Here is a 72,089-nt window from a genome sequence, read left to right as displayed (position 1 = left end):
CAGCCTGGCAAGTAGCAGACCGGTGGGAAGAGGTCTGGAAGATCAAGCAGCAACAAGTCCCAGAAGACAGTGCAAGTCCCAGAAGCCGGAGAGAAGCTGGACCAGCCGATCAGGCGCAGGGAGGTCAGGATGGTAGAGGGGTCGTCAAGCCGGGTCAGTAACAGGCGGGCGGCAGAGTACCAGGGATGAGGCAGAGGGATGGTCGGAGCAAGCCAAAAGGTCAGGGCAGGCGGAAGACAGGATCAACAGGAACAAGCCGGGTATCAGGATTAGGATTCAAGCAGGGGTAACAGGTACTGGCAGGTTCAGGAAACACTTCAGACCGGACAGCAAGGGGCCAGACTCCCAGGACGCCTTAAGTACCTTGTTTTGGCGCCGAATTGCCGTTTGCACGTGCCCGTGCGCCGTTGCCGCCGGTGCGCGTGCCCGTGCGCGCCGTAGCCGCCGGTGCGCGTGCCCGTGCGCGCCGTTGCCGCGATTGCGTGTGCCCCGCGCGCGCCGATGTGCCGCTAGCGCCATCTGGTGGCTGAGGTATTTCATGACAGTGTGCCATGTTGATGGCTGGGTGCACCCCTGCTCCCTACATGCCTGTCATTGCAACTGAAGCGCACTGTGGTAGTAAATTGTAGCACAAAATTTCCTGTATACTATATGCACAATTGAGCTATGTAATTGAATGTCTTTGTCTTGTCTATTGTAATTTGTCTTCCTGTATGTTGTAAAAACTTTAATAAAAACAATTTGAAAAAAAAAAAAAAAACTACAGCCTCTCGAGAGGGGAAAAATCCACCTTGAATAGATGTACCCTTTAAAACATATTTCCACTCTGCTCCTGTTCCATTGTCAACCCTGAATTGTATATATATACACATTTTTTTTTCTTAGTTTTTACATTTTAAATTTGAGAATATGATTAGAACCACATAGGTTTTCTCTGCTATCCAGAGCTTCACTAGAGGGAATCTTTCTCACTTACTGCCAAGGGAACAGCAGTTTTTTATAGTTCAAAAAACAAACTGTTTTGCTGTTTTCACTTCCAGTCTGTCGAAACACTTTTGGCTGGACATGCTTTAAGATTTTCTATTTCCCTTGACTTTCTGTAACACTAGTTTTAATTGTAAACAACAAAAAAGCTATCCCTAAGCAAGACATGAACTACAATAAAAAGTCCAAAACTTTTTTACCATTTCCTGCATGATCAAAAACATTGGGTGGAGTGCTACTTCAAGCTGAATTCTCTGGCTTCTCGAATAGCATGCACCATTATCTTTTCTTTTTTTTTTTTCATATGTGATAATAGCTCTCCTATACATTGCATACACTGTAAATGTTTATAGAGCTATTTTATCTCCTTTGGAACGTACAGTAAGTGCAAAGGTAGATGTATAACAGCTAGAAAAAATAGTCCAAAGTCTCCAAGAAATTATACAGTATGTTGACACCTGATTTAAACAGTATAACACTTGTATGTGTTTAATTTGTGCTTACACCTATCCTACATCATGCTTTTAAAGCAGAACTATCTGCTTTATTTAAGGTTATAGGAATTGAAAGGTATGTCCCCCATTGGAGAGGTGATAACATGAAACGGCAGATATCACGCAGAGAAACGCAGTGAATATTTGACATGGCATGTTATAGCCCTTTGGGCTTGAATATTGAATGGGACATAAATTGTTATATTAACAATAGTTGATGACCCCCTTGACCAATTCGTTGTCACCTATACCCCTTGTACTCCCTCATAGTCCGGTGGAATCCAGTACACCCCCCTGTTTTTGAGTTCATTTTTAATTAATGTAATTTTTTGAGGATACCCTTAATCCCCCTTTTTTTCCCTTTGGGGGTATCAATTTAACTTAATCCATTTTTCGATAATACTTTTTGGCTGTAGTCGGTGTTGACTAATATATATATATATATATATATATATACACACACACAGTGCCTTGCGAAAGTATTCGGCCCCCTAGAACTTTGCGACCTTTTGCCACATTTCAGGCTTCAAACATAAAGATATAAAACTGTAATTTCTTTTGAAGAATCAACAACAACTGGGACACAATCATGAATCGGAACGAAATTTATTGGATATTTCAAACTTTTAAAAAAAATAAAAAACTGAAAAATTGGGCGTGCTAAATTATTCAGCCCCCTTAAGTTAATACTTTGTAGTGCCACCTTTTGCTGCGATTACAGCTGTAAGTCGCTTGGGGTATGTCTCTATCAGTTTTGCACATCGAGAGACTGAAATTGTTGCCCATTCCTCCTTGCAAAACCACTCAAGCTCAGTGAGGTTGGATAGAGAGCGTTTGTGAACAGCAGTTTTCAGTTCTTTCCACAGATTCTCGATTGGATTCAGGTCTGGACTTTGACTTGGCCATTCTAACACCTGGATATGTTTATTTGTGAACCATTCCATTGTAGATTTTGCTTTATGTTTTGGATCATTGTCTTGTTGGAAGACAAATCTCCGTCCCAGTCTCAGGTCTTTTGCAGACTCCATCAAGTTTTCTTCCAGAATGGTCCTGTATTTGGCTCCATCCATCTTCCCATCAATTTTAACCATCTTCCCTGTCCCTTCTGAAGAAAAGCAGGCCCAAACCATGATGCTGCCACCACCATGTTTGACAGTGGGGATGGTGTGTTCAGGGTGATGAGCTGTGTTGCTTTTACGCCAAACATAACGTTTTGCATTGTTGCCAAAAAGTTTGATTTTGGTTTCATCTGACCAGAGCACCTTCTTCCACATGTTTGGTGTGTCTCCCAGGTGACTTGTGGCAAACTTTAAACGACACTTTTTATGGATACCTTTAAGAAATGGCTTTCTTCTTGCCACTCTTCCATAAAGGCCAGATTTGTGCAGTATACGACTGATTGTTGTCCTATGGACAGAGTCTCCCACCTCAGCTGTAGATCTCTGCAGTTCATCCTGAGTGATCATGGGCCTCTTGGCTGCATCTCTGATCAGTCTTCTCCTTGTATGAGCTGAAAGTTTAGAGGGACGGCCAGGTCTTCGTAGATTTGCAGTGGTCTGATACTCCTTCCATTTCAATATTATCGCTTGTGTTACCGGTCCCAAAATATAGATTAAGGGAACCGATGATTGTAGACGTACTGATGTGATGTGATCATCTCGGCGGGTACTACAAAAATACACGAACAGGAAGACATATGACCATGCTTCTTTATGACTAAAATGAGTTTCACTTTTACATAACAATACATACAGTTTTTTATAGTTACATGTTTATAATTGCCAACATAACAACAGTACAGATTGGACTGAAATACTTTAAAACATAGCTGCAACAATGAATACCATTATATTTTAATAAACATACATTTTCCTTCTATTTCGTGTTATAGACACTTATCTTTATCTCTATAGCACACTTTAGCTTTGTCACAATGAGAATTACACTGCATTGCTCTATAAATATAAATCCTGAAGCAATTCTCTCTTTTGACCACTAGATGGCGCATCTTGCATAAATGTACAAGCAGTGTATAACCTGTCCATGTGGCTATTAATATAATTTTAACATGTGCTTCTAATATATATAACTTTGCATAAATCAGGTTGAAATATACCCATATATAACAGTCTAGTGCTTGCAATAAACAGTTGCTCCGACCAGTACAATAGTCCTAGGGTTTTTCGCTATTTTCACTGCTCTCAACACATGCTGCTTTGAAAGTCTAATTACAGCAAAACTATTGCACAAAATCTACTAAAACTTTCTCCTGCATCTGCTCTAGACGTTTAGGAATCTTTCTAGTACAGTTTAGTAAGAATGAGAATGGTTTAAAGTACATACCTACAAAAATACACGAACAAGAGAATATATGACCATGCTTCTTTATGACTAAAATGAGTTTCACTTAGTCACATGATGCATGTGGTCTTATATAGACTCTGTTCGGGTACCCTCTCTGCCATCTACTGGTTGTTTTATAGAATAGCAGGATATCAAAAAAATAACAATAAAATAAATGAATGTAGGCTATGAGGTGCCTGTTTTGTCTTTCAAGTGATACCCCAGCCCGTCACACTCTCCCCTCCTTTAGTTAATGGCTCCTGACATTACACTGAATTGTACTCTGAACTCTATTGAGTGATTTAAGAAACCCAAATAGGTACTTGCTGCCACCACGGAGCTATGTTAACTACCTGGTATGTCATGGGAGTAGCTAGCATTGTAGGAGTTTGTACGGTGTGAACCTGACTTGGTCTGTAGGTTGGCTGACCTAGTGTATCATATGTAAAGATCTCTTTAGACTTAGTTTGCCTGGTAGATCTTCTTACAGGAGTTGAGTCTTCTCCATCAACATCATTCTCTATTAGCATATCTTGGCTCACCGGTAAGTCTTGACTTAATGGGTGTAATTCTGCAGTGTCTAGTTCCACCATGTCTGAAGCCCAAACTTGGTCGCCAACTACTGTTCCATCATTTTGTTCTTGTTCAAGATTGGGTGTGGTAGTTGTAGGATAGAACTCTGGAGCAGAAATTCTTAATGGCGGTTTCTGTACGTTTTGAGAGTTTTGTTGAGGCACAACGTGATCATGACTTTCTGTAGTCTCCGGTACATAAGAATAATACCATCCTTCATCATCGGAACCTTCCATCTCCTGGTTCAGATCCATGCTAGTCTCTTTCCTGTTACTTGATTGTCTTTTGTTCATCGGTACTCTTGGAATGTGTCTTTCAATGGGTAGGTCATTTACTGGTAGTAAAAGATTTCTGTGCAGTACTCGAATAGTCTTTTTACCACTTTCAGGCTGAATTTTGTACACAGGCCCATCTTTGATTCTTTCTACCACTTTGTGTACTGATTCTTCCCAGTATGAACGAAGTTTACCAGGACCTCCTCTTTCAGAGAGATTTCGCACTAAGACCCGATCACCCGGTTGGAGAGGTGCTCCTTTTATCTTCTTGTCATAGTACTTCTTCCCTTTGGCAGATGATTTTTGGCTATTCTCGGATGCGATCTTGTAAGCTTCTTGCATTCTGGATGCCCATTTCTGAGTAAATGTTGGTTGACTTTCTGATTCCTTTTCCAAATTTAGATTGAGCATTAGGTCAATCGGCAAACGAGGAGATCTCCCATACAATAGAAAGAATGGCGAGTATCCAGTGGCTTCATGCCTGGTGCAATTGTATGCATGAACCATGTGTGGAAGATGTTCTTTCCAATCTGACTTTTTCTCTTCCTCTAAGGTACGAAGCATCTGTAACAAAGTACGGTTCAGTCTCTCCACTGGGTTACCCTGTGGATGGTATGGGGTAGTTCTTGAGTGAGAAATCCCTGCCAATCGTTGCAATGTCTGAAACAAGTTGTTTTCAAATTCTCTTCCTGGATCATGGTGGAGTTTCTCTGGATATCCAAAACGTGGTATGAAATCTTGAAAGATCTTTTCTGCTGCCGTTTTTCCAGATTTGTTCTTAGTTGGATACGCTTGTGCAAAGCGTGTGAAATGGTCTACCATTACGAGTATATACTCATATCCTCCTTTGCTTCTCTCCAAGTGGAGGTAATCAATGGATACTAGCTCCAAGGGTGAACTGGTAGTAATCCCACCCATAGGTGCTCTTTCTGGGATATTTGGACGCTTTTGTTTGATGCAGTTACACGTCTTCAGCACATATTCATCAATGTCTCTTTGCATAAATGGCCAGTAAAACCGTTCACGTGCTAGGTGGATTACCTTGTCAGTGCCAATGTGACCCATGTCATCGTGAAGACTTCTTAAGACCAATGGTTTTAGCTTTTCTGGTAGAACTAGCTGTTTTCGGGTTCCAGAGTGTCGATATAGGATTCCTTCCTCCACTATGAGTTTGTTCCATTCGTGTATCAAACGTCTTGTTTTACTGGTCATACTCTCCTTTTCTTTGTGGTTTGGAGTCCAATTGTTCTCCTTAAGCCAGACCACTTCTCTAATGTTGGTATCGTCTTCTTGTAATGCTCTGATATTCTCCTGAGTCATTGGGCAGATTGTCCGTCCTTTCAGCAATTCTTCTGCCACATCACTTTCTGAGTGAAGAGTCAATGAGGCCACCCATGGTGCCTCTTCTTCGTTGACAGCTTTGCTCCCTTGCCACATAGCTGACACAACCTCGAATGGTACAAGCTCTGTGTACTCACTCAGATTCTCAGTGAGTTCCACCGGAAATCGTGACAGTGTATCCGCGTCAGCATTCTGTTTACCTGGCCTGTACTTGATATCGAAGTGGAAATCGGCCAGCTCACCAACCCAGCGATGACCCACAGCATTCAGTTTGGCGGTACTCAAGACATATGTCAATGGGTTGTTGTCTGTATAGACTGTGAATGTTGGAGCGTAATACAGGTAATCTCTGAATTTGTCACAGATTGCCCACTTGAGAGCTAAAAACTCAAGTTTACCAGAGTGGAGATGGTAATTGCGTTCCGCTGGGGTCAATGTTCTGGAGCCAAATCCAATAACACGAAGGTGTTCTCCTTGTTGTTGGTACAGTACAGCACCTAGGCCTTCATTGGAAGCATCAGTGTGTAAGATGAAGGGTAAGTCAAAATCAGGGTATGCTAGTATCGGTGGATTGGTTAGCATGTCCACCAATCTGACTACCACAGCTTGATGTTTGGGTGTCCATTGGATCGGTGTTTTAGATGGCACTTGTGTTTTATTCCTGTCTCTCTTTGTCGCTTCCCCGCGACGGTTTTTGGTGATGGATGTAGCAGATTCTTTCTCAGTGTTCTGCAAAAGTTCATACAGTGGTTTAGCAAGTCGAGAGAAATCTTGAATGAAGGACCTGTAGTAGCTCAGGAATCCTAACAAAGTTCTGACTCCTCCAACTGTTTTTGGTTCTTTCCTTTTCAACTGCAATACCGCTTCAAGATCATTTGGGTCAATTTTTATGCCTTCTTCTGACACCATTCGCCCAAGGTATCGAATCTGTCGTTTAAAGAGTTCACACTTCTTCGGTCTAAGTTTGATACCATGCTCACGCATTCGACTAAGCACTTGCCTAAGATCATCGACATGCTCCTGAAAAGTTTTGGAGTAGCAAAGTACGTCATCCAGGTATGGAGAACAACATTTGTCTCTTATGCCCTCTAGTACATTCTCCATGCATCTCTGAAAAGCTGCTGGGGCATTAGTTAATCCGAACGGAATACGATTCCACTCCAGGAGTCCCCAGGGGGTGCTGAAAGCTGTCAGGTGTCTGGAGTCTTCATGCACAAAGCCTTGATGATACGCACTACCCTGGTCCAGGATTGAGAACCATGTAAATCCTCCTAAGCTATCCAGCAGATCTTGTATTCTAGGTAGTGGATGTCTATCTGGAATAGTCTTCCGGTTTAACTCCCTAAAGTCCACACATAGTCGTAGGCTCCTGTCCTTCTTCCGAACACAGACAACTGGTGACGAGTATGAGGAAGAAGATTTCGTTACCCAACCTTGGTCAAGAAGGTTTTGGACATATTCTTTCACTTCCTGATATAGGGGTTTCGGTATCGAATTGTAGCGTTTCTGGACAGGAGTTTCATCTTTCAGATTTATCTTCAGTTTCAGGTTTGGAATGCTTCCTATGTCTCCCTCATCTCGAGCAAAGACATCTGATTCGTCATATAACATTTGTCTCGCTATCTCTTGTTCTTCTTCTGAGAGATTATCCAAATTGACAGGTGGGTGCCACTTAACAAATTCGTTAGTGGGTAGCTGATTTTCAGCGTTCACTTTATTCAACTGGTTTACATGTAACATTCTTTTCTTCTGGTCAATTCCCTTTTCATCGTCTTTATTTGGAGAAAACGGTAGAATCTCAGCTGCTGGAGAAATGGTACCCAATACTGTTCTGGGTGGAAGGTAGATATCATGTTCAGCACAGTTCAGTATGGGTATCTTCACTAGTTTAGAGAAACCGTTTGGTACATCTACCACTGAAGGAAATAGTTCAAGTCCTTCTTCAACTGGATATTCTGGAAGTGGTTCAAATGGCATGATTCCTCCTTTCGGCCATGCTCTAATTCTGCATTTGACTTCACCAAGCTCGCCTCCTTTGATCTGGAGTCCTTTCTTCCCCACTTTGACCACACGACTATCAGATATTTCTCCTGGGTCAGTTGCTTGACTGACAGCATTGACAATGTTATTCGCTACACTCTGTCTTACTTTCATGGCTTCACTTAGCAAGATAGTCAGGTTTTGGGTGCTGTTTGATCGGTCACGGTTTTCTCTAATCAATTCTTCGATAACATTAAACCCAAGAAGTGGATTGTCGTTACAGCAGTCGCTCACCAGTATTGGCACATGGATGGCTGAGTTTCCATGTCCACTACTTTCGAATTCCAGGAGGACTTCAATCCATCCAATGAATGGAATGATAGAACCATTTGCAGCTGTAATGGATAAGTTGTCGTCACAAAGTAAATCTTGTATGTGTCTAATAGAGACACTGGGTAGAAACTTTTCTAACCATGCCTTCCCGACAATGCTGACCTGAGCTCCTGTGTCCATCAACATGTCAACCGGAACACCATTCATCCGACAAGACAATAGGCATTTTCCGCCAATTAATTGTGCTACGCGTTGTTTGGAGCATCCATTCTCTTTTGGGGGTGTTCTAGTTGACTGGTGGGTGAATACCCTATTTATCTTAGCATGGGACAGATTATTTGAGGTGGTCACTGGTTGTCCCTTTCCCAGTGACCGTCTGTCGTTTCCCGACTGCCTTCTTTTCTTCAAGCAATCAACTGCTCTGTGTCCTGTCCAACCACAGTAGAAACAATGGTAGCAGTTCTGACTCTCTCGTTTGATGCAATCATCACACCTGGGCTTGCAGTGAGCTGTATCTGGAACTTGAACATTGGTTAGTGGCTTAGTCATTCGGTTTTCAACAACAGGAGTTTGCTTCATCATCTTCTCCAGGTTCTTCGTGAGAGCCGAAACCTGTGTTGTTAGTTCCATTAGTGCAGTGTGATTTGCTCTAGCATCTCCCTCAACTCTCTTTTGCACTGTTTCTTTTTTACTATTCCCTGGTGTCTGTGAAGAATGAACAGTAAGATGTTTATGTTTAGGTGCACTGTTTAAGCGTCTCTGCCTTTCTGTTTCTTCATCAACTGATCTGGTTACCTGCTCTATGACAAAGTCATCAGTTACTGTCAAATCAGACACGTAAGGCTTGATATCTTGTCTGACATTAGAATTTTTCTCGTTTAGTCCCTGATACAGTGTATGAAGGAATACGCCTTGCACTAGTTTTTTGTCATAGTTAAACTCTAGCCTATCATGTTGTGATGTAGACAGAATTTTTTGTTTTAACCCTGCTAGCCTGTAAACAAATTGTTGTGCTGTCTCTTTTTCTTGCTGTGTAGCATTGCTAAGTTCCTGAAATAACTCAGTACCACTTCGTTCTCTCATATGTGACCTCAAAAACTTTTTCAATTCAACAACAGTAAGATCCTCTTTGTCAGTCAACATATCTTTAAAATGACCAGGTTTGATTATTCTCAACACTGTGCGTATAATTTCAGATTCAGGGAATTTTTCACTTAGACCCTCGTCAATCTGACGGCACACGCTACTGTAACTCATGTCCGAACCATGATCTGAAATTACACCACCATGCATTTTGAATTCCCTACGTGGCAATAAAGCAACAACATCAGTTAATCTCACTACCTCCGATCCCTGTTCAGTCCTTGCAGTCTCACTACTCATTTCTTTAGCAGTGGTTGCAATGTTCACAGTTGGTGTACTTTCCTTATTGAGTTTTAGTTCATCGATCTTGTCTTGGATGATGAGCAGGTAAGACATGCCTTGATCTTCTAACTTCGCCAGCTGATCACTTCTCATGTAGTCTACAATAAATTCAACGAATTCCATTTCGCTTGCACCAGTCACTGATGGAATGTCCACGTCTCTTTCATCATCCAGCGTAATAGCGAGGCTATACAGCTGTTCTTTACTCAGCAGATGAATTTGTTTCCGGATATCCCACATCAGCGCACGACGAGGGGACGCCATCTCTGTTGCACTCTGACAACTTGCACTCACACGGCAGACGACACTCGCGACTCTCCTTGTAGCTCTGTAGTCGACTCACACTCGTCTCGCGTTTCCCTCTCACTGGTACACAACGAATCCCGGACGAGCCCCCAAAATGTTACCGGTCCCAAAATATAGATTAAGGGAACCGATGATTGTAGACGTACTGATGTGATGTGATCATCTCGGCGGGTACTACAAAAATACACGAACAGGAAGACATATGACCATGCTTCTTTATGACTAAAATGAGTTTCACTTTTACATAACAATACATACAGTTTTTTATAGTTACATGTTTATAATTGCCAACATAACAACAGTACAGATTGGACTGAAATACTTTAAAACATAGCTGCAACAATGAATACCATTATATTTTAATAAACATACATTTTCCTTCTATTTCGTGTTATAGACACTTATCTTTATCTCTATAGCACACTTTAGCTTTGTCACAATGAGAATTACACTGCATTGCTCTATAAATATAAATCCTGAAGCAATTCTCTCTTTTGACCACTAGATGGCGCATCTTGCATAAATGTACAAGCAGTGTATAACCTGTCCATGTGGCTATTAATATAATTTTAACATGTGCTTCTAATATATATAACTTTGCATAAATCAGGTTGAAATATACCCATATATAACAGTCTAGTGCTTGCAATAAACAGTTGCTCCGACCAGTACAATAGTCCTAGGGTTTTTCGCTATTTTCACTGCTCTCAACACATGCTGCTTTGAAAGTCTAATTACAGCAAAACTATTGCACAAAATCTACTAAAACTTTCTCCTGCATCTGCTCTAGACGTTTAGGAATCTTTCTAGTACAGTTTAGTAAGAATGAGAATGGTTTAAAGTACATACCTACAAAAATACACGAACAAGAGAATATATGACCATGCTTCTTTATGACTAAAATGAGTTTCACTTAGTCACATGATGCATGTGGTCTTATATAGACTCTGTTCGGGTACCCTCTCTGCCATCTACTGGTTGTTTTATAGAATAGCAGGATATCAAAAAAATAACAATAAAATAAATGAATGTAGGCTATGAGGTGCCTGTTTTGTCTTTCAAGTGATACCCCAGCCCGTCACACTTGCACAGCGCTCCTTGGGATGTTTAAAGCTTGGGAAATCTTTTTGTATCCAAATCCGGCTTTAAACTACTCCACAACAGTATCTCGGACCTGCCTGGTGTGTTCCTTGTTCTTCATTACAGACTATTACAGTGCAGGTGCATTTATACAGAGACTTGATTACACACAGGTGGATTCTATTTATCATCATTAGTCATTTAGGTCAACATTGGATCATTCAGAGATCCTCACTGAACTTCTGGAGAGAGTTTGCTGCACTGAAAGTAAAGGGGCTGAATAATTTTGCACGCCCTATTTTTCAGTTTTTTATTTTTTTTTAAAGTTTGAAATATCCAATAAATTTCGTTCCACTTCAGGATTGTGTCCCACTTGTTGTTGATTCTTAAAAAAAAAAATACAGTTTTATATCTTTATGTTTGAAGCTTGAAATGTGGCAAAAAGTCGCAAAGTTTAAGGGGGCCGAATAATTTCGCAAGGCACTATATATAACATTAATATTTAAACCAATTTTTATGTACAAAATGTATTGCAGTATGTATCCCAAATATATGTTTTCATGGTAGGAAGTATATTGTCGGTGCAAATACAGTTGCGACTGTGCCTTAAAGGATCCATGCGGTGGCGCAACTGTGTTTGCAGACATACGGCTGGAATGTTTTATATGAGAAGTCGGGTCTTGGCTACCTGGAGACATGGGAGTGCTGCCTGTGTTTCCAGTGCCACTCTCCTGCTAGTAGCTATAAATAGCGTGGTGTGTGATGTCTGGGGTATTGCCTCCTATCCCTGTTGATGCCTTGTGAGGAGAAACGCAGCGTCGTGCGGAGCAATAATACCTGACGTCACCACACCCCAGCTGATTGGCCGGAGCCGCTGCTGGAAGCTTTTATCTGTTTTTTAAACTGTTCTGCTGAATAAGCTTTTTACCTGACGTCAGTAAACCTGCTTTGTCAATAAAGGGGTTTTTGATTACTCAAATCATACTGCACCATGAAGCTTTTTTTGCTCTTCCTCTAATATACCCGTACACCATGCCATTCCATTGGAAGCTGAGACTGCCTGTAATAGGATCTATCACAGCTCCGTGAAGCCTGAAGGAAGACGGATATGCTACTACACCAGTGCCTAGCCAACGAGGATCCCTGTGAGTGACCCCTGGTTTAAAGAGCCCATAAGACCTCCGTAATAGAGGTCCATCGGATCTGGTAAGCGGCATCTCTGTCTGAATGTTTATCAACGGCTGAAAATCTTTTGGATGATATTGTTGGATGAAGTTTTTCCTTGTGATTACACCTAATCAACATCAGCTGCAGTGGACACTATTTTTGTTTAATACCACCTGCACCTTTTATTCGTGGGATTCACCAAATGTTATTTACATTTATTTTTTACACGTTATAACAGGACACTTTGTTTGTTTGTGTATTTTGGTTGCGCATTTTTTCCCCCAGGGATATTGCTATGCCCCTGCTCCTCTTCGATTATCTGAAACATGTGCTTTTGTATAACAGATCTCCAGGACTTGACAGAGACATTTTTATGGGGCTTTGCAGGTAGTTTGTGCATGCACAGATGTGCGGTAGGTCACTGCCAGTTCCTTGAGACCTGCTACACATCTGCACATGCGTGATATCCTGCAACGTGCTTGCACCTCACATTGAACTATAAATCCCAAAAAGGCAGCAGGGCACAATGTCATTCTGGCCTAGGCCAGAAATCAGGAAGTGCTGTGGTATAGCACAAAAAAAAAGGTACTTAGGCAGGCTATAGACAGTGCACATTTCCTTCCTGCAGCCATAGGTAATAGCCCTCCTCCTCTGTATGAGCCATGCTACAGTGCCTCGAAAAAGTATTCATACCCTTTGAAATTTTCCACATTTTGCCATGTTACAACCAAAAACTTTAATGTATTTTATTGGGATTTTTTTTTTTTGTGATAGACAAATACAAAGTGGCACATAATTGTGAAGTAGTAGGAAAATGATAAGTTGTTTCTAATATTTTTTTACAAATGTGAAAAGTGTGGCGTGCATTTGTACTCAGTCAATACTTTGTAGAAGACCCTTTCGCTGCAATTACAGCTGCAAGTCTTTTTGGGGATGTCTCGACCAGCTTTGCACATCTAGAGTGACATTTCTGCCCATTGTCCTTTGCAAAATAGTCCTTGCCCAGCCTGTCAGTTTAGGTGGACAGCCAAGTCTTGGTTGGTTTGCATATGTGCCATACTCTTCAATCCATCATCCGAAAATGGAAACAGTGCTCTGTGAGAAGTTCCAAAGCTTTGTGTATATATATATATATATATATATATATATATATATATATATATATATATATATATATATATTTTTTTTTTTACCTAACCCTGCTTAAACTTCTCCACAACTTTATCCCTGACCTGTCTGGTGTGTTCCTTGGCCTTCATGACTAGCACTTGTTCTAAAACCAGACAAATGTGGACATGAACATTCTGAGATTCTTCTTAACAAATGCATTAAGGCCATTGGTTTTTTTCCACTATGGCAAGTCCGCCTTGGGTCTCCTCGGGTCATTTTGATCACCATCTGGGACTGGGATCACTTTTCTCCGGGATCCACCTTCAAGCTCAATATCATCTGCCCGATTCCATTAAGGCCACTGAATGAGAGTTGCTGCTTGGACCTATCTGAAGATAAAAGACCCAGGCTGGGTTAATAGCTGCAAGCAATATCAAGCTGGTAAGCTTAAAATCTAAGTGGTGGAAGGATTGTCGTGTCTATAAATCACTGGCACGTTGAGAAGATTTGAAAAGTGAATCAGTCATTTAAAGAGCGCTATATACAGTACACCTTGCACCTTTAGGGGCAGATCCACAGAGATCTGCACCCGCGCAGCGTATCAGAGATACGCTACGCCGCCGTAACTTACCTGGCTTTAGTTCGAATCCATAAAGTTTTTGTGCCGTAAGTTACGGCGGCGTAGTCTATCTCTGGCAGTGTAACGGCGCGTAATTCAAATCGGCGATTAGGGGGCATGTTTCATTTAAATGAAGCGCGTCCCCGTGCCGAATGAACTGCGCATGTGCCGTCCCTAAATTTCCCACCGTGCATTGTGCTAAATTACGTCGCAAGGACGTAATTTTTTTTAACATAGACCTGAATTACGTCCATCCCGATTCACAGACGACTTACGCAAAAAAAAAAAAAATTCAAAATAAACGCGGGAACGACGGCCATACTTAACATGGCAGGTCTAACTATACGCCACGGAATACCAGCTTTAACTATACGCCGGAAAAAGCCGACTAGAGACAACGTAAAGGAATGCGCCGGCCGCTCGTGGATCGTCGGAAATAGCTAATTTGCATACTCGACGCGGAAAATGACGTGAACGCCACCCAGCGGACGCCGAAGAATTGCATCTTTTGAGGATTCAAAACAATACGACGCGGGTAATTTGAAAGTACGCCGGCGTATCAGTGGATACGCCGGCGTACTCGCTCTGTGGATCTGCCCCTTATTATGTTGACTTTCAATGAGTGATATACACAGTCTACTTTTGCACTTTTACTGTGTTGGTTTTTGCAAAGACTTTCTGATATTTACTTTTAAACTCAAGCGAGTCATATATTTTATAATATTATTTCTCTACTTTGGTTCCATTTATCAGATTTTGGTTCTTAATCTGTACATTGAGTTTGGTGGACCATTTGTGGTCATATTTAGTTTTATATTTTCACTTGGTTTAATCGATTCACACGCTTTGAAGAGTGATTCACATGAATATACATTTTTGGTGTTTAATGTCCATTAGCGCAGCTTTTTCAATCCCATTATGATGCGGTTTGTTCACTAAGGTTCTCTAACAAAACCTCTGAGGACTTCATAGAACAGCTGTATTTATACTGAGATTAAATTACACACAGCTGAACTCTATTTACTAATTGGGCGACTTCTGAACTGATTCCACTAGATTTTAGTTAGGGGTAGCAGAGTAAAGGGGGCTGAATACAAATGCACGCCACACTTTTCAGATATTTGTAAAAAGTTTGAAAATCATTGAACATTTTCCTTCCAGTTTTTTTTTGGATATGTTTTTTTTTTTTTCAAAATGTTTAGCCTTTTTTCGTTTGTGTTGGTCTATCACATAAAATCTCAATAAAATACATTTACATTTTTGGTTGTAACATGCCAAAATGTGGAAAATCGCAAGGGTTATGAATACTTTTTCAAGGCACTGTACCAGGCTTGAAGGCATAACATCATTGAGATCTTTCATTTCCTTTAACATCAGCTCCGATATACTGAGGGCAGAATTACGAAAGGAGTTGAGAATCTTCACACAATAAACTGTGATAATATTCAATTACAGCTGAACTCCCATCTTACTTTCAGTCTTGCAGTTTTACTTGCTCCTTACTTGTACTGAAATTGCATGCTCTGATTTCACTGCACACTGATGTTCTTACAGTGTTTATTAGAGAATGTCAGCAAGTCAAGTAGAGTCTATCTCCTGGTTGTAAGACATCCAGCACCATTCTAGCTCTCCCCCCAGCTTTACTGTTCCCAGAACCAGTGATGGGACAAATTCAAATAGTGCCCAGGGCGAACATGGGAAACTGTTCCCCACCCTTCCGTTGCATGAGTGCAGAGCTCTCCCCTTCTCTCAAGTTTTTTTCTCCTCGGTTTTCCTCTGATAATCTGCCCAGTAATACACATTCTGTATTGGACAGACCCTACTCAAATCAGTTACGGCAAACAGTTTTTTCCTTTTGGAATAAAGGTTTTACATGCCAGTGTTAATTGGTCTGTCTCATCCCTATAACTGCAAGGGAGCTTTTCTGGCAAAAAAAAACAGACTTACGCGCTGGATCACCACATGAAAATAGGAAAACTAAATACAGCCATTACATCTAGGAATTGGTAAACTGCAAAATAACACAGGCTTGTTTTTGAGCTTAACAACTGGGGGCGAGCAGCCGTTGAAGGCAAAGCGACATACCCGTACGTCACTGCCTACTTACGGTTTAGGACATGTGCCGGTGTGCCCCTTCTGATCATCTCCCGATGTGACTGTACACAGCGGGAGCCTGTCAGCATGTCCAGAACAAGGATTCACTGCCAGGACCTGCTGATCGGCTGTGTGCAATCACAGCCCAGAGAAGCTCTGTGTTGGTAAACAACACAGAACTCTGTACAGGGGGAGTGAGAAACAGAGAACTTTAGTTAAAAAGCAGAACACTTTACATGCGTTACACATAGTTAAGCGCACATTTAACCCCTTAATTGTCTTAGATGTTAACCCCTTACCAGCCAGTGTCATTAGTACAGTGACAGTGTATAGTATTATCACTGATCACTGTATTGTCACTGGTGATGTCAGTGGAAGATAGTGCACTTTGACACTGAGGCGCTTTACAGGCGTTTTAGCACAAAAAATAGCACCTGTAAAGCGCCTCTCCTGTCACTCCAGTGTGGAGCAGTGTGCTTGCAGGACATTAGAAAAAGTCCTGCAATCAGCATCTTTGGGGCAGCCCCTTCCCATTGAAATGAATAGGCAGTGCTGCTGAATCACCTGCAGAGCGCTTCGGGAGCAGCGCTACACAGGCACTATTAACCCCTTCTTCGGCCACTAGTAGGGGGTTAAAAGCGCCCAGCTAGCGGCCAAAAAGCACAGCCTTATACCCCATACCAAGTATAGTCAGATAGGCCAGGGGTTTGCGGGTATTTCATTAAGCTACTTATCTATACATCCGGTTTAGTGTTCGACCTTTGCATTATTTTCCTGCCGTTACAGCTGATACATACCGGATTCATACACTGGCCACCCAGGCGTGCGCTACTCTAATAGACGGATTGTTACCTGCCCTTATTAAGCTTTCTTATCACACCTACTTTTGTGTCTTTTTGCCCTCTTTTAGGCATACTGACAAGCTGGGCCAAGGCACACCTCAGACCTTGGTAGTTAGGGTATCACATAACCAAGTGAAGACTCTGACTACAAATATATATATATATATATATATATATACATATATATACACATATATATACACACACACACGCACGCACACAGGTTGTATGCGATAGAACTTTCACGCAAACCAATCAATAATATACACAGTGTTGCATGACCGTGCAATCGCCAGTTATAGTAGAGCAGCGCCGAAGAGAAAAAAAATTGCCTGGTCATGAAGGGGGTAAAATCTCCTGGAGCTCAAGTGCTTAATACAGCATGTATCTAGAAATATAAGCTTACATTCATCAATATCAGGCAACCAAGGTAATTCCTGTATTTAAAAGCTTAGGGTGCGTAAGTGCATTATGCATTCTTAACATCCCTTTCACATGAAGGTTCCGATCAGGTCTACCTGTCTGTTTTTCAGGCAGACCTGATCGGAACCTCTATTCTGCGCTATGGAGTGGTGGGTGTAAACAAACATGTGTTTGTTTACACCCGTCAACCTCCAATCCGATTGGATCCAGCAAACACAAACAGCAAAGGGATCCGTTCCCCCCCAGTCTGGTCAGATCAGAACAGACAGCAATTGGAAGCTCACATCTGTTTGCCCATGCCCATAGAGGAGAGCATGATGTGGCTGTGTCTGTGTCCACTTTGTATAAGCAGAGCTGGCACAGAACTGCCACCTGCCTGTTCAGTGGACAAATCCCCTACTGCACAAGCAACCCCGTGTGAAAGGGGACTTTAGCCACTTCCATACTGGGCCTATTTTGGCACTTCTCTCCTGCATGCAAAAATCATAATTTGTTTGCTAGAAAATTACTCAGAACAACCAAACACTATATATGTTTTTTTTTAGCAGACAGCCTAGGGCAGGGATATGCAATTAGCGGACCTCCAGCTGTTGCAAAACTACAAGTCCCATCATGCCTCTGCCTCTGGGTGTCATACTTGTGGCTGTCAGAGTCTTGCTATGACTCATCTGGAGGTCCGCTAATTGCATATCCCTGCCCTAGGGAATAAAATGGCAGTCATTGCAACTTTTTATCTCACACGGTATTTGCGTAATAATTTTTCAAACGCCTTTTTTTTTGGAAAAGAAACGGTTTCATTAATTAAAAAAAATAACAAAACAGTAAAGTTAGCCCATTTTTTTGTATAATGTGAAAGATTATGTTACGCCGAGTAAATAGATACCCAACATGTCACGCTTTAAAATTGCGCACACTCATGGAATGGCGCCAAACTTCAGTACTTAAAAATCTCCATAGGCGTCGCCAGTTTAAAGTTACAGAGGAGGTCTAGTGCTAGAATTGTTGCTGGTGCTCTAATGCACGCGGCGATACCTCACATCTGTGGTTTGAACGGCGTTTACATATGTGGGGGGGACTTGCGTGTGTGTTTGCTTCTGAGCATTTAAATTTTTTTTTATTATTATTTTACTTAATTTATTTTTACACTTTTTTTTTTATCACTTTTAATCCTATTACAAGGAATGTAAAAATCCCTTGTAATAGGAATGGTTTGCGATAGGTACTCTTTATGGAGAGATGCGGGGTCAATAAGAATCACGGATCTCAGGCTTTCAACCGCGATTGCGGCTTTGTTTACATTCCGGTACCCGGTGTGACGTCATAACATCACGCCCGGGCCTCCGACAATCATAGAGATGACTGGTGACCATCTGGTCACCAGTCATCTCTATGCCTCCCATCCGGCGCTGGAAGATCATTTCCCTGGGTCTCCGATGGCGCGGAAGAGCCCAGAGAAGCACCGGATGGCGGCAGGAGGACATCCCCTCCCGCCTATAAAAACAAATCAAGCGGTGGAACTGCCGCTATGATCAATTTTATTGTGCACAGGATCGCCGGCTGAAGAGATGGATATCTGAATGATGCCTGTAGCTGCAGGCATCTTTCAGATATCCCCACTGAAAGTTACAGGACGTCATATGATGTCCAGCGGTATGGAAGTGGTTAGTAAATGAAGGAGGGCGCAATGGTTGTGGCTGAATCTTTCATCTGACAGTTTATTTTCATGTGTTAATAGAAACCCAGTGCTTTACAAGGAGACCGATGAATTTTCTCTTCCTGATCCATAACTCACTGACTATGACTACGGTTTGACAAAAGGGAAGTCTTCATCTTCAAATCCACCAATTCAAATCTTTTTTTTTTTCTTTCCGAAGATGTCCTTGATGCAGTACTGTAGACAGAAAAATTTGTAGTTTTACACAATTAAAAAAAGGGATTTTGCTACAGCAATGGAAAGAAGGTAATGTGCATTTTCCTAATGACCCGTATTTAACTGTACTGCCAGAGCACAGAATAGACAAGAACCATCTTTTGTGAGGTAATTGGTTGCCAGCTGGCTTCTGCAAAAAGTCTTGCCCAGCTGGAAGCCAAGCACATATCATTCTCAGTGCGGACAAGTCTATTATGTCTGGCTACTAACCAACTGTCATGCAACACATTTTGTTGGCTTCTTTAAGAAGTAGTAATTTTAAGGGTGTTATACATGATGAAATTGGGGAAAGGAGGGAAGAAGGCACAAATGACCTAAAAAGCAAAGAACAGTTATTATTACCAATTAGAATGTGAACAATAATCTAATTAGCATAAGCCAGGAGGAGGGATGGCAAGCTTTGCAGCGTACAGAATGAATTCATTTTTCGCTAGGATTCTGGGACATCTGTTCTGAAAGATGGTGTGTTAACCCCTTGTATGTATATTTATCACTAGCATCAGTCCACATGTAGATTCAAATATATTTACTTTGTGTTCTGGACAAACTCCAATAGAGGTAGAACCCTTGTTACTGTGCATTAGGATTCAATGCTGCCTTCCCATACATCATTTAAAGCCTTTACCTTCACATTACTAGCAACACTGCATACAAATGTCTTGTGATTTAAACAACTGCATACCTGCAAGGAGAAGCAGTTTGGTAGCAAACTTAATTTAGACCTTAAAGACATTTAACCCAAATATATTTGCAGGCAGAAAATATTGCAGACGCTCTGTTGTACTTGTTACCACAGTAACATTACATAAGCAAAACAGACAGTTGGAACAGAGCTAGCATTACACACTCCAACAGGTTTACAGACATTTATTGAATGTTCTAGCCCTTGTGGCTTTGCAGTGCTTAGTTTGTAGACTTAAAAACAAAATCTGTTAGGACAGAAACATCGAAGCTGCTTTTGTCGCCTTCTTTTTGAAGCTCATTAGCTGTCCTTTTTCTTTGATGTATTATTTAGCAATTGCTGATCCAGAACAAGCATGCCTGCCCCAGCACCTAAAACGCACTTTTGGATCAAATCAGTGATGTGCCAGAAAAAAATAAAAAATAGATGACCGCTCCAGGGCCTGCATCTTCAAAAAAATTAATTAAAAAAAAGGTCAGTAATAGTTGCTCCCATAGTGTTATCCTATCAGGTAAGTAAACTCTAAATTTAGCTGATGAAACTAAGGCTAGATTTGTCAGATTTCCTTTAGATTTGCCAAAACCTTGTAGTGCAAGGGCCTGCCTGATTGCATACAAATTTAAACTCTTAAAGTGGAGTTTCCATCCCAAATTTTGTTTAATAATTGTGCTCATTAGACCTAAAAAAAAAGAAAAAAAAATATGTTTTACTCATCTGGAAATGCCTGTTGCTATGCAGTCCCACAAAATCTGCCTTTGAAATCACCTATGATTCTGACATCATCTCCCTCTAATTCTCCTGGGAAATGTGTTTCATAATTTCCCAGGATGCAGTGCGCTACCCAATTATCACTCCCCATCCAAGACTTCCAGGAAGTAAGTACTTGTAGGCTTCACAATGCCCACGAGCAAAATGACAACGGTGTGGACATAGTTTTATAAACTATCTTTTTTGAATAACTATGCGGAGCGGATTGTAAAATAGTAAGTGACCAGATTTATATTATAAAAAACGCATGATGAAAGGACATACATTTAAAAAATGCCAATTGTGGTTGGAACCCCCGCTTTAAGGTTTGATCTCATATTATATTGTTCTGGTAAATCTGAAGGAAAAAAAATAATCTACAGAAAATTGGATAGTGTGCATCCAGCTTTAGGCTGGGTTCACATATGTGCAGTACCAGGTTCGTGGCTGTTCACCGGTTCAGGTCCAAATTTTTGCCTGAATTCGCACCCGAATCGGACTCGAAACACGCACAGGTGCCTTTTTCAATCCATATCGAGGTTACCCCAGACATGTGTGAAGCAGCTTCATTGAGAGCCGGTCACACTTGTATGTCATGTGAATTGGAGAGACCCACATCCAATTCACGTATGTGTGAACCCAGCCTCAGATTTACCAAACCCATAATATGAGTTCAAACCTAAACACTTTTAATTTGTATGCAATCAAGCAGGCCCTTGCACTAAAATAGTTGACAGCAGTGGCGATGCGCCCATTAAGGGCCCAAGGGCGCCAATCCCTCTACATAACGAATGGATAGATTAACGCATAGAATGAAACTATTCATGGTCGCCGCTACCACCTGAATTACAGCAGCAGGGTTTTTTTTTGAAGCACCCGATTAGAACCATAGGCTTCAATAAAGGTGGACTTGGAGCGCAGAGCATTGCGCTCAGAGCCCACCCAGGTGTGTTAGAAAAGCAAATATTACATTTGCTTTTCTAACACTGAACTGCCTCTCCGCTAATCAGATAGCGTGGGTCCAATACCCATTACCTGACTGGCTGAAGGCATAGACGATCCTATAGGATGCCTAGCGGAAGGAAGGAGAGATGCAGGGAAGCATGGAGGACCCGCTGCTCATCCAACACAGCTCGCCGCCGTCACTCACTGCAGCAGCCACAGCATTCTCAGAGCTGTCCGCACTACAGTATTCTTCAGTCTTTCCCTAACTGCTAAATAACTGCTAAATAAAAGTTCATGTAGGAGAAAAAACATGGGCCAAAAAAAAAAAAAAAAAAGAAGTTTAAAGCCAAGTTCACACAAGTGTTGCCTTTAACGCAGCCATTATTGCATGTTTCAGATGGGTTCCACAGGCGGTCCTTTTTTTTTTTTTACCGTTCTAAAAATGAGAAATGTATCACTTTTGACACTTTGCAACTGTGCCCACTGCAAATGCCATAGGTATGTTTTAATGGGTATTTTTGCCTTGGCCTGACAAAAGGCAACACTAGCGTGTGTACCCCTACATAAGCTCCCTGTTTTAACACTTGTTATTGGAATTTATAGGCGGTCTGGAAACATTGGGCTATGAAGTGGAAGAGAGGGGGCTGTGCTAGGGAACTAACGCTGAAGCTGCCAGAATTGCTAACAAGCTTTAGAGGCACACATTGTTTATGGGATCAAATTCCACTGGCTGCCAATGCATAGAGTGCTTCAGCCTCCGTTCACACTGGTGTGACTTGTCATGCAATTTTACAGGTCCAAATCTCATAAGTTGCACGCTTTCAAAGTCAGATTCAGTGTGAACAAGGGCTTAACCACTTAAGACCCAGACCATTATGCAGGTAAAATGGTTATGGGTTTGTAGTGGTTCTAAACGAAAGCCTTGTGGGGTTTTTTTCCCCCTTACCTTAAGCATTTAAGGACCGCCTCCTGCACATTTACGATGGCAGAATGGCTCGGCTGGGCACAGGCACGTACCTGTACGTTGCCTTTAAAGGAGTTCTCTGACCTTAAACTTTTAACCCTCGCTGTGCCCGGGCTGTAAAAAAATAGAAAATAAACTGTCACTTACCTGCCTACGATCCCCCGTTGTTCCGATATCGCCGTCCCGTTCTCCGGTCCCGGGCCCCTTCCGCTTCCTGTGTGTCGGTGACTCATAGTGCGCTCAGCCTATCAGCGGCCGCAGCAATGTCCCGTCGCGGCCACTGATAGGCTGAGCGCACTATGAGTCACCGACACACAGGAAGCGGAAGAGACCGGGACCGGAGAACGGGACGGCGATATCGGAACAACGGGGGATCGTAGGCAGGTAAGTGACAGTTTATTTTCTATTTTTTTACAGCGCGGGTTAAAAGTTTTAGGTCAGAGAACTCCTTTAAGAGCCCAGCCGTGGGTCGCGCACGACCCGGTCCGAAGCTCCGTGACCGCGAATCCGATTTAAGCAATTTTTATATAATTAAAATATTAGTTAAAAAAAATAAAAAAAAAATTGTAAAACCCTAAAACAGGGATATGCAATTAGCGGACCTCCAGCTGTTGCAGAACTACAAGTCCCATTAGGCATAGCAAGACTCTGACAGCCACAAGCATGACACCCAAAGGCAGAGGCACGATAGGAATTGTAGTTTTGCAACATCTGGAGGTCCGCTAATTGCATATCCCTGCCCTAAAATATGGTTTTACCCATGGACTGTTCTATTACAGGTATACAGGGTTTATATTTGTATACTTTATTAAAAAAAAAAAAAAATGTTTTAATGATTATAAATGTATTTTTCATTTATATGAATGGTGTATAGCTGCATTACAGATGTGGGATTCCATTCATTTACTATACACCATTCACATTTAAATAGGCACATGTATGAGCTTTAAATATTGATAAAAACTTAATAATTGGGTTAATGTATATTGTTTGGGAATGTAACATTTTAATATGTGGTGTATAATGTGTGCGGATTCGTGTTCAACTTTTGTATTCTTCACTGAGTTTCCAGGCTTTTGTAGATCGCTTCTCATCTCAACATGAGAACTGATCTACAGAGCTTCATAAACAGGCACTCAGAGGAGAGCGATCTCTTCTGAGAATGCCTGAGAACTGAATAGCGTTTTTTTTTACCGCACTTTCATAAAAGGACACCCAACTCCAGATTCTAGTGAAGCAGAAACGATCCACCTTCACTAGCACAAAACTGAGGTCTATAACCCAAGGTGTATGAATACTTGAACAGTAGAGGACACCTGCAAAGTAATGTATACAAAGTTACACACAACCCCTAAAATAAGCTTTAAAAATCCCTACAGGTCAACAGTGAATAATGGGCCTAGAATTATTGCTCCAATTCTGGAAAGCTCAGCAATATGTAACATGTAGCACAATCTGCGTGCGCAAAGTGTCTCCGATGCATGTGGGCTGGGCTAAAATTGTTGAGGGTTAAAAAAATAAACCACCAACATATAGGTCAGTGGCAATAAGGGTTAAACCAGACTATTGGTAAAAATATGTAAATACCTTAATGCAGGGCTCAAAATTTCAAGTCCTGAGCTACTAGCCAGGCCTCAAGAGTTACTCGCCACCAGTTGCCCAACCCAATTCATACACTGCCCTGCCCATAATTGCACCCGTAAACACGCCCTCGTACGGGTCTCAGATCTAGTAACCTGGAAGCAATGTCATGACATCACTTCCCGAATTACTGGAATCTTAAAGGCACACGTTTTAAAGAATAGAAAGTATTCAAAAACACAGATCTTGATGGTTTAAATACTTTCAAGTGCAGAAGGGGTTTGGGGTCTTATAGACCCCTCATCCCTCAATAAAGAGTACTTATCACCTATAACTGTCACAAGGGAGGTTTACATTTCTTGTGACAGCAACAAGAGTGATGATAAAAAAAAAAAAAAAAGAAGTGCAAAAAATGTTTTAAATGTACAGAATAAAATCGGCAGACAATATTGACTATCAGCCCGAGAGGTTGCAGTGAAACCTTTCCTCTTCGGCCGCCAATCTCATCGGGACTCTAAGTGTAGGCACAGATTGGAGGGAAATTGGTCATGCAGCCCTGTCATCACTCGCCCCCAGCTTAAATCCACTCGCCAAATGCTAGTAGGCGAGTGGAAATTTTGAGGGCTGCCTTAATGTCCATAGTCTGGCCACAGATTTAAAGGTCTGAACAGGTTATAAGTTGAAATCTAGACACAATTGAATGATTAGACGGTGTTGAGCATTTGTTGTTGGGCTACTTCTATATAATGGTTTCAGCAAAGAATGTACCATTGAGCAACACTTTTATTAACTCCCCACTGTGACAAAGACACGCAAATAATCACAACGGCTTATTGGAAAAAAATTATATTTTGGAAGAACGCACTACAGAAGGTGACAGAATTCCAAAATCAAAAATTACATGAAAATATACATCACATTTTTTTTCTCTTTGTACATTGGGTGAAGCAAAAAAACGGCTGGAGAAGAATAAAAACATGAACAGAATGAGAGTCCCAAAAAAAAAAAAAAAATAAAAAAAATGTAAAAGCAATGAAGTGTGTTAGAAAAAAGAAAAAAGAAGGATAAAACTTGGACAAAAAAAATACAAAAATGCAACATTGTGTCAAACCCTGAAGATACATTGATAAACCTACACATATGCATGCTTTCCTTCTTTCAAGTTCAAACCAGGCAGTCAAAGAGAAGGGGTTGTACAAGAAATGCAATCACTAATAGTCACTTGGTTGCCTCAATAAAAGCAGCAGGGTTTTAGGGGCTCACTGGTGATCTGCTACAGCCAGGTTGAGTATACAATTAGCTCAACTCTTTGAAAATGGTTTTGCATGTGACCCAAACAAACAATTTACACGATATATCGGAAAGTCTTTGTGATACATAAAGGCACTTCAGGAGTTTAATTACCAGAGCTTATTCCCCTTAGGGGTAAAATATTGATCAATTTTTTAAAAAAAGGTAACCAAATTCCTGCAGTGACCACATAAAACATCTAATAGTGGCGGAATTACTGACACTAAGAAAATGATAAAAGGGACATTGCATACTGAGCCATTACATGATTAGCTGCAGTAAACTGAAACATTTAAAGAGAAAAAAAAAAAAGAAGAATCTAAAATCCTGCTGCATGGAATTAAAATGATTTATTTGTTAACATTATAAGTGGCCGTTTCTGCATAGAGAAGACAGGTTTCATTTTAAGGGCAGAAGGAAAATAAACATCCTAAAGACCTCACTGAGCACTTGCCAGATGAGAAGGTGGAACCTAAATAGCCATGTAAGCCACCAGACTCCAATCTTGCATGCCTTCAACATAACAGGTAGAGGAGAAAAGAGAAAAAAAAAAAGAAAAAAGGAAGATCACCAGGAGATCAAGCTGAACAGATGATCTGAGAAATTCCGACTACAAATGCTCTCTTTTCCTTCATATTTTCTGCTCTATATGCATTCTCAGAAGACTTTACATAACTCATACCCGAACATCAAGAAAGCATTATTTGGTACAATGTGTATTTTTTGATGTACATGAACAGTATATATATTATCCGGATCATGTTGTGCTATGTACAGGTCTGTACAATTCTTCCTGAAGTTTAAAGCAGTTCTTAGATTTTGAAATGCGAAAATCACCTTTAAGTTGGCACTTGTTAGGCTCTTGTCAGCATTGATAACTGGCATGTTTTATTGCAACCCCCGGTGCCAGCCAGCGTTTGCCAACTTATTACAACAAAAAGTCCAGCAAAAGGTGGGTAGAGTGCAGGAAAAACAGTGCCTTGTTTCTCTAATGGAGACCTTAAAAACAGAAGAGATTATGAAATGTTTGCAGTTTATCAGTACACAACATAGTGACTATTCATAAGTTATATTGTAATGTACGATTCATAGAAAACAATCGTGAACTTCAAAACAGTGTTTCAATAAGGCTACTTTCACTCCGAGGTGTTTTGAAGGCGCAAAGGGCAAAAAAAATAAAAAAAAAATAGCGCCTGTAAAATGCCTCCCATGCAGCCCCAGTGTGAGAGCCCGAGTGCTTTCACACTGTGGCGTTGCGCTTGCAGGACATTAGAAATAGTCCTGGAAGCAGCAACTTTCAGGTGGTGTGGGAGCGGTGAATACACTGTAATCTTTGCAGGTGCTATTAACCCTTTATTTGGCTGCTAGCAGGGGATTAAAAGTGCCCCGCTAGCAGCAGAAAAGTGCTACTATTACAGTAGTAAAGCTCCACTAAAAGCGCTTTACAGCCAACACCCCCCGCGTGAAAGTAGCCTAAAGCATTACAAAGCATTTAGGGCTGTTAAAGCAAAAATGTAATACATAAACATAATCTTGTAATATGGATAAGAACATACCTATAAGCATAAACTGTCATGAAATGCCTTTAGTCACAACAAAGTTAACAGAAAAAGTCCAATGTGGTGTTATAAAGAGCCACCCCCCGTCATGGTAGGAAGAATCTGGAAAGACTTGTAGTCCTAGCTTTATTTTTTTTTAAAGCTGCAATTACAGCTTGTACCAGTCTCTGGTCTTATAATTCACGAAACTGCATCTTTCATAGAACGCTAAATAAGAACATCTCTATACTACAGCACAACACATTTAAACCCTGATGTAGGGGGCCTTTATAAGACCCCAAACTGTTTCCATGGTCATGGGCTATTTAGGTAGCCTTTACTTTGACCATTTATAGCTGCACTCCCATCTATGACTTGGCGCTCATGGCAGTGTAAATTTTGACATCAAGTTTCAATTTAGTTTTAGTTAGTCTTTTGACTAAAATGCCATTTTGGTTTAAGTTGTATTTCAGTCTACTAAATTCTAATGGATTTAATCAAATTGTAATATATTAAAGCGGACCTTCAGTAATTTTTTCATATTTCCTTCTATTAAATCTTCTGCCCTTGTTGCTTTATACAGCCCACATCCTGTTTGTCTGGTCATTAGCCTAGGCTTATGACATCATGCACAGCTCTTTCACTCTTGTGAGAGTTTGCCATGAAGGAAGGGAGGGGGGTGGGGACTGCAGAGCTGGAGGCGTGCCTCGGTCCATCTGTGTAAATCCAGGAAGTGAATAGGCAGCAGCTTTGCCTATGAGCAGTCTTGAAACTGGTCTACATGTGCAATCTTACCAACAGAGCAGAAATGCATGCAAAAATTGAAAGAAAAATGGGGGAGGTAGAAAAAGATTACCAATTTACCCTGAAATTGTGGAGCTACTAGCTACTGCTTAAAATGTCACTCAAAAGCAGTCTCTTGGCTTTTTCTTACACAGCGTGCAACTTTCCTTTTAAATTCTCCATTACGGTCTTCTCTCCACTCTTTCTATAAAGACAAAAACAAATCCATATATTTTCGCATTTTTTTGCTTCTGGTAAAAGAAATGAGATTTACAAAAAGCTCAGATTTTACTATTACAGGACTTAACACACAGGTGTAGCTTTGTGTATGTTTATCCCTTGATGGTAAAGACCTGGCTGTGACATGTTCAGTATCTATTTTTACGGTGCAACATACATACATATACATATATATATATATATATATATATATATATATATATATATATATATATATATATATATATATATATATATATATATATATATATATATATATATATATATATATATATATATATATATATATATATATATATATATAAAAATTGGCTAGTATGCGTTTGTGCACCAAATTTATGTATTTTTTTCCTAAAAAACCTGCAGATTAAAAATGCAGATTTTACTATGCACGTGAAAAAAATGTCAGAATTGCCCCAGTTTTGAAAAAGGATAAATTTTTTTTTTAGCAAGTCATCTTGATGGTGCAACTTGATCTTTTGGAGACTTGCCAGTTATGCTTTCCATACACTGTGCAAAATTCCCTGAAAAACCCTGTTAGCACCCCTTCTGTCTGCCATTCTTCCATTGAAAATTCAAAGGAGCTGGACAGAAAATTGTCAGGCTGCTTTGGTTGCTTCAAATTAGACGCAACTGCTGTTCTGCCGTCAATAGCCACAGCAAAATATTCATCTATCCGCCCTGTATAACATGGATGGAGAAAAAATAAAAATAAAAATAATCTGTTAAAGCGGAGGTTCACCCATAGAGAACACATTTTCCCCTTAGATGGATGCTCGTTTTGTCTAGGAATCGGCTAGTTTTCAAATATGAGCTGTACTTACCGTTTACGAGATGCATCTTCTCCGCCGCTTCCGGGTATGGGCTGCGGGAATGGGCGTTCCTTCTTGATTGAGTCTTCCGAGAGGCTTCCGACGGTCACATCCATCGCGTCACGATTTTCCGAAAGAAGCCAAACGTCGGTGCGCAGGCGCAGTATAGAGCCGCACCGACGTTCGGCTTCTTTCGGCTACGAGTGACGCGATGGATGCGACCGTCGGAAGCCTCTCGGAAGACTGTCAATCAAGAAGGAACGCCCGCTTCCGAAGACCCATACCCGGAAGTGGCGGAGAAGATGCATCTCGAAAACGGTAAGTACAGCTCATGTTTTAAAACAACTAGCAGATTCCCCTAGACAAAACGAGCATCCATCTAAGGGGAAAAGATAAAAAATAACCTAATTGGGTGAACTCGTGCTTTAAATACTTATTTTTTCACCATGCAGGCTGTGTAGATGGCAACTATGGTCTTTTAGTCATAAAAGGAGATAAATGCATCATTTGTACTATAAGGCCGGAATCACACTAGTGCGTTGCTTTTTTGAGCTGCGTTGTCGTTGCAGATTTCTCTAGAGGGTGTTCTGCAGATCAACTGCGGTTTAACTGCAGATCAGGTGCGAATTTGGAGACCTGGGAGAACTTCCGGGTGAGAGGAGAGTGGGGGAGAATTGTATTGAGCTGAATGAGAGAAACTCCTGCAGAGAACTGAACACATGTGCGAATTAGATGCGTACCCATAGAAGATAATGGGACTGAATTCGCACCTGAGCCGCACCGCAAGACATAAAAACCGCATGCGGTTTGGAGGCAATACGCAGTGCGAATGCATCGCACATATGTGAACCAGCCTCATTGAAAACAATGTATTTTGAAATGTCCTGCGAATTAGATGCGGTTTAAACCGCACTCAATTCGCATAGGTGTGAACCTAGCCTCACACTGTGATAGATGATTTGAAATCTGAAACACCTAATCAAGCAAATGCTTTGCTTGAATCAAAGTGTTATGGTATAAATTTAACATTTAAAATATATTTTACATTCACATAAGGGCCCATTTTAGAAATGAAAAAATATATTTTGCAACTTGTATTTACTGCTGCATTTCATATTTTAATCAATCATTCTATTGACTAAAGGCAAAATGCCTCATACAGTGAGGGGGGGGGGGGGGGAAGAATGGTAGCGATTCCCTGCTGATTTTGTAAATAAGTATTTTACCACTTCACAAAACATGACAGTACTTGGTGGCAAAGCCCTTGTTGGCAATCAGAGGTCAGACGTTTCTTGTAGTTGGCTGCCAGGTTTGCACATATCTCAAGAGGGATTTTGTCCCACTCCTCTGCAGATCCTCTCCAAGTCATTAAGGTTTTGAGGCGGATGTTTTGGCAACTCGAACCTTCAGCTCCCTCCACATATTTTCTATGAGATTAAGGTCTGTAGACTGGCTAGGCCACTCCAGGACCTCAAAGTGCTTCTTCTTGAGCCATTACTTTGTTGCTTTGGCTGTGTGTTTTGGGTCATTGTCATGCTGGAATACCGATCGATGACCCATTTTCAATACCCTGGCCGAGGGAAGGAGGTTCTCACCCAATATTTGACAGTACTTGGCCCGCCCATCGTCCCATTGATGCAGTGCAGTTGTCCTGTCCCCTTAGCAAAAAAAAAAAAACACCAAAGTACAACGTTTCCACTTTTAACGGTGGGGATGGTGTTCTTGGGGTCATAGGCAGCATTCCTCCTCCTCTAAACACAGAGTTGAGTTGATGCCAAAGAGCTTGATTTTGATTTCATTGGACCACAACACTTCTCACCTAGTTCTCCTCTGAATCATTCAGATGTTCATTAGAAAACTCCAGACGGGCCTGTACATGTGCTTTCTTGCGCAGGGGGACCTTGCGGTGCTGCAGGATTTCAGTCCTTCATGGCGTAGTGTGTTGCCAATTGTTTTCTTGGCGACAACGATCCAGGCTGCCTTGAGATCATTGACAAGATTCTCGCATATAGTTCTGGGCCGATTCCTCACTATTTTCACGATCATTTAAACTCCATAAGGTGAGATCTTGCATGGAGCCCCAGACCCGAGGGAGAGTGACAGTTTTTGGGTTTCTTCCATTTGAGAATAAATCGCACCAACTGTTGTCACCCTCTCACCAAGCTGCTTGGCGATAGTCTTGTAGACCCACACAAGGCTGGTATGGAATACAATCTTGTCCCCGAAATCCTTGGAGAGCTCTTTGATCTTGGCCATGGTGAAGAGATTGGAATCTGATCGATTGCTTCTGTGGACAAGTGTCTTTTATACAGGTAACATGCTGCGATTAGGAGCACTCCCTTTAAAGGATCACTAAAGGAAAACATTTTTTTTTGCTGAAATGACTGTTTACAGGGTATAGAGACATAAAAGTTAACTGATTCCTTTTAAAAATGATTAAACATAGATTAAATTCAATCATATAATGTGCCTCTAGTTTCACTTTCGTTTTTAAAGTATTTCATGTTTATGTGAACGAGAGACACACAGAACAAAAACAAACAAATCCAGGGCAGTGTTTTGTTTTTAAAATTAATCTGATTGGTTCTGTTAAGTTTTAGACACACAGTAATGACAGCTTAGACCACCGTAAAAAGCTCCCAGTATGATGGTTATAAGGAGCCAGACAAGCAGGAAGTGTGGAGATCACAGCAGTTTTACAGCAACATCAAAGCAAAAACGAACAATGAGGACAATGTTTTCCTTTAGTGACCCTTTAAGTGCTCCCAATCTCAGCTCAGTACCTGTATAGAAGACATCTGGGAGCCAGAAATCGTGTCGATCAATAGGGGATCAAGTACTTATTTCACTCATTAAAATGCAAATCAATTTATAAAACTTTTATGAAATGTGTTTTTCTGGATATTTGTTATTCTGTCTCACTGTTAAAATAAACCTACCATTAGTCAGTGGGCAAACGTACAAAATCAGCAGGGGATCAAACACTTTCCCCCCTCAATGTATGAAATCTACCTTAAATCATAAGCTAGAAAGAAAAAGTTAAGTCTTCATTACAAAAATATTGCCAAAACGTTTTATAAATACCGATGGACTAATCATGAATATCACAACTAAACATTTTGAAAGAAAACAAGAACGAAAAAACAAAACACACACAACACATAGAAAAACATACTGCTGCATCAACGTTGGCTGGGGAGTCTCCATTGGGATCTGCTAGCATAGAAATGACACTGATCATAATGGTTTCCACCGTATGAATAGGAAGCCAGCGCTCTTCTGGTTTTTCATAGCCATACTTATCCTCTCCCGGCTCATGAAGAATGGAAATGCATACATCCCCATTTTTATCAACTGAAAAAAAAAAAAAAGGAAAACAATATATCCAAGATGAAGAAAATATTCTTTGCTTTTAAACAATGTATAAAAGTGTGCAGTTTTAAATCTGCCTTTTAAAGCCAATTGGTTACTATGACACAATGGGGTTGATTTACTAAAACTAGAGCGTGCCTAATCTGGCAAAGCTGTGCACGGTAACCAATCAGCTTCTCACTTCACCTTGTTCAATCAAGCTTTGACAAAAAAAAAAAAAAAAAAAAAAAACCTGGAAGCCGATTAGTTTCTATTAGTTTCTATGCAGATAGCACCAGATTTTGGGCTCCCCAGTTTTAGTAAATCAACCAAGTGTCTTCAATTCTTAAAAGGGTTTGTAAAGGAAAACATGTTTTTTTTTTCCAAACATGTTATACTTAACTCCACTGTGCAGCTCATTTTGCGCAGAGTGGCCCCGATCCATGTCTTCTGGGGTCCCTCGGCTGCTGTCCTCTGGTCCTTGCGGGCGCGCTCCCGTGATACATCAAATGGCCATAGCCGCTCTCTGTATCACTCGGCCCGCCGCATCATTGGATGTGATTGACAGCAGTGCCAGCCAATGGCTTTGCTGCTTTCAATCCTTCCGCTCTAGTCAATGGGCAGGCTGAGCGGCGAAGAGGATGTCAGGGCCAAGCGTGGAACTTTCGAAGGGTCAGGTAAGTATAACGGGGGGCTGGGATACTTGGATGTTTTTTCACCTTAATGCATAGAATGCATTAAGGTGAAAAAAAACTTTCCTTTACAACCCCTTTAAATCCAAGTTGGTATGCATGTTATAGACCAGAAGAAGGGGGGGGGGGGGGGGGGGGAGACACCGTTTCATGACTAAGCCTATTTCTGACATTTGGTGTTTACAAGTTAAAACCTGTAATTTTTGCTAGAAAGTTACTTAGAACCCCCAAAACATATATCAATTTTTTTAGCAGAGAATCTAGAGAATAAAATGGCGATTGTTGCAATATTTTATGTTACACGAAATTTGTGCAGCGGTGTTTTAAAACGCAACTTCTTGGGAAAAAGACACTTTCATGAATTAAAAAAAAAGTAAAATAAAAAAAAAATGAAATAAGTAAAGTTAGCCCAATTGTTTTGTATCATGTGAAAGATGTTACGCCTTATAATTGCATGCACTCGTGGAATGGCGTCAAACTACGGTACCTAAAAATCTCCATAGGCAACGCTTTAATTTTTTTTTACGGTTACCAGGTTAGAGTTATAGAGGAGGTCACTTTTTATTGCTGTCACAAGGAATGTAAACATCCCTTGTGACAGTAATAGGTGGTGACAGGTACTCTTTATGGAGAGATCGGGGGTCAGGAGGCCCGGCAAGAGCGGCGGGGCTGGGATAACAACCAAGCGGCTTTTAGCCACATCAGTTGTTATCCCTGGAAAGCCAATCGCCGGCTCTAAAAAATTATACCGGGATAATGCCTGCAGCTGCGGGCATCATCCCGGTATAACCCCTTAAAACCGAGGCCACATGTGTGCATACACTCGGCGGCAAAGGGTTAAAGTAGCATTCTTTTCCATCTCCTCACCAACTAGAGTTATCCTGTAGGATGAAACTGCAGAAAAAAAGCCCCTCTAGAATGACGGAGTCCTCCGACATCTGGGTCACCTGCAGCCTTTCCCCTCCCCTACAACAGTGCTTCTGCAAAAAAAAAAAAAAAAAAAAAGGGGGTAATCGATGCTTCCATAAAAGTCAGAGGATCTGATATAAAGCAAATTTCCATTGGTTAACCATTATCCCCACGTAAACAAAGGGTTAGGAATGTCGGACCATAGATTAGTCATTGGTTATGCCTTAATAATGAAGGCACACCGACAACTCTGCCAGCTGTGTGTTTGACAGCATATGGCAGTGGGCAGGGTGGCATATAGACAGTGCCACTACTCTGCCCAATCGGTAATACAGAATCTACCCACTGCTTTCTGTTAATCACAATGGAGGCAAATACCATGGGGAACTAGTCTAAACTCCTCCATCCCCCAAATCAGGCTCCGTCAACCCAACAAACGATCCCAGCCGCTGCACCTGTGTGCATGACAGGCACAGTGGCTGGGGAGAGAGGTTAGGGACACAGCCTGCAATTTTCAGGCTCTGGCCTCAGTGCCAGCCGCTTCCTGCGACAGGTACAAGCGGCAGGTTCAGCAGCAAAATCTGTGGTGCAGAGGTGTTATGGTATTCTAATGATGTTCATTTTAGTTTCAATGAGCAGAGCCAATTAAAAGTATTTTTACAGTAAGAAAAATAAAACCCCTCTCATTGTCATCCATTTTTTTATCTTTATTTAAAGCGGGAGTTCACCCATTTATTTAATATGTTTGCCCTTTTCCCCTTAGATTCCTGCTCGTTTGGTCTAGGGGAATCGGCTATTTGTTTTAAAATATGAGCTGTACTTACCCGTTTTCGAGATGCATCTTCTTCCGTCGCTTCCGGGTATGGGTCTTCGGGAGCGGGCGTTCCTTCTTGATTGACAGTCTTCCGAGAGGCTTCCGACAGTCGCATCCATCGCGTCACTAGTAGCCGAAAGAAGCCGAACGTCGGTGCGGCTCTATACTGCGCCTGCGCACCGACGTTCGGCTTCTTTCAGAAAATCGTGACGCGATGGATGCGACCGTCGGAAGCCTCTCGGAAGACAATCAAGAAGGAACGCCCATTCCCGGAAGCGACGGAGAGGATGCATCTCGTAAACGGTAAGTACGGATCATATTTTAAAACAACTAGCCGATTCCCCTAGGAAAAACGAGCATCCATCTAAGGGGAAAATGTGCTCTCTGAGGGTGAACCTCCGCTTTAAAGGTATGTGGGATGTTCAGTAAGGCATAACAGTACATACAGCAAAATCTAGAGATAGACATTAAAACCAACATTTCAAAAAGGCAACGGGTAACAGGGAGAAAACCAACAAAGATAATTAACAGCTATATACAGAAAATCAAAATGTAGGTTATTGCCTCCAATTCAAATACAGACCGTTTTTCAAACAGGACTGTGGCGGGAACCACAAATTATAAATGACAGAACATCTTATGGGTCATACACATACCTATAGTAAATAATAGGAGACAAATGTGACCCTAACTAGCAGGAACCTAGCTAAATAGAGGTAGGGAATGACACATATCTTAAACTGGTTCCGTCACGGCTTTCTTCTCTGGTGATGCAAGGGTGGCACCTACCAAACACTGCATGCTGACAGTTTTTTCAGGGTAATACATAGAGATGGAGGACACCAGAAGTGTCAGAAAAAGACCGATATTAAGGGGTGGGAAAAGAAGGGGAAAGAGGGAGGGAGGGAGTTCAGGTGGGATCGACGGCTCCATACTTCCGATTAACAAGAAGAAAAGTACTCAAGTGTATGTCTCATAATCGTTCGAGAACCGGAACAAATCCCAGTGTATCCAACGTGTATGGAGTTCCTCCTCCCTTTCACTAAAGGCTGCCGTCAGGCGTTCCATCTGTTGAATGTCGTTCACCCTGGCAAATCATTGTGATACCAAAGGTGGGGACTGTTGCTTCCACATGCTGGGGACGCAGGCCCTTACAGCATTTAAAAAGGTTTTTCAGTAACGATTTGTGATTTCTCTTACAGGACATAGGGGTCAGATTTAGGAGTATAGCTGCCGGTTTGTCCTGAAGGGAGATATCTGAGCTTGTGTATGATCTTCAGGACGTGGCTCCAGAAAAGTGCCAGCAGCGGACACTCACAGAAGATGTGAAGTAATGTGCCAGTCTGAGTACCGCACATCCAGAACAACGAACGTTGTCCTGGAAATATTGATGCCAGTACCGAAGGGGTCCTGTACAAGCGCGTCAGGATCTTGAAAGTAATCTCCCGATATCTGCTGCACAGGGAAGACCTGTGTGCAAACAGCAGGATTCAAGTCTTTTGATCCTCCGTGAATGAAACATTGAGGTCTATCTCCCATTTCTTCAGATATGGGGGATCATGTTGCGATGTGGCTGTCAGTAGTATATTATAATAACAGGATAAAGATTTCCATATCGGTTTGTCTAATATGCATAGATCTTCAAACGGTGTGGGTCGTCTACGAAAGCAGCCATGATCTGGGAGGGATCGAAGAAAGTGAGACAGTTGTAAGATATTCCATTTGCCCAAAATGAAGGAATTGAGGGTGGGGTACAAGCTTTGAAGGTTATTCCACGCAGAGGATCCGAGAAAGGAAGAGGCTCTAACCAGACTCTCCTCTGGCTGGAGCCAGAAAGCCCAGTCAGTGATACCTGGTATAAAGTCCAGGTGCCCGATAATAGGCGCTAACGGTGAAGGAAAACTGGTGTTTTCAGCAGGGGCTGGAAATTAAGTTGGTAAATGAGGGAAAAGGTTGGAGTGGATCTTAGTGCCTAGATATTGGATGGCTTGAGGAGCATTGTCATCCATTTAAGGACACAGCTATTTAGCCATTCTTAGGAATTTGGAACATCCAAAAGCAGTTCAGCTGAGGGGTGACCCAACAAACACGGACAGCCCAGCTTGCCTAAGGAGCTGAGCTATGATGTTCTTACCCGGGGAACTCTGCTCCTCCGTCCCTGCCAAAAAACACACACTAGTCAGCGCTCCTGGTTTTCCAGCAAGCTTGTTTGTTTGACAGAAGTCAGCCGAAAGATCAGCTTCTGTCAAACAAGGAACTATACACATGGCATCTACTGTACAGGCTGATATCAGCTGATATTTGGCCCAAGTGTAGGAGGACTTTAGACTTTCAACCATAGGCATTGGGGAGGAAGAGCTTCAAAGAGGAGTAGAAATAGCTCCCAAGGGTTTGAAAGGGATGTGGCGGCTTCCTAGCCAATCACTTTCACAGAGCTGGCGTCGCAAAAGCTTTTAAATAGCTTTAACGGAGCCTAAATAAAAGAGAAAACCTCCTAGGACCCCAAAAAAACAAAAAAAAAACGCATGACAAAGAGTTTGGTTATACAGGGTGCTGGTCTTAAAAGGGTTGTAAAGGTTTGTTTTTTATTCTCTAAAAAGGTTACTTTAAGCTAGTGCATTGTTGGTTCACTTACCTTTTCCTTCGATTTCCCTTCTAAATGTTTTTTTTTTCTTTGTTTTCTTTGTCTGAATTTCTCACTTCCTGTTCCTCCTCAGTAAGCTGTTCGGTAAGCTGTTCTGGCTGACTAACCCCCATGGGATGATGGGGCAAGCTTACCGGGGAAAAACAGGAAGTGAGAAATTCAGACAAAGAAAAAAAAAAAATTTTTTAGAAGGGAAATCGAAGAAAAGGGTAAGTGAACCAACAATGCACTAGCTTAAAAAGGAACCCATTTAGAAAATAGAAACTTTAAAATGGGTTGTAAAGGTTAGTTTTTTTTATTTGTCAGCGTAAAAACAGCCATCTACCTTCAACGTACGATTTTTTCACTTTTGCCAACCTGCTACAATATTCAACAGTAAAAAAGGGGATGCTCAAATCTTTCTCATTACTAATGAATATCTGGGCCATTTATGGCAGCGTTAGTTCAGGTCTAGCTTAATCACTTGCCGACCGCTGTGGATGTGATTATATATATATATATTATATTATATATATATATTATATATATATATATATATACATACACACACACACACACACACACACACAGGCAGAAGGGCACGGCTGCGCAAAGCAACGTACAGGTAAGTTTCTTTGAATTTGCCACAAGCTCCGTGACCGTGCATGCAAACTATGTCCCACGATCATGTCACGGAGCTGCAGAACAGGGAGATGCCTGTGTAAAAAAGGCATTTCCCTATTCTGCCTTATGACAGGACACTGATCTACTGCTTCCCATCATCGGAGCAGTGATCAGTGTCATGTCACTGGTAGCCCAGCCCCCACAAAGTTAGAATCACTCCCTAGGACACTTAACCCCTTTCCCTGCCAGTGTCATTTACACAGTAATCAGTGCATTTTTATAGAACTGATCGCTGTATAAAATGACAATGGTCCCAAAATAGAGTCAAAATCGTACGATGTGCCCGCATAATGTCGCGCTTATTGCGTAAAAAATATGTAGAATAATACATATCGGCCCAATTAAAATGCCCTGTATTGAAGTGGTTATTAGGGGCACAGACAGCAATAAAACCTTGACAGGAGCTCCAATCCCTCCTAACACTATCCAAAAACTAAAAAAAAGTCTTGTCTTTAGTTATACTTTAAAGTTACTTTTCTGGGACTAAACTTCTGAAAAAGCCCCTCCTACTTTGCATTCAGAAAGTAGAAAGTGAGTGAAATCCATATGGTCAGGTTCATTAGAAACAGGAGGAGGTAACAGTGTGCAATCATGCCTACTGAAAACCTTGCAAAATGCACCGACTAGGATAGGATTGCTTTCTTCACTCAGTTTTTGAGTTTCATTTTGAAAACTGGCAGGCCAGTTATAAAGCCTTTATATAACCCAAAGAAAAAAAAAAAAAAAAAAAAAAAAAAAAAAAGAAACTCACCATTTGGATGCCAAATTTCTGTAATAAATTTCATTTTTGGCGGCCTCAGGGGATAATCTCTTGGAAAAGTAAGATGAGCCTTGAATACCCCTCCTTCGCTGGAAAGTTAAGAAAAAAGAAAAAATTCTTCATACAAAAAACAGATTGTTTACACACGTTGACAGGATTTGACAATGGCATCATACTGCTACCAACTGATACAAAATCGGGGCTTTTTTGTTTTCCTGTAATCTGATATGATTACCTTTGATGGATTGTAGTGCATGTTACCCAACATTTCATGTTCCTGATATGCATCTGTTGTACCATGCACTGGTATTAGGCGCCTTTCACACGGACGGCTGTTTTGCCACAGCTAAAAGGCATGTTTATGATTTGCTGGAATTCAAGACTCCAGGCACAGCGATCAGCTGCATTTGTATAGTGCTTTTAGCCCTGTGGCCCCCCCACCCCAAAGCACCTGTCCCCATGTTGATGACAGGGCAAAAAAGTGCGCGGTATACGCCAATACGGTACATACACACACTTATTTTTTCCTTCCCTCCCTCTCTCTGCTATTCCACACATCAATATACTAAAAATAAGATGGTCTGATATGCTTCCTCCCATGTAAACAGCTTTGATTATTATACAGGATTAATACAGCGCAAACATTATGCGCAGCGCTTTACATAATTGAGGCAGACAGTACATTTCAAACAAAGGGGAATCTGTATAACTCAGCTTTGTGTATAAAATGCTTACATGTGTTAAAAGTAGAAATGCAAGGCAAAATATTTGTATATATATTTATTTCAGCATACAGTGTGTGAGTATAATAAATAGAGCAGTGAAAGGTTAGAATATTTATTGCCATTTTTCTCCCCATTAGAGTGATATTCTATGTTGTTATCAGGACAGTAGTGAGCTGGAATCTCCCAAGGAGGGAAAACAAAAACAATGAAAATTCTAAAAGGGGTTCTCTGTGTTCTAGGCCTTCCTCTTACCCTCACTGACATGCATTACAATTTACAAACACACACTGATACTATAAGACTTTTGTGCACAAAATGAAAAAGAAAAAAAAAAAAAAAAAAAAAAACTTAAAATTCAGGTTACAGAATTACAGTTACTCTGGATGGAGACTTATTCTCTGAACATTGCTGGAAAATATTTTTGAACAGTTTTACTTACTATAAAGTATCTGGAGGGCCAATAATTAGAACTTCCCATCTGTATAGGTCATTATCGTCTATTAAGCCTGCTGAGAATCCCTCTACTGGATTTTTATTTAGTTCTGCAAAAAGAACATACAAAAATTTAGGTTAGTATCTGAACATTCTATTGCATTTTGTTTTGCTTAGGCGTATATATTTTTTTTACACATGCACAAGGCAGCCCATAGAGATCTCCCCCACACCCCCCCATTCAACCAGCAGGTTCCTCCTGGATGAACTATTCTATCCTGAAAGCAGGGAGACTTCTTCACTGTCAGTAAACACAGATTAGCGCTGCAGCTATAGCCTACGCTGCCAATTGAGTGGAGACAACCAACAGTAGGACTGCAGGCGGTATAGTGACTTCAGTGCAACCTCCCTGCCCACAAATGAACCAAAATGTATCCAGTACCTGCTGAACCGGACAAATTTCTAACTATGTAAAGCCAGTTTAAGCAACATGCACATACACAACCAACTTGAATGAAATCTTAGATATTAGCTCTGGATAGTTATCTGTGGATCAAGTTGCTCTTTGCCACTCATGTGTATTAAACTGCTATAGTGAGAAACGTCCCCCACATTTAATGAGGATCATTTACCAAAGGGAAATACACTTTGCAAATGAAGTGGCACTCTGCACTGGAATTTTCCCCTAGAGCAGAGTGAATGTGGTAAAGTTTCAGGAAGGAAGAAAGGAAGAAGAAAGGAAGAAAGAAGGGCCAACAGTAGGATCATAGTATAAATCAAGCCGCTTTGCAGGCATCATCCCATTGTCCAAAAACATACTTGGGGGGCACACCCTAAAATGCTATACATCTAAGATGGTGCTGCTATGAGACCAAAGACCGTACAAAACAGATTATAGCGCACACATGCAAAAATGACATTTAACCAGCAAGGCTAATTAAAAACACCTGAACATATTCAAAAATATGGGGGTTTGGTCACACTATATGGTCATATAGTGCTAAGCCCACTTACTGCGACAAATTCCCCCGAATTAGTGGTACTTTGTCGCAGTAAGTGGGCTTAGCACTATATGACCATATAGTGTGACCAAACCCCCGTATTTTTGAATATGTTCAGGTGTTTTTAATTAGCCTTGCTGGTTAAATGTATTTTTGCATGTGTGCGCTATAATCTGTTTTGTATCATCCCATTGTCGCCGCCACCCCCACCCACCAGCAGAGCAATCCTAGCGGCTAAATAGCCATTACTGGTTTGAAATAAAGCATTGGATCGTACTGATCTTGGCATGACCTGAAGCTTTTAGGAGCAGAGGAGAGATCTGGGGACCCCAAGATGTCTCAGTAAAGAGGATCCGTCACTGCCTATTACTATCACAGTGAATTTTTACATTCCTTCATAAAAGTGATAAAAATTAAACGCACAGTAAAATTAAAATATTAAATGTGCTTGTGTGCAAAGGCGACCACATGTGTTTATCCTGCATCGGTACATAAACCGATCACGCCACACGTGAGGCATCACCGCGAATGTCAGATCGAGAGCAATCATTTTAGCACCAGGCGTCCAGTATAAATCTGAATTGGTAGCCAGTAAAAGGCGTTTGAAGGCTCCATTCACACTTGTGCAACTTGTCATGCAAAATTGGACATCAAAAGTTGCATGACAAGTCGTTTTCCTATGATAACCATTAATATATGCGTGACTTAAAGTTGCAGCAACTTCAAAAGTAGTTCATGCACTACTTTGGTCCGACTTTCATGCAACTTGAGGGCCATAGACTTCAGATGTTAACCCACAGAAGTTGCATGAATGTCGTAGTTGAATCCCCCATAGGAGGAGAGCGGAGAAAAGACAGGGCGGTCCCTGCAGTGTGGGGGGGACCTCCCTGTCATCCGCCGGCTCAGCGGGGATCAACGGAACGATCGCCGCTGAGCATACGTGTGAAAGGGGCCTAATGTCCTTTGCTTGCAAATACAGCAGAGGACAATCCATGTGTAACAAATAGGAAATCCATCAAAATATTAAACCAATCACTAATTAAAGGGCACTGCTGCCACCTTGTGTAGGGCAGGTTCTGTCAGGAGTCTGTATCTGAACACTTGCTGCACATGTTCATTAAGACCCGAGAAGCCACAGTAAACAGATCTCTACACAATCAGTAACTGGATCTAAAAATGCAATTACACACATCCTACAAGGAGCAAGGGACGACAGGTGCATTACACTCTACATGTCACATACTCCTTGGTTTGAATCAAGACACATTTCCAAGGCAGGTTTCTATTTATATCACGAGTACAATAACTAGCAGTATTGGATAGCAAAGTATGCAGTATCTAAATTTAGTATGTCATGCACATCTAGTGACACTAGTATACAATGACACATAAGGGCATAGTATGCATCAGCAACAAGGTGTCCACTGTGCCGAACACAAAAACCTAAAGAGCCTGCCAAGCCACCACACAGGAGTCATTGGGTGCAGTAGTTTTTTTTTTTACTGCATGCCATAATTTGCTTCCTAGATAGGCGTTTTCCCTCACCCCCCCCCCCCCCCCCCAAATGTTTTTGGCTTACAAGTAATGGGTTGAACATTGCGGGCTCAAGCAGCTTTGTTGAAGCCTTTAGGGAAAAAAAAAAAAAAAACACGATGGCAATACAGATGGCAAGCATGTAGGTTGTAAACCTCTGAAATGAAAAATTAACAAAGCATATCCCTCTATACTGTGCACTAGCCTCAATCCACAGTACAAAGTCAAGTTTCTATCTGCTCTCATCTCCCAATGCTATCTGCATAAGGTACTTCTAGTCATTTATCCAGACACCAGGAAATCCTGGGGCAAGGTCTTTAGCCCCACCTTTTCACCCCAAGGTGGTGATTGACAGCCTCAACTATACAGGTTTCCCTACAAGACTATGTTGGGGGGCAGGCGTCTGCTCTAGGTTGTGCAATGTGACATCCCCTGCCTCCTGAAGCTCAGACAGGCTGTGTAAATTGTGTACTTTGATCGGCTCTAGAGAACAGGGCTGCAGGCAAACATGCAAGTGTGCTGACTGATCAGTAGATTTTCAACAAGCTTCAAGTGGTGCCAAAACCTTGTTTACAGCAAGTCATTCTTAAAAAAAGGTAATGAGATGATAAAAAACAAACAAAAAAACAAACAAACACACACACCCACACCAGGCCATCAATGCCTGATATGGCAGTTTTTTCTGGAAATCTTTGCAAATTGACTTTAACAAATATCGTATCACAATGGTAGTTAAAATGTCAACAGTGTTAAAAAGGGAAGATAGATAGATAATTTTACACATACATACATACAGTGGGGCAAAAAAGAATTTAGTCAGCCACCAATTGTGCAAGTTCTCCCACTTAAAAAGATGAGAGGCCTGTAATTGTCGTCATAAGTATACCTCAACTATGAGAGACAAAATGTGGAAACAAATCCAGACAATCACAATGTCTGATTTGGAAAGAATTTATTTGCAAATTATGGTGGAAATAAGTATTTGTTCAATATCAAAAGTTCATCTCAATACTTTGTTATATATCCTTTGTTGGCGATGACAGAGGTCAAACGTTTTCTGCAAGTCTTCACAAGGTTGTCACATACTGTTGCTGGTATGTTGGCCTATTCCTATATGCAGATCTCCTCTAGAGCAGTGATGTTTTGGGGCTGTTGCTGGGCAACACAGACTCAAACAGGTGCCATTAATATAGGTAATGAGGGGAGGACAGAGGAGACTCTTGAGGCTGGGTTCACACTACTTTCATCCTACTTTGCTCTGTGTTCAATGTTTCCCTATGAGAGCGTCTTGTAGCGTCCTACACAAGTCGGTACGACTTTGAAAATGCTCCCTGTACTACTTTTGGTCCTACATTGATCCTACTTCAGGCCCATTGAATATCATTGAAGTCGGACCAAAGTAGTATCCTGTTCATGAAAGTAGGATGGATGTAGGACCAATGTAGGATAAATGTAGGACCGATGTAGCAGAGCAAAGTAGGATGAAAGTAGTGTAGTAGTGTGAACCCAGCCTAAAGAAGATACAGGTCTGGGAGAGACAGAAATCTTGTTTGTAGAGGAGACCAAATACTTATTTTCCAGCATAATTTGCAAATGAATTCTTTCCAAATCAGACATTGTGATTGTCTGGATTTGACGACAATTACAGGAGAATATATATATATATATATATATATATATATATATATATATATATATATATATACACACATATATATACACACACACACACACACACACACACACACACACACAAAAAAATTAAGATTTTAACTTTGTAAGAAACAAGTGTCAGAACGGTGTGTAAATGAGGGACGTTTAAAACCACTTAGGCCCCTTTAGGACGTGCGGAACGCATGTCTGCTTTTTCATCCATCCGTTTGCAGATGAAAAAAAAGGGACATACATTGGTCCCCATGTGATTTCGGGTGTCAGCAGATAAACATCCGCCGACACCCATAATCACCCGCCTCCGGAAAGATCCGATTTTGCGGACAGAGGAAAACCCTATTTTTTCTTCCGTCTGCGGATCAGATGAACACGGACACACGGTCCGTGTTCATCCGATCCCCCCATAGGGGAGAGCGGAGAAAAGACAGGGCGGTCCCTGCACAGTGTGCGGGGACCACCCTGTCAGCCACCGGCTCAGTGGGGATATACGGAATGATTCCCACTGAGCTTACAGGCACACGGAGGCGGATCATTACTGATCCGCCCCGTGTTAAAGGGCCCTTAAGGACCTGCGCATGACTATATACGTCCTATTTTTGAAGATGGATATCTCGGTAACGGCAGCAGCTGCTGCTGCCACAACCAAGATATCCATCTCTTCACGCTCCAGGCCTTTAAACGATAATGGTAGTGTGTGCGGCGGATTCGCCAAGAGATCATCGTTATCGGCGATCAGGTCCTGTCTCCTGCTTGGCTGGGATACATCAGTCACATCATCAATAAAATACAAGTGAACCAGTTCCATTGGCAGCCATACATGCCCATGCCATGACACTACCACCACCATGCTTCACTGATGAGGTGGTATGCTTTGGATCATGAGCAGTTCCTTTCCTTTTCCATACTCTTCTCTTCCCATCATTCTGGTACAAGTTGATCTTGGTCTCATCTGTCCATAGGTTGTTCCAGAACTGTGAAGGCTTTTTTAGAGGTCGTTTGGCAAACTCTAATCTGACCTTCCAGTTTTTGAGGCTCACCAATGGTTAATATCTTGTGGTGAACCCTCTGTATTCACTCTGGTGAATTATTCTCTTGATTGTTGACTTTGACACACATACACCTACCTCCTGGAGAGTGTTCTTGATCTGGCCAACTGTTGTGAAGGGTGTTTTCTTCACCAGGGAAAGAATTAGTCGGTCATCCACCACAGTTGTTTTCCAGTCTTCCGGGTTTTGGTGTTGCTGAGCTCACCGGTGCGTTTTTTCTTTTTAAGGATGTTCCAAACAGTTGATTTGGCCACACCTAATGTTTTTGCTATCTCTCGTATTGGTTTGTTTTTTCAGCCTAATGATGGCTTGCTTCATTGATAGTGACAGCTCCTTAGATCTCTTATTAAGAGTTAACAGCAACAGATTTCAAATGCAAATAGCACACTTGAAATGAACGCTGGACCTTTTATCAGCTCCTTGTAAATGGGATAATGAGGAAATAACACACCTGGCCATGGAACAGCTCAGCAGCCAATTGTCCCATTACTTTTAGTCCCTTAAAAAGTGGGCGGCACATATACAAACTGTTGTAATTCCTACACCGTTCACCTTATTTGGATGTGAATACCCTCAAATTAAACCTAAAGCTGCATTCACATCTAGACGGACGAAATCGCGGCGTTTTGTCGCCGCAAATCGCGGTAAAAATAGCGGCGTTTTGTACCGCGATTTGCAGCGACAAAACGCCGGTATTGTCCGCCTACATGTGCCCCAAGATGACCCCCTCTATGGAGATGATTGCCATCTCCTAGCCGAACGCGCGAAGACGCCTGAAAAAAAGGTCCGGGACCTTTTTTCACGCGGCAGGCGACAGGCGTTCGGCGTGGAGATGTGAACCATCTCCATAGAGGGACATCTGTTTTCAGCCCTCTGGCGGCAGCGGCGTAGCGCTACAGGCGTAAAAACGCCTAGGTGTGAATGGGGTCTTAAAGTCTACAGTTAAAGCGCATCTTGTTTGTTTCATTTCATATCCATTGTGGTGGTGTATAGAGCCAAAAAGATTAGAATTGTGTCGATGCCCCAATATTTATGGACCCGACGGTATATTTAAGGTCTATGAGAGAAATATTTAACCACTTCAGCCCCAGAAGAATGTACCCCCTTCCTGACCAGGCCATTTTTGCGACACGGCACTGCGTAGCTTTAACGGACAATTGCGCGGTCGTGCGACGCTGTACCCAAACAAAATTGATGTCCTCCCCCCCTACTAGTAATGGCGGGAATCTGATTTTTATCAGGACTGTGACATTGACAGATCGGACACTTTTTTGAAACCATTGACGTTTAAATACAGAGATCAGAGCTATAAATAGCCACCGATTACTGTACAAGTGTCACTGGCAGGGAAGGGGTTAACACTAGGGGCAATCAGGGGGTTAAATGTGTTCACGCTGCATGTTTTAACTGTGGAGGGATGTGACTGACTGGGAGGAGAAGATGATCAGTGTTCCTAAATACACTAGGAACATACAATCGGTCTCTCGCCCCTGACAGGATGTGGATCTGTGCATTTACACACACAGATCCATGGTCCTGCTCTATCAGGAGCGATCGTGGGTGCCCGGCAGACATTGCGGCCGCCAGGCACGCGCATCGGCTCTCCAGTGACGCGCCAGCGTGCACACACCCTATCCCGGTGGCAAGCAGAGGACGTCACAAAAGTCTGCCCGGGATGGGAGATCCCATCTGCAGGCCTCATTTTAAAAATACGCAAATTGTGAATGAACTTTTATAAGCTGCCAACACACATGCACAATTTCAATGGATTGTATAGATGCATCATGTACATACGTACACACAGAATTTTACAATCCCTATAATAAAATAAAGCTATATAAACAGTTTCCTTCAGAATACTACGTAGCCACAAAGACTAGAAAAATACTAATGGAAGAGATAACATGCCTTTGAATATATGCAATGCCAACCAAATTAAAACGCAGGACAAAAACCATGGGTAGTATTAATGACATAGGAGACTGTATAACATACGTACCAAAGAATTGTTTTAAATTTCACAGCAGTTTGCTTTTTGCTAAAGTATAACTCCAAGCAAACAAACAAATACAGAGGAAATACATATTAGGCCTCATGCACACTGGACGCTAAAATAACGTTAGAAAAACACCAGTAGCTTTGCAGTGAGTTTTTACAATAGCAATTCTTATTTTATTTTTTTCCCAATGTATCAAAAACCTACAGCTGAAAACCTCTTCTCAGAACCCACTAATTTTGGAGTTTTCAAAGCCAAAAAACTCCCCAGCCAAAAACTGCTAACAGCCTATGTATGCCTGGACACATAGGATAACATGATGGGAAGTTTGACTGTAGAAAAAAACATCTGAAGACAAAAACAGCATCTGTAAAAATGTCCAAAAACATCCAGTTTGCATGAGGCCAGCTTATGGCAACCGTTTTACCTGCCAAAGGATTTGTATCCTATCCATTCAATTCTAAATGCCAGCAGATGATCAATTTCTCTGTTGCAATTAAATCAGCACATGGATGGGTAACATTTCAAAAATATTACTAAAATATGTTCTAAAAAAAGTTTGTTAGTTATCCTAATTAGTGGGTCAAATTGAAAGTCGTTTTCAAAAGCAGCAATTCGAAAATTCAAAAGGAGTGGGTTTTTATCCGGTAAAGCTCATTCATTCCAAAATCAATGTTAAAAGCAAATGAAATCTTTCAAACATCAAATATTCTTAGAATTTTCTTTTTAAAAATTCTATCCATCTATGGCCAGCTCAAGGACACTGGTGAGTGGACAGTGAAGGCGCAGTAGCCACTCCAGCATATCTGGTATGCAGTTCACCTGATCTAGCTACCATTGCTGCCTCTCTCCCAGTCTCAGAGATGCTCCACAAAGGATTAAGAGGCTGAAATAAAGTTAAATTCAAGTACTAAAAACTAGTCACATTTTATGAAATGCATTACTGTAGGTTTTAAGAATCCATGAAAGCTGTATTAGGAAATGTTCTGCTTGTTTTTAATAGAACAGGCAGGCATTGTGTTGCTGATAAGTGCATTCATAGTCCTACAACAATACTTGTCTGCAATGAACTGAAGGGATCAGCAGAAACACTGCAGCCTACATTATTCTAGAATTCTAGGCAAATACATTTGCTAAACACTGAAATGAAGCTCAACTAGCTGCCTCGCTGGCTTCTTGTCTGTACAGGCATGTCACTGGATGTAACAATTCAACTATTAAATATGACTAAGCAGAAAAAACCTTCTGGCCAAATTCAGAAGCTATAAGCGGTATCCACAGTTTCCAAGGTTGTGCTTAGTCACCAGCCAACCATTTGACTTGATGGAAATACAACACGCCTCATGCAAGCCTGAAAATCAGGAAAGGGCTGTGCCTGCCCTTTAACACCAACATCTTTCTTCAAAGTTTCAAGTTTCATCAGAAAATCCGTAGGGTTGCAGTTATCAGCAGCACAATGGTGTTAATTTGTTAAAACCGGAGAGAGCAAAATTTGGTGCATTGTAGCCAGCTTCTATTTTCATTTATTTATGAAGACCGGATTCACACAAAACAGACCGCTGCCGAAGCACTTTATTGCTCCGGCAGCTGTCCACTGGTAGCTGGAGTAGGGGGCAGTTCAAGCGCATCACGTGGCTCTCTTTATTTGTACAAACTTTATGTGAAGTGTACAAAACGTACGCTTCCTTAAAGAGGAAGTAAATCCTGATGGGTTTTACTTCCTCTTTAGCTCGCTGCTGCAGCCTGCAAATGAAAAGCATAATGGGCTAGTATGCATCGCATACTAGCCCATCATGTGCCACTTACCTGCAAAAGAATCCACGGATGTCCCCAGAGTAGGCAGCGTCCATCTTCTGCCTTCTCTTGCTTCCAGGACAGACTCCGGCGCTGTGATTCGCCAGAGCCACACAACGTCACTCCTGCGCATGGAAGCCGCAATTCACGGCACAGGCTGGGGAAGAAATGACACTTAGTTTCGTTTCTTCCCTGCACATGCGCAGTGAAGAATGTTGGCGGGACTACAAATGAAATATCTCCTAAACGGCGCATGTTTAGGAGACATTTCCACTACCTATCGGTAAGCCTTATTCTATGATTACCTATAGGTATAAGTAGTCCATCAGGGTTTACAACCACTTTAAAGTGGTTGTAAACCCTTACACATCACTTTTAACTTACAGGTAAGCCTGTAATACATTTTCCATATACGCTTGTGCCGACGTCATCGGCGCATGCATACTAAAGAAAAGGCACGATCTTGCAGTTTCTATAGGACCTATGCCGTGACCATCGGCTCCTGCGTGCTTTGGAGTGACATCACGCGACTCCGGACAGTCAGGGCCAAAGTCCACAGCCTCGGGAGGAAGAGGGTGAAGATGGGCATGGTCACCAGCGGAGACTTTGCAGGCTTCGTTTGCAGGTAAATGCAACCATAATGGGCTAGTATACAATGCATACTAGCCCATTACGCTTTTACTTTGCAGGGGAATAAAGAGAAAGTAAAACCAATCAGTGTTTACTTCCTCGAATGGCAATATACAGCAGCACAATGCGCTGCTGTACAGTAGCATGTGATTCAGCGTGGTGTGCTGTGATAAAATGCAGCATGTCTGCATTGCAGTGTGAATAGGACACATAGGAAACAATTATTTCCTGCATCTCTTTGCAGTGACAAACGTTTTACAATGCAGTAAAACATCGGTCAACCACACTGTGAATTCAGACTAACAAAAAACCTGGAAGCCAATAGTGTCTTTGCAGAGCTGCACTAGATTTTGCACTCTAGTTTTAGTAAATCAACCCCGTGCCTGGCCTGGTTCATTAAAATCAAGCATTGAATTTCAAAATGATCAACTTCTGTCAAGTAGGGAGGGACACGCACCAACAGAAATTTATCCGGTCAGTGCTGAACCAGAACATGACAGCAAACCAGGAGCGGCTGTGCCCACGCAGTGCGGCCACACCTTGTTGCTAGGACAGGGCGTAACCCCGCTCTCTGTAAAGAGCCGCCAATGTGTCCAATCACAGTCGGTCACACAAAAATGCAGATATGTAGGTAATCGGGGCCCCCTGCCTCACACTGACAGTGTGGTGAGGCGTGGCGATCAGCAGCATCTCCTCACAGGAAAGAGCAGGGCAGGTAATCCGGGCACTGATCATCAGTGCCCCGATTACAGTAAAGCCCCAGCATTGCCACCAATCAATGCCCATGAGTGCCCATCAGTGGCACAAATCAATGCCTATTACTGGTGCCAGTGCTGCCTTTTAGTGCCCATCAGTGCCTGTTTATCAGTCCTGCCCACCAGTCTGGCATAATAGTGCCTCCTCATCAGTGAAGGCGAAAATTTACAAAATTAACTGACAGAAACAAAAGAAAAAAAAAAAAAAAGTAAAAATAAATAAAAAAAACTCAGCAGCGATTAAAGTGGTTGTAAAGCCCTTTTGACTACTTCTACCTATAGCCAAGCCTAGAATAAGGCTTACCTAGAGGTAGTGGAAAGATCTCCTAAACGGTGCACTTGTAGTCTGCCGAAAATGTTAACGGTGCGGGGAAGAAACGAAACCAAGTACCGTTTCTTCCCCAGCCTGTGCGGTTAATGGCAGCTCTCGTGTGCATGCGCGACGTCACGCGGCTCTGGTGAATCAGAGCTGGAGTCCGCAGCCCAGAAGGAAGAGGAGACAGAAGATGCATGCTGCTTACACAGGGGACATCGCTGGATTCTGTTGCAGGCAAGTGTCATAATGGGCTAGTATGCGATGCATACAAGCCCATTATGCTTTTACATTTGCAGGCTTTTCAGGTAGAAAAAGAGGAAGTAAACCCCCATCAGGGTTTACTTCCTCTTTAAATACCACCAAAAGAAAGCTATTTGAGTTAAAGCGGGGGTTCACCCTAGAATAAAAAAAAATTTTTTTTTTTTTTATTCCATCATAAAATTCAGCATCGTAGCGCGAGCTACAGTATGCCGGTCTTACATTTTTTATCCCCGTACTCACTGTTTAATCCGACCTAGACGATTCCGTCTGCCCACGGGGAATGGGCGTTCCAATCCAGACGGAAAGTGATTGCCGGCCGGCTCTGGCGCGTCACGCTTCTCCGGAAATAGCCGAAATAGGCTTGGCTCTTCACGGCGCCTGAGCATAGCCTGTGCGCAGGCGCCGTGAAGAGCCGAGACCTACTCCGGCTGTCTTCGGGGAGCGTGACGTGCCAGAGTCGGCCGTCAATCACCCTCCCTCTTGCTAGGAACGCCCATTCCCCGCGGCAGACGGAATCGTCTATGTACGATTAAACAGTGAGTACGGGGTTAAAAAATGTAAGACCGGCATACTGTAGCTCGCGCTACGATGCCGAATTTTATGCTGAAATGTTGTTCAGCAGGGTGAACCACCGCTTTAAGAAAAAAAAAAAAAAACACTTTATTTGGGTATAGTGTTGCATGACCGCACAATTGTCAAAGTGCGACAGCGTTGAAAGTTGAAAAAATGGTCTGGGCGGGAAGGGGGTGAAAGTGCCCCATATTGAGGTGGTTAAAGCCCTAGAGAATAAATTGGTGGGTTTTGCAATTTTTTGCTGGGTTGCAAATCACATGCAATGTCTGTGTGATGCAAATTCAGCCAGTTTCTATGGCTGGAAACACATAACATTCAGGCCCTTTTTTGGTCCGCACTAGAAACGAATGGGTGATTATACACATGCAATCCGATTCCAGTTTGCACTGCGTTTTGAGAACCGATTTGGGGGGCGTCATCAACTTTCTATTGACACCCGCAGCTGTTCACAGATGTCAGTGTGAACTGCCTGCGAGTCGGATGCAATGCAGGAATCATGCTGGTTCCCGCATCAAACTAGTGCGAACCAAAACTTTATGCCACACAGCATTTGCGTAGTGTTTTTCCAAAAGCTGTTATTGGAAAGATGCACCTTTTTGAATTTTAATGTCAAGCACAGAACCAACATTTTGGGTAAAATATAAAAGGAGGATGTTCAGATACCAAATATGTCACGCTTTAGAATTGCACTTGCCTGTGCAATAGCGACAAACATACATTTTACTATCCATAGGCGACGCTTTAACCACTTCAAATACCGGGCACTTTCACTCCTCACACTTTGAATGACAATTGCGTGGTCATGCAACAATGCACCCATATGAATTTTTTTTTTTTTTTTCTTTTGGTGGTATTTATTCGTCACAGGTGTTTTCTTTTTTTCCCTAAAGAAGACAGAAAAAAAGGGGGGGGGGGGGGGAGAAGTTATTATCGGTTATAACATTTTGCAAATAATCGTTCAGTCCTCATGTACTGACACTATTTCTTGAGGCCCGAAAATGGCAGGACAGTACAAATATCCCCCAAATTAACACTTTTTGGATTTTTTTTTTTTAAAGTTGTAATTTTGTCAAATGTACTTTTTACATATTGTTATCAGTGCAGTACGGCATCATCATACAACAGCGTAGCAGTGATTAGGGACACTGACTCACCGGTGACAGTATGTATAGTAAAAAAAAAATATTTTTTTCTTTTTGTTTTGTTAAACAATGAATTTCACTGGCATAAGCAACCTTTTTTATTGAATGAAACCAATTCATTCAGTAAATATTGTTGTGATCTGCTGTGATTGGTCAGTGATCACATGGTACCAGCAGCGGACCAGTACAGTCATCAGCTGTGTCCGGTGGGCACAGTAGGTAACAGATTGTGCCCGCATGCGAGACATGTTCCTGGAGGACGTCATGAAGTCCACCCGGAAGGATAAAAAGGCTTGCCCAGCTGTCATTTTGCAATAGATCGAGCGGGGGGTGCAATTTGTGGTATGCATATGCTGTGTGTGAGAAAAAAACCTGCTGCCAATATAAAAATTTTGTGAAAAAAAAAAAAAGAAGAAAAGAAATCTTGATTTTGCAAAGAACTGTGGGAAAAAATGACAACTTCAAAAAAAACTCTCAATGCCTCTTTCTAAATACCTTGGAATGTCTTCTTTTCAAAAAGGGGTCATTTGGGGGGTATTTGTACTTTTCCGGCATGTCAGGGTCTCAATAAATGAGATAGGCCGTCAGTACTTCAGGTGAGATAAATTTTCAGATATTGGCACCATAGCTTGTAGACTCCATAACTTTCACAAAGACCAAATAGTATCCACCTATTTGTACTTATTTTTACCAAAGATAAAAAAGACAAAAATACCAATTTGCTAAATTTTATAACAGAAACAAAGAAAAATTCATTATTTTTAATTTTTTTTACAGAATTTTCAGTCTTTTTTTTTCTTATAGCGCAAAAAAATAAAAAACCCAACAGTGATTAAATACCACCAAAAGAAAGCTCTAATTTGTGTGAAAAAAAAAGGATGAAAATTTAATTTGGGTACAATGTTGTATGACTGAGTAATTGTCATTAAAATTGTGAGGAGAGCACCGAAAGCTGAAAATCGGTCTGGTTATTAAGGGGGTTTAAAGCAGAGCTCCACCCTAAAGTGGAACTCGCGCTGATCGGAAACCTCCCCCCCTTCGGTGTCACATTTGACACCTTTCAGGGGGGAGGGGGGGGGGTGCAGATAGACAGGTAGCGCTTCACTTCCTGGTTCCCTCACTGAGGATGGCAGCAGAGTGACGAGCGATCGCTCCTCCTCTGCTGCGGACGGCGCTGGACTCCAGGACAGGCAAGTGTCCTAATATTAAAAGTCAGCAGCTGCAGTATTTGTAGCTGTTGGCTTTTAATATATTTTTTTTCAGCGGACATCCGCTTTAAGTGCCCAGTGGTTAAAAGCCTTTACAAGTTACCACTTTCGATTTACACAGAATTACTGCCCATGATCTGATGTTCGTGGCAATACCTCACGTGTGGGACAATCGCTGTTTTTGTGCTTGTGAATTTTTTTTATAAAGTATTTTTAAATATTTATTTTATGTGTGTTAATGTGTCAATATTGAAAGTATGCGTATATAAAAGATTTTTTTTTTTCTTGAAAAATGGAACTTCAAAAATTGAATACAATCTTCATTATTGGGTTTTAATCGATTACATTTTTATTTTCTTTAGCAATTATACTATTTACAATTTAATTACCATTAAATCTCCACATTAATACATTTTTCAACAGCATTATAGAAAATCTGGGCATTTTGTACTTTTGACGTAGAATGTTTACAGAGTAGCAAAAGGCATGCTGCAAAATTTACATGCTCAGCACACCAATGTAACTGAATACCACGAGCAAGCAAAGATCAGCTGAACCAGCCTACATCACTAGTAGCAGGCAAGAGGCCTCAGATTTGCTCCCAAAACATTTGTTAATGCGGTTATGTTCACTTAACCCAGTGTTTCTCAACTCCAGTCCTCAAGGCGCCCCAACAGGTCATGTTTTCAGGATTTCCCTCAGATGAAACAGCTTTGTTAATTACGAAGGCAGTGAAACTGATCAAATCACCCGTGCATAATGGAAAGCCTGAAAACATGACCTGTTGGGGCGCCTTGAGGACTGGAGTTGAGAAACACTGCCTTAACCAAAAGCAGTAGTCTTCAGAAGGATTTTGGATAGATCAAATAAGCAGGACAGGGGCACCGTAATATAGTGGTACATACAATGGCAGGCCTCCAAGTCAATTGGCCATTTTGCACATAAAGAATAAATGCCAAATACCACCAATTCATATTACAGTGTCTCAAATTAAAACATTGCACGCAGCAGGTGAAGAAGCTGGTAGGGGGTGCAAACATTTCAGCAGGCCTCAGCAGCACAATCTAGCCAAGTATAGGGATTTATTTGGGGATTAAAGCGCAATTTCACCTGTTTAAGAAAAAAAAAAATATGCTTTTTGACCTGCAACAAATGTGCATTTATTAGTTATTTTTTTTAGAGGCCTGCAGAGCATGGTATTTGCAATCAGCAGATTACAGATGTAATATCCAGCTCCTGACTCTCAGGATAGAGGTTTGCTCATACCCATAATACGGGGAGGCAGTTACCCGAGAGCAGGAAGATCAATGGACCACGAGGAGGCTCACCAGTGCCCTTGCAACTCATTGAAAATTACAACTTGTCAGCTGCAATGGGTGGCAGTATTTGTAGGCATTCATTCACAGGAAACAGAGAACAGCGTGGCTCCATCCACATGACTGTCATTCATAAATAATGACAGTGAGCGCAGGGAGAAGATCCCCAGCCTGTCACAGGATGGGTGGGGGCGCAGCATGGGAAAGCTGCAGATGCTGAAACGCGTTACATGTTCCACCCTAAAAACTGGATGTTCCAAAATGTATCCTTTAAAGTGGTAGTAAAACGCTGAAGATTTTTTTTTATTATAGGTTAACCTGTAGGTAAAAAATGACCAAGCAGGGTATACAACCGATTTAAACATGTCCTTGCCATTTAAAGCCAGTCTGTGGCCAAGAAGTAAAGCAATTCAGCAAATTGGATAGAATGGCTTGAGGGACAATGTTGGTGCTTCTCTTGTAAATGGAGGATGAATTCCTCTATGGTTTTAAAGCCTAATTTTCTGCTTAAAGGGCAAGCTCACCTCACCTTTACAGAAAAATCTGTAAGATGAACTTACACTGGACCCCCCTCCTCATCCCCCCAGGTCCCGCTGACCTGGAGCCCGATTATCACGCGCTAGGAGACCGCATATATCCGCCTCACTGGTTCGGGGCTCAGAAATCCCCTTGGCTTAATCTACTAAACATACCTTGTAAGGAGGTATACATAGGAGCATTCCAATTGGTCAGCACCGACCAATCAGAACCCGCGTAACCCGTCCTGTTGCCGCATGTGAAGAGGACAGAAAGTTGCAGGGATTTGAAATCCCTGGACCGGTAAAGTGGCTATACAATGTGTCAGAGCGGGTGATCGTTAGACTCCGGGTTATCGGGATCAGGTGTGATGGGAGGGGGTCCAGTGTAAAATTCACCTTACATATTTTCTGTAAAGGTGAACTTACACTTTACGAAAATGTAAATACATATATGTCCTGGTGAGGTTCACTATAAAAAAAAAAAAAAAAATAATAAAAAAAACAATATTTAATTTTTTCTTTTTTTCAAAATTGCCATGAGCCTCTAAATTAAAAAAAAAAAAAAAAAAAAAAAAAAGGGGAGGTCAGACTAAGTGGCAAGTGAGGAAACAGGCTGACCTCGTTTACCATGTCTAATTGACAACATGCCATTCGATAACCGATAGAAATGCCAAAATAGAAGTTACCGGGTTTGCCAAATGAAAATCAGGAAAAAAAAGTTTGAAAACTGATACAATTTTCCAAAAGAAACCACTTTTTTCTGTTTGGAAATTTTAGTAGCAGTATGAAGCAATGTTATCTGCCACAGCCCACTGGTGTCTTTGATGCACTCTGTCACCCCTCTCAGCTAGTGCTACTTCCCACGTGGATTAGTTATTTCTAACAGGAAAAGGAACTTCCTCACTGAAGACCCCTAACACACACACACACACACACACACACCTATAAGCACAGCTCACAAAATGTTCACCACTGAAAAGCAGGTTCTGGAAACTAAAGCCCATTATTTATAAATATTATGAAGACTAGTCTGAAAAAGATAAGTAGCCATTTCTATTTTAGAACGTATTATATACTGTATATATGTCAGTACATATGTAGCTCAAAGTAATGGACTAGCTTTATAATAACACTGCAAAAAAAAGGCTTTATAGAGCACAATGCATATGTTCAATACATTAGACTAGTGGCAATATATATATATAAAAAAAAAAAAAAGAAGTAGTAAAAAAAAAAAAAAGGAACAAAAAATGTAAACAAATAAGTTGAAAGTGCTCCATTCCAAGAGAACCAAAAGCCTCATTTTTTCTGTGCTCAGCAACAATCTGTCCTAGAGAAAGAATGATAAAAGCTTACTTTTTGTCTATCCAAAATAAGCTTACTTGAAAAATCTTTCAGGCTCGGATTACCACCTCTGTTTTCCATCACTTTCCACAACCACCTGAATTCCCTGCAAGCTTTGAAGTTTCTTCTCTGCTTTGGTTTGCATTTGATTCCCAAGGACTACATATTCTATGCTGTTTGCATGCAGCGATTTTTATACAGAATGTGCCTCCTGAAATTCCTCCTCTTTGCATTTCCCTAGTCCAGAAGGCAGGCTCTGTGAAACATGTGACACAAGTAGTACAAATTCACAGGGCATAGTACACGTGTGTCACAGAATTCAGGAAGTGTGTGGGGCATGGCAAGAATTTTCAAAAGGGCTGGCAGCCATTTATCCAGGCATGTGTTCATCGATTTATTGTGCTTACAAAGTTTCACATTTTGCACAGGCAAACATCGATCCAAAGAAGCATCAACGTTTACAAGGGTATGGCCACACACAGTCATTCGCTTGAATGGCAGGCTGTATGCAGCACCTGTGGCTCCCTGAGAAAAGAAGGAACAAGATTCACAATTACCTGGCCGATATAGCTGAAGGAGATAACTAAGCAAATCAACCTGTGCTTGGTTAGATGGTGTTAAAACTGACCTTCGGGTGATTTTTTTTCAACTTTCCTTCTATTAAGTCTTCTGCCCTTACTGGCATAAAAAAAATAAAAAATAATAATTGTACCAGTAAATACCTTACACAAACCACTTCTTGTTTTCTTGTCTGGTTAAAAGCCTAGGCTTAGGACATCATGCACATCCCTCTCATGAGTATTCCCAGGAAGGGGGGGGTAAGTCCTAAGAGGGCAAATGAGGGCTACAAGGCTGCAGAGCTGGAGGTGTGCCTCTGTCTAAATCCAGGAAGCAGCGCCAGCTGCCCACAGTTAAAATGGTTGCAGCCAGACTTGGTGGAGGAAGATTTTTGCAGCACATTTGGCAAGTACAGAATCACTGTGTAATTATTTATTAATAATAAATAATAATCACAATAATAATACAAAAAAAAAAAAAAAGTGGTGGGAGGGAAGCTTCAGAATGGCAAAGATGTTATTACAAATTATGTGAGAAGACTGCAGTTCCTCTTTAAAGACAGGGGAGACGTTGGGGTCCATTAGACCCCCAATGTCTCCATAAAGAGTACCTGTCATCTGCCCAATGCCATCAAATGGGGGTTTATTCACAATTTGTGATAGCAATAAAGTTTAAAAAACTTTTTTTTTTTTTTTTTTATTGCCGTAGCCCCCCATTGTCCTGGACACACGTGCAAATGCATGCTAAGGGTGTGCACGCATATACAAACCGAGGGCACATCACACCATAAATGTAAAAGTCAGAGCATTAATTCTAGCACAACAGCTTCTAGTTAAAGGAGAAGTCCACCTTATACCATGTTACAGCTATATGCAGACAGCGAGTGAGGAATCTTCTACCCCAGCTTGCTGTCGCACTCTAAAACACATGACCGTGTGACCGATTCATCAATTTACAGTGTTCTGTGAATGGGAAAACTACAAGTCCCGACAGCCTCTAGCTATCAGCTAGTAGTTTTCAAACAAATACCAGGGCACTGTTAAGGGCTCTAGGTACTTAACTGAGCTAGCTTCCTGTCAGAGTGTAACTGCCTGCATTAGAGCCAACAAGCACGCAGACATTCTGCAGATCTGTGGGATTACACCCATGATCTATCGATTGTGGTTGCAATGCTTTACAGGTCCCCAACAAAAAGTAAATGCATTTATTTCTTGCAAAAAAAAAAAAAAAAAGGGAGGTTAATTTACAATTTTGGGTAAAAGGGACTAAGGGCCCTTTCACACAGGGCGAATCAGTAATGATCCGCCTCCGTGTGTCCGTAAGCTCAGCAGGGATTGCTCCGTATATCCCCGCTGAGCTGGTGGCTGACAGGGCGGTCCCCGCACACTGTGCAGGGACCGCCCTGTCTTTTCTCCGCTCTCCCCTATAGGGGGGGGGGGGGGAATCAGATGAACACGGACCGTGTGTCCATGTTCATCCGATCGGCAGACGGATGAAAAAAAAATGACATTCTTCCGTCTGCAAAATCGGATCTTTGCGGAGGCGGGTGATTACGGGTGTCAGCGGATGTTTATCCGCTGACACCCGTAATCACATAGGGACCAATGTAGGTCCCTTTTTCATCCGCAAATAGATGAATGAAAAAGCGGACATACGGTCCGCACTTCTGAAAGGGCCCTTATGCTTTAACGCTAAACTGATGACTTGTAAAAGTTTTTAAAATGTTGCTTATGGCAAGTTGAGCGATCTCACAGGCGCACGCAATTTTAAGACTTGCTGTGTTGGGTACCTGTTTTTTTATAATTTCCTTTTTTTCTTTATTATGACAAATTTGAACATATACACAAAAAAATAAAATAAAAAATTTCCACAAAAACCCCACCAGACAGTCTATCTCTCCCCACCCATCCCCTAGGCCTCACAACCCAGAGCTAATCCACCCCTATTGTAGGAGAGTAATATATCCATCCAGGTGTTGGGTACCTGTTTACTCGATGCAACCGCATTTCTGTCTGCCCTCTTTCTGGAAAGTGCTACACAAACCGTTGCGCTATATAAATCCTGTAGAATGATAATTTTTTATTTTTTTGTAAAATAAAAGGATTTTACACTATAAGCGTTCGCACTAAAATCCATTATATTTTTTTTCCCTGAAATGTTTTTAGCCACTTCACCCCCGGAAGAATTTACCCGCTTCCTGGCCACAGCACTTTTTGCGATTCGGCATTGCGTCGCTTTAACTGACAACTGCGCGGTTGTGCAAAGTAAGTAATGGCGGCGATCTGCAATTTTTATCGTGACTACAAGATTATGGCATACACATGACGCCATTTTGGAACCATTGCCATTTATACAGCGATCAGTGCTATTAAAAAATGCACAGATTACTGTGTAAATGACACTGGCAGGGAAGGGGGCAATCAAGGGGTTAAATGTGTTGCCTAGGGAGTGATTCTAACTGGAGGGGGACTCAAAGGGAGGAGACCAATCAGTGTTCCTTTGTACTGAGAACACACCATCAATTTCCTCTCCCCTGACAGGATGTGAGGGAGAGAGGGAGAGAACCACGTCCCTGCTCTTTTACTTGCAATCACAGGTGCCTGGCGGATACACTAGGGGGTGAGGAAGGGGTTAAGCGTTTCCTAGGGAGTGATTCTAACTGTGGGGGGGCTGGGCTACAAGTGACATGACAGTGATCACTGCTCCCGATCACAGGGAGCAGTAGATCACTGTTCTGTCACTAGGCAGAACAGGGAAATGCCTTGTTTACATAGGCAGCTCCGGGTCACGATCTATATATGGACAGTATTCCTGCCTGCTGCCTGGATGATTGCTTTTGCTGTTGCTGACTACATGCCTATCTGCTGCCTGGACCGATGCGCTCCTCTGTGGACCACTACACTTCTAAGATCACTGGTAATATTTTGTTATTTGGTATGTACCTGCTATGTGTTAGAAATACGAAGGGCCTTTAAAAATGTGATTGGTAGTTAGAAAATTATGTATGTGTAATTTATGCTGCTAGAATGGCTTGAGGTGCTTCTTGGGTGTTGGACCTCTGTATGTGGCCAGGCTGTGTAAAAGTGTCATACATGTGGTATCGCCATACTCAGGAGTAGCAGAATGTATTTTGGGGTGTAGTTGCAATTATGCATATGCTGTGTGAGAGAAATAACCTGTTAATATGACCAGTTTGTTAAAAAAAAAAAAAAAATTCCCAAGAATTGTGGGAAAATAAATTACAACTTCAAAATGCTCACCATGCCTCTTAATACCTTGGACTGTCTACTTTCCAAAAGAGGTCATTTGTGTGGTATTTACTTTCCTGACTTGTTAGGCTCCTTTCACATGGGTGGGTCCTCCTGTCAGTTTTTTTTGGTGGACCTGAACGTAGCGCTCCATACAAGTCTATGGAGCATTGGATGTCATCGGTGACCATGTCCGCTGACATCCGATAAAAAAAAAAAAAAAAAAAACACACGGACGTTAGGGCTGCACGATTCTGGTCAAAATGAGAATCACAATTCTTTTGCTTAGACAAAAGATCACGATTCTCTCACGATTCTCAAAAATGTAATGCCAGAACCCCCCCCCCCAAAAAAAAAAATTAATAAACCTGTGATTTATCTGAAAATATGAATATATAAAAAAAAAAAGAGACCAGTGATATGTCTATAATGTTAAAGATCATACAACTCCTATGAAAAAAGCAGAATAAAACTTTGATTCAGATTTTTTCATAGGAGTTATATGGTCTTTAACATTATAGACATATCACTGGTCTCTTTTTATAGATCAGAAGCAGTACTGCCAGCAACCATTGGGTGGCGCATGGATACGCACAGTTGTACAGAACTGTGAGAAGGTTTAATAAATCAGGAGCAGTACTGCCGGCAACCACTGGGTGGTCATGGATACAAACTATTGTTGTGAGAGAAGCTCAGACATCTATCCAGCGGTGCAGGCTGCTGACGTCGGTTTCAAAATCGGCAGCATTTGCGTTCCACGCTGGTTACGTGGAACCAGCCGTGAACACGAAAGAATCGCACGTCATCCCACGGGGAGATTGTGGGCGGGGAGAATCGAGACCGCGATTCTCTCCGCGATCAATCGTGCACCTCTAACGGACATATGGTGATACGTCGCCATCCATCCTGGCAGATCGGATCGGGCAATCTCTCCATAGACTAGCAGCGGCGCTCGACAAGCCCCTCCCCGCTCAGTGAGCAGAGAGGGATCTGTCATCCGCCGGCTCAGTGGAGATCAATGGAGAGATCTCCCGCTGAGCTGCCGACGCCGCTGACGGATCCACCTTGTGGGAATGAGGCCTTAGTGTCTCAAGAAATAAGATAGGCCTTCAGTACATCAGTTGTGATACATTTTCAGTGATTGGTACCATAGCTTGTAGACTATATAAAACTTTCACACAGACCAAATATCCATTAATTTGGGTTATTTTTTTACCAAAGACATGTCAGCAGTATAAATTTTGCACACATTTATGAAGAAAAATTACTTATTAGCAAAATTTTACAAAAAAAACCCCCCCCCCCCCCCCCAAAAAAAAGGGTTCAAAATGTTCGCTTATATCCCAAAAAAAAAAAAAAAAAAAAGCCCAGTGGTGATTAACCACTTCCTTACCGCGTCATTGTGAAATGACGGCGGCAGGAACCCCTCCTCGATCCAGGAGGACGTCATGTGACGTCCTGGGCTTTCCGGGTGGATATCTGAATGATGCCTGCAGCTAGAGGCATCATTCAGATATCCTTTTCTCCTGCCGGCGATTCTGCACAATGTAAGAATGATCATAGTGGCGATTCCGCCGCTAGATCGTTCTTACAGGCGGCGGGAGGGGACATCCCCCCCCTCCCGCCGCCATCCGGTGCTTCTCCGGGCTCTCCCGTGCCATCGGGGGCCCGGAGAACGAATCGTCCGGCGCTGGCAGGAAGCATAGAGATGACTGGTGACCAGATGGTCACCAGTCATCTCTATGACCGTCGGAGGACCCGGGCGCGATGTGATGACGTCACGCCCGGGTCCCCGTAAGTAAACAAAGCCGCAATTGCGGCTGCTAAGCAACAGTATGCATGAGATCGGTGAATTTTTTTTCACCGATTTCATGCTTTCCAGCCTGGAGGAGAGATGTCTTATTGACCCTGCATCTCTCCATAAAGAGGACCTGTCACACACATTGCTATTACAAGGGATGTTTACATTCCTTGTAATAGGAATAAAAGTGATAATAAAAAAACTAAAATAAAAAAATAAAAAAGTGTAAAAAAAATAAATAAATATGTAAAAAAAAAAAAAAGAAATAAAAAATATTTTTTTTAACGCCCCTGTCCCCAGTAGCTTGCGCGCAGAAGCGAACGCACACGCAAGTCCCGCCGACATATGTAAACGCAGTTAAAACCACATATGTGAGGTATAGTCGCGTGCGTTAGAGTGCCAGCAACAATTCTAGCACTAGATCTTCTCTGTAAATCTAAACTGGTAACCTGTAAAAAATGTCAAAGCGTTGCCTATGGAGATTTTTAAGTACCGAAGTTTGGCGCCATTCCATGAATGTGCGCAATTTTAAAGCGTGACATGTTGGGTATCTATTTACTCGGTGTAACATCATCTTTCATATTTTTTCATAAAAAAAATTGGGCTAACTTTACTGTTTTGTTATTTTTTTAATTCATGAAACAATTTTTTTCCCAAAAAAAAGGCGTTTGAAAAATTATTGCGCAAATGGCGTGCAAGATAAAATGTTTCAATGACCGTCAATTTATTCCCTAGGGTGTCTGCTAAAAAAACATATATAATGTTTGGGGGTTCTGTGTAATTTTCTAGCAAAAAAAATATGATTTGTACATGTAGGAAAGAAGTACCAGAATAGGCCTGGTATGGATGTGTGTATAACTGCCCTGTATGGAAGTGGTTAAATACCACCAAAAGAAAGCTCCATTTGTGAGAAGAAAATGATAAAAAAATTGTTTGGATACATTGTAGCACGACTGCTGAAAGCTGAAAATTGGTCTGGGCGGGAAGGTGCTTAAGTGTCTGGTATTGAAGTGGTTAATTGTATTGCCAAAACTGAAAAATATAAATATTTTTTCTAGAGCTGAACTGATTGAAGTGGTTCTAAAGCCTCAAGTTTGTTTACCTTTTACATTCTCTGCATTGAGGGGAAAAAAAAAAAACATGCAGTATTCCTCCAGCGTCCCTTATACTTATCTGACCCTAATCCAGCATTGTGCAAAAGAGCAGCGTCAATCTCCCTCCTTACATTGCACAGGATGGGGGGAGAAAAAGAAAATTCGACCTAGGAGAGCGCACGTACGAGTGTCACCATAGAAACCTGAGGATCCCAGAAGAGGGAGGATCGGGGCTGCTCTGTGCAAAACCATTGCACCGAGCAACATAACATATTTAAAGTAGAGATCCAGTCATTTGTGTGTTTAATAAAAAAGTCAGCAGCTACAAAAAAAGTGTAGCAGCCAACTTTTAACCACTTAAGATGCGGACCATTATGCAGGTTAAGGACCTTGCCCCTTTTTGCGATGCGGCACTGCGTCGATTTAACTGACAATTGCGCGGTCGTGCGATGTGGTTCCCAAACAAAATTGGCGTCCTTTTATTCCCACAAATAGAGCTTTCTTTTGGTGGTATTTGATCACCTCTGCAATTTAAATTTTTTGCGCTATAAACAAAAATAGAGCGACAATTTTGAAAAAAAAAAATACAATATTTTTTACTTTTTGCTATAATAAATATGCCGCAAAAATATATAAAGAACATTTTTTCCCCCCTCAGTTTAGACCGAAAAACCTATTTTTGGTAAAAAAAAAAAAAAAATCTCAATAAAAGTTTATCGATTGGTTTGCGCAAAATTTATAGCGTTTACAAAATAAGGGGATAGTTTAATTGCATTTTTATCAATTATTTTTTTACTACTAATGGCGGCGATCAGTGATTTTTTTCATGACTGCGACATAATGGCGGACACTTCGGACAATTTTGACACATTTTTGGGACCATTGTCATTTTCACAGCAAAAAGTGCTATAAAAATGCAACGTTTACTGTGAAAATGACAATTGCAGTTTAGGAGTTAACCACTAGGGGGCGCTGTAGGGGGTCAAGAGTGACCTCATGTGTTTCTAACTGTAGGGGGCGGGGCTGGACGTGTGACGTCAGTGATCGTCTTTCCCTATATCCAGGGAACAGACGATCACTGACACAATGAAGAACGGGGACATACATACATACATACACACACACACCTTCCCGTTCTTCAGCTCCGGTGACCGATCGCAGGACACCGGCGGCGATCGGGTCCGCGGGTCCCACGGTCACGGAGCTTCGGACCAGGTTGTGAGCGTGCCGGCACGCTCGCGACCCCATGGCTGGGCTTAAAGAGACATGTACAGGTAAGCGATTGTGCCCATCCGTGCCATTCTGCCGATGTATATCGGCGTGAATGGGTCCTTAAGTGGTTAATAGACACACGCTACTTACCTGTCACACGGTCAAGTGCACTCACCCCAGGAGTTTTCTTCCGCTTTTCTTCCTTGGCGGCGCCAGCATCTCTACTATGGGCACCCAGCTGTGACTTCGCAGCCGACTGCACATGGTCCTGAAGTCTTCTAGGAACGGTCATATGTTCCAGATAACTTTGGGAGGGGGAAGAACTTTAATTTCCAATTGCCTAAGGCAACCAGAACGGACACCCGCAGAGCTCGGAACACGTGTAAGGAATGCAAAGCAACCTCTTTTGGGTGCGACGGCCGAGGACATAAGGACGGAAGCACAATGTCCTCATTTAAGTGAAAAGCCAAAACAAATTTCGGAAAAAAACGCCGCCTTATCCTTGTTGAAGATCAAGTATGGGGACTTACAAGACAAGGCCGCTAACTCAGGAACCCTCCTGCCTGACGGATGCAATAGCCACTAGAAAGGCAACTTCTAGAGTATGTCAAAAGGGGAATCTCTCTGATGTTCTCAAACGGAGGTTTCTGAAGTACCGAGAGCACCAGATTCAAATCCCATGGAGGCAATGGCGGTCGAACCGGAGGGGCCACATGTCGAACCCCTTGCACAAACGTACTCACCAGTGAATGAGTCGCCATGGGTCGTTGAAAGAAGACAGCCAAGGCCGATATCTGCCCCTTAATGGTGCTTAAAGCGGGGTTCCAACCACAATTAGCATTTTTTAAAATGTATGTCCTTTCATCATGCATTTTTATAATATAAATCTGGTCACTTACTATTTTACAATCCGCCGCCGCTCCGCATAGTTACCGTATTTATCATGGCAAAATCGTGGGTGCGCTATATACGCCAATACCCACTTTCCCGCGCCGAGTTTGAATACTGCGCCGGCATATACCGAGCGCAGTACACTCGTGTATAGTCGGGCAGGCTCGGCTCCTCTCGCGCTCACGTCCTGGACGTGAGCGCGAGAGTAGCTGAGCCTGCCCGACTATACTGCGCTCGGTATATGACGGCACAGTATTCAAACTCGGCGCGGGAAAGCGGGGATCGAGCGGGAAGGACGCCGCAGAAGGACGCCAGACCCGACGAAGAGGACACCCGAAGCCACAGACGGACCCGACGAGGCCACCGATGGACGCCGCGCAAGACACCAAAACTAAGTACAAAAATCTTTTTTCCACAGGAATGCGGGTCCACTTTAGGGGTGCGCGCTATACGCCGGAGAGCGCAATACCCCGATAAATACGGTATTCAAAAAAGATAGAAAACTATGTCCACACCGTTGTCATTTTGCTTGTGGGCATTGTGAATGCCCACAAGCACTTACTTCCTGAAAGTCTTGGATGGAAAGTGATAATTGGGCAGCGCACTGCATCCTGGGAAATGACACCACACATTTCCCAGGAGCATTAGAGGGAGATGATGTCAGAATCCTAGGTGATTCCAAAAAGCAGATTTTGTGGACCGCATAGCAACAGACATTTCCAGATGAGAAAAAATAAATAAATAATAATAATTCATTTTTCTTGTCTAATGAGCACAATAATGAAAAAAATTTTTGGGATGTTAACTCCACTTTAAGGCAAGTTTTTGATCCACTCCGCACTGTAAAAACAGCAGGATCCTGGAAACCAAATATGCCCATGGACGCCACTCCATCTCCTCACACAGATGTAGGCCTTTCAACGTGCGATGATAGATCTTCCGAGAAGATGACTTCCGTGCCCTCAACATGGTGGAAATTACCGAATCCGACAGGCCTCGTTCTCTTTAGTACCTGACTTTCAACAGCCATGCTGTTATAAAGCCAGCGACTGTAGAGCAGGATGAAGTAAAGGACCTTGCAACAGAAGGTCCTCTCGCATTGGCAGTCGCCAAGGAACATCCGCCACCAGGCGTACGAGGTCGGCGTACCTAGGACGCCGAGGCCAATCTGGGGCAATCAGAATCACCGGAATTGCCTCGATCTCCACTCTGCAGATCAGACGAGGAAGGAGTTTCAGCGGGGGAAAGGCATAGATTAGCCGATACTGTCCCCACGGAGCCAACGCGTCCGCCCAGGGATCTTTGGACCTGGCCACAAACCTCAATACCTTCCGATTGAGTCGAGAAGCCAGAAGATCCACGTCTGGCATGCCCCATCTCCGGCAAAGTAGCTGAAACTACACACGAGGGGCTCCCCAGAGGACTCACCGCCCTGACCCAGGTACAGCTTAGTGCTGTGGTCCGCTCTCTCTCCTGCTCAGAGCTCTTTGTGGCAAGACTGGGCACAGATGATCTGAAATCTTATACTATACATTGTGACATTTTTTTTTTTTTTGCACTGATCACTGTACTAGTGTCACTGGTTCCCAAATTTGTCTGCCGCAGTCCCGAAACAAAATAGATTTTTCACTAATAAAAATATCCCACAGTTTGTAGACGCTATAACTTTTGTGCAAACCAATCAAATGCTTTTTTTTAACCAAAAATATGGAGCAGAACACATTTGCCTAAGTCAGGGGTGCCCAACTAGTGGCCCGTGGGGCCCTCTGATGTGGCCCGCGACCTCCTGCTCTGGGATGGAATAGAATACTGTTATTAAAGGTTAATTACTAAAATCACAGTGTATATTTGAGCATATCTGTTCTGCAGTGGTTACTGGGCTGCTTTTAAACTGATCTGCAGGGGTGCATGCTGGCTACCCAGCATGCACCTCCCAATCTCACGCATTGCAAGTCGGGTGTAATACTGAGAGCATGACAGAACGCTAAGCTAGCCTTCGGAGCTGCCCACTGACTCCTTGGAATACCATGACACACACACACAATCTCCCAGGAGCACAGGCATTGCAGGATATGGCGTAAATTGCCGCGGCCCGGAAGTGGCAGATTAAAAGGGATCCCATAGCAACAATGCAGACAAAGTAAAAAATAAAACTGTTGTCCAAATGATGTTGTTCATGCTTAAAGCTGCCGATTTATGTAAATGTTATATTATGGGTTGAATTATAAACGAATCCTTGGTGACTATGCCTATTCCATCATGTCCTGAGCCATTTGTAGTGAATGTCAGCAGGCAGGAGAGAAGTGCCCTTCCCCCCCAGAGAAGTGACAGGCTCGTGTCTCTTTAAAGCTCCTCGCACATGTGAGTGTGGGCCCTGGTGTGAGGGGTCAGTGCGCAGGCGCAGAGCGGTGTGTCACTGGCAGTAGTCGGAGCCCCGGGCCACACAGCAGCAGCCGAGGGCTGCCACACAAAGGGGAGGAGGAGAGGCAGCCTGAACACAACACAGCAGCCCCGGCCAGGAAAGACACAAAGTTTCCCCCCGGGGGTCCTGACAGGAACACAAAGAGCCGGCCCACAGACGGGCCGGTCCTATACATTACAAAGGGGATTCCCTGGGTCTAACGCACGACGACTGCGTATTTTCCGCGTTTGGAATCCCCCTCCTAGTGACCGCCTGTCAGCCCTTCCTGCTGCTCTCTCACGCACCTCCAACAACAGCCCCCTCCTCTGTATACAGCACAGTCGTCTGCCCCGGGCTCCCCTCACACACGCCGGCGCTGTCCCCTCACCCTTCCCTCTGTCTTCCCTTGTTACCCGGAGAGGGAGGGGGGCAAATTACCTGCTAGCTGCCTCCGCAGCAGGAGCGCCGACTGCGGCTCCGTCATGCTGTCTCCCGACGTGATCAGTACTGGCTGACAACACGAACGGACGACCCAGAAGAGGAGGGAGCAGGCAGCTGGTCCGAGCCGTCACCTCTTTCCCCCTCCCCGGCTCTTCAATCTCTGTCCCTCTCACTCTGCGCTCGGAGCCCCCTTCGCGCATGCGCGGATATAGCCCTTCCCCCCACACCGTGACCTATACACCGGGCGATGGGGGGGGAAGGAGATCACGTGATCACGTCATCTTGGGGAGGTCGGATTACGGTAGACATTTTAGGAAGGTCAGGGGAACGCGGGCACGGTTCGTGTCTGGGCTGTGTAGTGCTGGTGAGGGCTTGCTGCTCTGTACTAATGGGGAGACTGTGATTGGAGTGATCAGTATACACATTATCAGGGGTGCTGTACTTCTACATCAAAACCTTGTCATCAAGTGCCACAGCTAGGCACACTCTGTTATTGTCCACAAACCAACGTTATACTGCTTCCCAGGGATGACCTCCCCCCATGCTTGTATCAGAAACTAATGATGCCACCAGTGTCCTAGCAACGGATGACATGAAACATTAATGGTTGCTAGGAAGAAGTCAGCTGACCTGTACAGTGTCATTGGTTGTTATGGGGCAAATGGCAACGTTCCAGTTGCCACACCTAGTTTTTGTGTCCCCCTCTTCGCTTGCTACAATGCAGGCACAACAACCAATGCATGCAGCCCAGCTGTCACTCTGCCAGTGTCCTAGCAACCAATGACACTATACATTATTGGTTGCTAGGATGCAGGCAGCTGTTCTGTACAGTTCCATTAGCTGTTATGGGGCAGGTGGCAACACTCCAGATGCCACACCCAGTTTTTGTGACCCCCCCCCCCCCCCTTCAGGTGCTAGGATGCTGACACAGCAACCAATGCCGTACAGCCCAGCTGCCAGTGTCCTAGCAATCAATGACACTATACATTATTGGTTGCTAGGATGCAGGCAGCTGCCCGGTATAATGCCATTGGTTGTTATGGGGCAGATAGCAACACTCCAGATGCCACACCCAATTTTTGTGCTCCCCACTGCAGGTGCTAGGCTGCTGACACAGCAACCAATGTTGTGCAGCCCAGCTGCCAGTGCCCTAGCAACCAATGACACTATTCATTATTGTTTGCAAGGATGCAGGCAGCTACCCTGTACAGTTCCATTGGTTGTTATGGGGCAGGTGGCAATACTTCAGATTCCACACCGAATTTTTGTGCCCCCCCCCCCCACTTCAGTTGCTAGGATGCTGACACAGTAACCAACGCTGTGTGGCCCAGCTGCCATTGTCCTAGCAACCACTGACACTATACATTATTGGCTGCTAGGATGCAGGCAGCTGCTCTGTACAATGCCATTGGTTGTTATGGAACAGGTGGCAACACTCCAAATTCCACGCCCAATTTTTGTGACCCCCCCACTTCAGTTGCTAGGATGCAGACACAGCAACCAATGCCGTGCAGCCCAGCTGCCAGTGTTAAAGAAATCAATGACTCAGTCTGCATTATTGGCTGCTAGGACGCAAGCAGCTGGGCTGTATAGCATCATTAGTTGTTATGGCGCAGGCAGCTAGCAACCAGCTCAGTAATGCTGCCCTGTGTAAAACGAGCTGCAGCGAGAACAGAATGTCCAATTCAGACACTCCAGCCTTATTGCTGTGCCCCACCAAGTGTAACCTGAGGGTGTCAACCCAATTTGCCTCATTGGCGGCATGCCCCTAACCACACTCTAAAATTGTGGTTCCCCCTACTTCTGCATTTTTTCTTTTTACTAACTGGTAACGTTTTTTTTTTTTTAATTGTTTACAGGTACTTATATAGCACCATCATTTACGCAGCACTTTACATATTTATTATACGTTCACATCAGTCCCTGCCCAAAAGGAGCTTTCAATATAAGGTCCCTAACTCACATTCACACATACACATAATATTAAATTAAAGTGGTAGTAAAGCCTGCTTTGTGATATTTACCTACAGGTAGCCTATATTAAGGCAAGCCCAGGCTACATGTAGGAATTCACCTATTTATAAGTCACACCTAGGGCATTTCTTATTAACATTGCGTTATATAGTAGAGAGCCTCTGGGGGGGGGGGGGGTATAATACATCTGATGTAGAAATTTAAGTTAGATAAATCTATTCCTGTGACATCAATTCTAAAGAGAGCAGTGCTGTTATCATGACTAGTATACTACAAAATGGAAATATCATAAGTATTCAAAAGTGAAATCACACAAAAAATTGTACTTAGAAATAAAGCATTTTAAGTGTTACATAGTTACATAGTTGGTGAGGTTGAAAAAAGACATCAGTCCATCCAGTTCAAACTATGATGTGTGTATGTGTTTATGTCAATAGTAGATCATATACCCCTGTATGTTGTCATTGAGGTGCCCATCTATTTGTTTTTGTTGACACTATCGATGCTCCCTGCTGATACCACTGCTTGTGGAAGAGAATTCCACATCCTTACCACTCTGAGGCCTCGTACACACGGCCGAGGAACTCGACGTGCCAAACACATCGAGTTCCTCGGCCAGTTCAGCCCTGAAGCCGCCGAGGAGCTCCCATAGAACAACGAGAAAATAGAGAACATGTTCTCTATTTTCTCGACGAGTTCCTCGGCGGCTCCATCGGGCCGAAAGTGTACACACGACAGAGTTTCTCGGCAGAATCCGGCTCTGACCGAGTTTCTCGCCGAATTCTGCCGAGAAACTCTGTCGTGTGTACGAGGCCTGACAGTAAAGAACCCTCTACGCAGTTTATGGTTAAACCGCTTCTCTTCCAACTTTAGTGAATGGTCGCATGTCTTTTTAAATTCACTTTCACTAAATAGTTTTTTTCCAATGCTAGGGTCACCCGTACGGGATTTGTAAATTGATATCATATCGCCTCTCAAGTGTCTCTTCTCTAGAGAGAATACGTTCAATGCATGTAGTCTTTTTCCATAGCTGAGGTCTTCTATTTCCTTTTAGCTTTGTTGCCCTTCCCTCCAGTTCAAGCACATCCTTCCTGAGGACTAGGGATGAGCCGAACACCCCCCCCCGTTCGGTTTGCACCAGAACCTTTGAACGGACCGAACGTTCGCGCAAACATTTAGAACCCCATTGACGTCTATGGGACTCGAACGTTCAAATTCAAAAGTGCTCATTTTAAAGCCTAATATGCAAAATATTGTTGGAAAATGGGTTTGAGAAACCGGGTCTTGCCCCAGGGAACATGTATCAATGGAAAAAAAAAGTTTTAAAAACAGTTGTTTTTTCTGGAGCAGTGATTTTAATGATGCTTAAAGTGAAAAGAAAAAAGGAAAAATTCCTTTAAATATCGTACCTGCTGGGTGTCTATAGTATGCCTGTGAAGTGGCACGTGTACGTGCACAAAATGAGATTACTTTA

At 42.4% G+C, this 72,089-nt stretch overlaps 1 protein-coding gene across 2 annotated transcripts; it reads right to left on the bottom strand.

The window, feature by feature from the left end:
* Positions 1 to 19,077: 19,077 nt before the first annotated feature.
* On the bottom strand, positions 19,078 to 68,841 carry UBE2G1 (ubiquitin conjugating enzyme E2 G1). Of its 2 annotated transcripts, XR_005746962.1 has the most exons (7): positions 68,639 to 68,841; positions 39,899 to 40,001; positions 38,726 to 38,823; positions 32,077 to 32,255; positions 27,931 to 28,054; positions 26,366 to 26,527; positions 19,078 to 19,280 (listed from the first exon to the last, which is right to left on the bottom strand). XR_005746962.1 is itself a non-coding variant. In XM_040336710.1 (6 exons), the coding sequence occupies exons 1-5, from the start codon at positions 68,682 to 68,684 to the stop codon at positions 27,968 to 27,970; spliced, it is 513 nt and encodes a 170-aa protein (XP_040192644.1). In that variant the 5' UTR covers positions 68,685 to 68,841; the 3' UTR covers positions 25,069 to 26,527; positions 27,931 to 27,967. The 2 variants fall into 2 exon arrangements, 1 of the variants encoding a protein (XP_040192644.1); XM_040336710.1 differs by lacking the exon at positions 19,078 to 19,280 and having other exon boundaries at positions 25,069 to 26,527.
* Between the last annotated feature and the right edge of the window lie 3,248 nt (positions 68,842 to 72,089).

Source organism: Rana temporaria, chromosome 2, assembly GCF_905171775.1.
Source record: "Rana temporaria chromosome 2, aRanTem1.1, whole genome shotgun sequence".
NCBI classification, from domain to species: Eukaryota; Metazoa; Chordata; class Amphibia; order Anura; family Ranidae; genus Rana; species Rana temporaria.
This window is presented reverse-complemented; position numbering and strand designations above follow the sequence as displayed.

Excerpts from the sequence above, each read along its gene's own strand:
- UBE2G1 (XM_040336710.1), bottom strand. The coding sequence starts at position 68,684 with ATGACGGAGCCGCAGTCGGCGCTCCTGCTGCGGAGGCAGCTAGCAG. Across the intron at positions 38,824-39,898 it reads GGCCCTCCAGATACTTTATA|CGAAGGAGGGGTATTCAAGG; the intron begins GTAAGTAAAACT and ends TTAACTTTCCAG. Across the intron at positions 28,055-32,076 it reads CAGCCAACGTTGATGCAGCA|AAAGAGTGGAGAGAAGACCG; the intron begins GTATGTTTTTCT and ends TTGTCTTTATAG.